This window comes from Vigna unguiculata, chromosome 1, assembly GCF_004118075.2.
Source record: "Vigna unguiculata cultivar IT97K-499-35 chromosome 1, ASM411807v1, whole genome shotgun sequence".
In the NCBI taxonomy this organism is placed as follows: Eukaryota; Viridiplantae; Streptophyta; class Magnoliopsida; order Fabales; family Fabaceae; genus Vigna; species Vigna unguiculata.
In genome coordinates, this window is record NC_040279.1 from 1,770,148 (window position 1) to 1,842,236 (window position 72,089).

The 72,089-nt window shown below is 29.7% G+C and overlaps 4 protein-coding genes and 1 long non-coding RNA gene across 18 annotated transcripts; 2 read left to right on the top strand and 3 right to left on the bottom strand.

Annotated features, from left to right (window-relative positions):
- Positions 1-3,419: 3,419 nt before the first annotated feature.
- LOC114162977 lies at positions 3,420-4,394 on the top strand. Its single transcript, XR_003599342.1, has 2 exons — positions 3,420-3,523; positions 4,192-4,394. It is a non-coding gene; the product is annotated as an uncharacterized LOC114162977 (long non-coding RNA).
- Positions 4,395-21,182: 16,788 nt separating this feature from the next.
- On the top strand, positions 21,183-22,561 carry LOC114177407 (probable carboxylesterase 15). Its single transcript, XM_028062769.1, has one exon. The coding sequence runs from the start codon at positions 21,341-21,343 to the stop codon at positions 22,349-22,351; it is 1,011 nt and encodes a 336-aa protein (XP_027918570.1). The 5' UTR covers positions 21,183-21,340; the 3' UTR covers positions 22,352-22,561.
- A 9,009-nt stretch (positions 22,562-31,570) lies between these two features.
- On the bottom strand, positions 31,571-36,303 carry LOC114192227 (TMV resistance protein N-like). Of its 5 annotated transcripts, none has more exons than XM_028081885.1 (5): positions 35,679-36,303; positions 34,341-35,429; positions 33,956-34,225; positions 33,064-33,867; positions 31,571-32,988 (listed from the first exon to the last, which is right to left on the bottom strand). In XM_028081885.1, exons 1-5 carry the CDS (start codon positions 36,036-36,038, stop codon positions 31,633-31,635), a joined length of 3,879 nt encoding a protein of 1,292 aa, XP_027937686.1. In that variant the 5' UTR covers positions 36,039-36,303; the 3' UTR covers positions 31,571-31,632. The 5 variants fall into 5 exon arrangements, with proteins under 5 accessions (XP_027937686.1, XP_027937676.1, XP_027937709.1 ...); XM_028081875.1 differs by having other exon boundaries at positions 34,341-35,442; positions 35,660-36,302; XM_028081908.1 differs by having other exon boundaries at positions 34,341-35,312; positions 35,660-35,890.
- An 11,722-nt stretch (positions 36,304-48,025) lies between these two features.
- Positions 48,026-55,488, bottom strand: LOC114180481. 4 transcript variants are annotated; one of them, XM_028066808.1, is made up of 6 exons: positions 55,357-55,480; positions 54,767-54,813; positions 54,086-54,183; positions 49,511-50,272; positions 49,304-49,420; positions 48,026-49,220 (listed from the first exon to the last, which is right to left on the bottom strand). In XM_028066808.1, the coding sequence occupies exons 4-6, from the start codon at positions 50,258-50,260 to the stop codon at positions 48,495-48,497; spliced, it is 1,593 nt and encodes a 530-aa protein (XP_027922609.1). In that variant the 5' UTR covers positions 50,261-50,272; positions 54,086-54,183; positions 54,767-54,813; positions 55,357-55,480; the 3' UTR covers positions 48,026-48,494. The 4 variants fall into 4 exon arrangements, with proteins under 4 accessions (XP_027922609.1, XP_027922615.1, XP_027922599.1 ...); XM_028066814.1 differs by lacking the exon at positions 54,767-54,813; XM_028066798.1 differs by lacking the exon at positions 54,086-54,183.
- Positions 55,489-57,009: 1,521 nt separating this feature from the next.
- On the bottom strand, positions 57,010-60,852 carry LOC114185054. Of its 7 annotated transcripts, XM_028072832.1 has the most exons (5): positions 60,702-60,806; positions 59,766-59,829; positions 59,601-59,655; positions 58,460-58,692; positions 57,010-57,679 (listed from the first exon to the last, which is right to left on the bottom strand). In XM_028072832.1, exons 4-5 carry the CDS (start codon positions 58,568-58,570, stop codon positions 57,227-57,229), a joined length of 564 nt encoding a protein of 187 aa, XP_027928633.1. In that variant the 5' UTR covers positions 58,571-58,692; positions 59,601-59,655; positions 59,766-59,829; positions 60,702-60,806; the 3' UTR covers positions 57,010-57,226. The 7 variants fall into 7 exon arrangements, with proteins under 7 accessions (XP_027928633.1, XP_027928797.1, XP_027928553.1 ...); XM_028072996.1 differs by lacking the exon at positions 59,766-59,829 and having other exon boundaries at positions 58,460-58,687; positions 59,601-59,713; XM_028072752.1 differs by lacking the exon at positions 59,766-59,829 and having other exon boundaries at positions 59,601-59,713; positions 60,702-60,805.
- Positions 60,853-72,089: the final 11,237 nt, after the last annotated feature.

Genomic DNA, 72,089 nt, shown 5'->3' on the forward strand with positions numbered 1-72,089 from the left:
AGGACCAGTGCACAACTGGAGATGAATATAAATAAATAAATAGGAATGAGAACTAAATATAAATTATAGTGAGGTTAGAGATACCTCACTTAAGTTAAATATAGAGATAAAAATAATTATAAAGAGATAAAAATAATCATAATAAAAAGATAAAATGATAGATGTCTCCTTCCATTACCTTATTTATTGTGAAAGATATAACAAGATTGTATTGAGACTTTGATGATATATTTTCTTTTTTTTTTTCTCTGTTGCACTTACACCACCTATTTCTTAATAATGAATGAACTTGATTCATATCACCAAACTCTCTCTGTTTTTTTTTTCCTTTGTCACGTTCTACCACTTTTAACACTTTCACTCCATTCATCTCTCACCCCTATTTATATGTATTAACTTAAGGCTTAAATATATATTTGGTCCCTATTTTTGTTGATTTTATTCAATTTGGTCCCTATTTTCGTTTTATGTTCAATTAGATCCTCATTTTCGTCAAATTGTGGTCAATTTGGTCCTTTTCACTAACGGTGTTTAAATAGTTAACGTTTTTGAACAGTACATGCCACGTGTCAGCTCCTGGTTTTTTTGATTTTTTTTTGATTTTTTTTGATTTTTTTTTAATTTTTTTTAATTTTTTTAATTTTTTTTTAATTTCAAAAAAATGGTCCACGTGTCAAGTCATAATTGTGCCACGTGTCAATTTGTGGTAGTATTATTTTTTTTGTTCAATTTAGTCCCTATATTCGTTATTTTTGTTCAATTTAGTCCCTATATTCGTTATTTTTGTTCAATTTAGTCTGACACTAAATTTAATATCTTTTATACAAATTATATTAATATCTTTTCTAAAATTGATCTTTAAATTTATTATTTTTTAAATTCAATTATAAATTATTAAATTTAATTATAAATTGAATAAATTCTTATATTTAATTTTTAAATAGAATATAATTATTTAAAATATTATGAAAATATAATTATTAATTTTTTTTCTAATATTTATATTCTAAAATATTTTTAAAATTGATATATAAAAATATTTTAGAAAAATAAAGTAATATTTGTAAAATTAACATTTACATATAAAATATTTTAGATTTTAATATCTAAAATGCAATAAAAATATTAAATACTTTAAATTTAAGGGTTAAATATGTTTTTGGTCCCTTAACTTTCAATGAATTTTGGAATTAGTCCATTTTGAAACTTTGGACCAATTTAGTCCTTCATCTTTCGGAATACGTGAATTTAGTCCTTTTAATCAAATTTTGGTAGGTTTATTTGATGTTTCGTACGCATTTTAGGATTGTATTTGAGTTGTTTATACTGTTTGACACATTTTTGCTTTAGTGTTAAGTCAAATACTATTGTGAAACGCGCTTGAAATGTCAAATAAACTTAACAAATTTTGATTAAAAGGACTAAATCCACGTATTTCAAAAGATGAAGGATTAAATTGGTTCAAAGTTTCAAAATGGACTAATTCCAAAATTCACTGAAAGTTAAGGGACCAAAAACATATTTAACCCTAAATTTAAATGTAAATTTTACAAATATTAATATATATTTTTAAAATTTTAATAATTATATTGTAATAATATTTAAATAATTATATTTTAATAATATTTAAATAATTATATTTTAATAATATTTAAATAATTATATTCTATTTAACAATTGAATCTAAAAATTATATTCAATTAATAATTAAATATTATAATTTATAATTAAATTTAAAAAATAAGTAATAATAATGTCAATTTTAAACATTAAATGGTTCTATTTTCACAAAATTTGGGACTAAATTAAACAAAAATAACGAATATAAGGACTGAATTGAACAAAAATAACGAATATAGGGACTAAATTGAACAAAAAAAATAATACTATCAGAAATTGACATGTGGCACTAGCATTGACACGTGGCACAATTGTGACTTGACACGTGGACACTTTTTTTGAAATTAAAAAAATTTTTAAAAAATAATAAAAAAAAATTTTAAAAATTTTAAAAAAATTAAATAAAAATTAAAAAAAAATCAAAAAAACCAGGAGCTGACACGTGGCATGTACTGTTCAAAAACGTTAACTATTTAAACACCGTTAGTGAAAAGGACCAAATTGACTACAATTTGACGAAAATGAGGACCTAATTGAACATAAAACGAAAATAGGGACCAAATTGAATAAAATCAACAAAAATAGGGACTAAATGTGTATTTAAGCCTTAACTTAATCATTACATGTAGTTTAAATTTAACTATATTTTATAAATACTATTCCCTTAAGTTTGCTTTTAACACTTGGTTCCAAATATTTTTTTTCTTTTACATTAATGACCATTTGAATAGATAAGAATTGCACTTACCATGTGCAACCTTATCAGTCTTTTTTTTTTCTTTTATTAATTTTATAAACTAATAATTATGTTAAAATTAAATTTACAATATATATACTATGTTATTAGTTTACGCTACTAAATTCTTTTATAAGAGTGATAATTTTAAAGATGTTAGCATTTAAATTACTTTTATAATTAAAATAATTGATGCCTATATAACCAAACCGTAATATATATATATATATATATATATATTTATTATTAGTTAATTACTCCTTTATATTTATAATTGTCTTATTTGACTTTAATCCTACGTCCGAGTGATATCAAATAGCAAAGTAAAAAGGACAAACTTTCGACCTTAGTTCCCAACCAAGACAGATTTTCTATCTCAGTTCCTAACCAAGGAAAAAAGATTAACATTCTGCTTCAATTGTGAAAAAAAAATCAAAACAAAATACCATTTAAAATTTAAGAAAATAAAAATACCTCTTGTATCAGTTATGAGTAGAACCGAGGGAAAATATCATTTAAAATTAAAAAAAAAAACTAAAAAACCTTATGTCTCGATTGTGAGTATAATCAAGACAGAATAGCAATAAAAAAAAAAGATTAACTCTGAATTAGACATTAGGCCTCGATTTTATAGACCATATTTTATAGCGTTAGGTTGCCATAAAACTCAATTTTTAAGAGACAATACATTGCTCCTTACATTTCTTTTGGAAGTTAATTGTTCAATTTTGAAATGTTGTTGGCACAAGTCAATATGTTCAAGCCACAAACCAAGGCACACTTATCCTTTTCAGAGGAAACTAACTTTTTTTGGAAGGTGATCTTCAAACACAGTCTAAATATGGAGAATATTATTGCCGTTTTGTTTACTCTTATCCACAGCTTTAGACACAATGCAATCCACATAATAGCCCTAACATCTTTAAGATGACACTTGTTCACCATAAAACAGAGAGAGAGAGAGAAAATGAAGAGAAATGAGAACCCATGATTGCAGAGAAAGATGTGTTTCTTTTTATGCATATAAATTTGTAACATGTTTTTGAAGCAACACTTTGAAATAGAAAGCCTGAAAGTATTAGAAAAACAATGCAAGCTGTGAAAGAAAAGATAGTAAGTTTGAATGCTACACGCAAGACAAGACAAGAAGCAAAGGCCGAAGAAAGGGTACTCCAATAATTAAGATTATTAAACCTATAATTTAACTTCAATCTTTTTTATTTTTCTTATCGACAATTGTCAGTCGTTAATATTTGTTTGCGGAAAAAGTTGAACCCAGAACCTTTCCATCCTCTATTCTATATCCCACCAAACCAACTTTATTTCTCAGAATTGTTAATAGAAGATATTGACCCACGACCTTTCCTTCTATTTCTTTGTGTCACTAAACCACCTTATCATTACTAACCTATGATGTTCCCACATGTTTCATAAATGGCGTGTCCCGTATCCGACATGTATCGGACACCGACACTCGTACAATACTTATAGGACACATTATGTCCAATCTAAAAAATATTTTTTTATCTTTGATATGATTTTGATGATTAAAAAAAGGAACAAATCTTATTCTATCACTACTTTTCGCATATTGGATATTAGATAGATATATTTGATTCATTTTTGTATTAGTTGAAGATGTGATAGTTGACAGTTTCAAACTTAACATGTATATACACGCTGTGTCTCGTGTCCTATATTTTTTCAATTTAACCGTATCTCTGTATCCGTATCCGTGTGGTATCCGTACCCATGTCCGTATCCGAACAACATAGCTCGTAACTTTAATCTGTTTGATTAAGATTGAAAGAGGAATATTTTGAATGGTTTTGCAGGCCGAGAAAGAGATAGCGAAAGCTAGAATGGATGTGGCTCGTGAGATTAGGTTGGCGAAAGAAGCAGAAGCAGAAATGGATCTTCATGTAGCAAATACAGGAAAAAAGGGTTAACCAAGAAATATATAAGTTCACTGCTAATAATCCCAATCTGGTTGAAGAAGTAAGTCTCATGGATGAGGCAACAAAACCAAAACACGCAAGAAAAACAACAACTGTTACTACTTACACAAACTAACTCCATCAAAATGTATATATAGATTAACTTATTTTAATTAACAAAATATAATTACATATATTTGTACATTATTAAGACAAATTTGGAAGGTACTCCACCTATGAAATGTTTTTGTAATCTTATCACTCATCATTTTGATGTATATAAATTTCTTTTGTATTTTCTCTATATGTATTGGTTTCTCTTTGTAACAATTTCTTTTTTTCTCATAGATGAATTTTTAGCAAAAATGTGTATTCACAATGAGGTTTAAGTTGATTTGGAAAATCAATTAATTTTTGAAAATATACACTACAAGAAAAAATAGTTTTAGTGATACACATATTCATCACTAAAGGTTATAAATATGTCACAATTAATACTTTGTGACAAAAATTAAATTGTCACTAGAAATCTTGTTACTATTGTATTTGTGACAACATTTTCAAATGTCACAAAAATTAAATTTTATTGTGACAAAAATAATTGTCACTTTTAATTGTATGTAATAGTAACAATAATAAATTGTCACAAATACATAAGATAATAGTGACATATTAGTTGTCACAATTGGTACTTTAATCATTATTGTATTTGTGACAATATTTTTAAATCTTATTAAAATATTTTTTTATTGTGACAAAAATAATTATCACTTTTAATTATTTGCAAGAGTGACAATGTCAACTTTTGATATCACTATTAATTATTTTTATAATAAAATATTTATCATTATTATTGAAAATTGAATTGATATGTCACATATTACTTTCGCGCCATAACAATAGATAAATTATTCTAAAATGTTAAAATAAATAAACATCACATATAAAAATTGAAATATATAAAATAAAATATTCATTACATTTACAATGAAAAGGTATACCATTAATATCTAACAATAAATACAAATAAGTAATTTAAATACAATAATAAAATACAGTATCTTCAAATATTTTGGTCCTCCAAATATTTGGTCCTGCAAATAAATAAAATAAACAATTAATATTTAAAATGTAAAGATATAATAGTAAAGATATTAATAACAAATTTTAAGTAGGAAAAATAACCAACAGAAGATAACATTGTTATACTATTAATATGAATGACTATACAAATTACACATATGAGCAAATTAAATATAAGCATTAATATTACTATAAGAATATTATTATTTACCTTATTTTTACTTTACTATTCTTTTTGTTCATTGAATATTAAAACTTTTTAAAGTCTTGTGACATATACACTTCTTCCTTTTTTCTTCTTCTTTTTTTATGATAAATAAGGGCTTTCAAAGGATAAATGTAACATGATAATCCATCCCAAAGTCTCTAATCTTATATACCTTACCATTTTTCTTTGTACTTAAAAACATATACATTTTAGCCAATCACTAGTGCAAATATGTTAATTGTTTTAGTAAAAAAGGAATATAAAAATATAAATTAATTTAGTCATAAAAAAACCAAACAAACATTAGATGTCATATTTGCACATCAGTTATTGTAATTCACGTATATAAGAAACAAATTGAATAGTAAGACCGATATAAATAGATATACATAGCTCATATAATCAAACTTTCATAAGATCAATTTGATACAAAGGGTGCTATATAAAAACACCTAAAAATTTAGTAAAAACTAATTATCATACTAATTTATAATTATATTTATTAATTTAATTAAATAATTACAAATTGAATGTTTTTATTACGTAATAGAATGGAACTTTACTAGAATTCATATATATGTCTTCTCATTTTTTATTATTTATTTATTCTAATATATTATTCTATTAACTAAATTTTGTTATTTTCTAAACATATTAACAAACTTTTTGACGTATTTTTTTCAACAAATTAACAATATAAAATATATTAAAGATAATTTTTTTTAGAAAGAGATAAAGTTTAGTAAATAATAGTCTATATAAATTTTAAAGTACAAATGACATGATAAATAAAAGAGTAACATGATCAAAAAGAAGGAGAGTGTTAAATTAAAGAGAAAAGATAAAAAAAAAAATTAGTAAGTTATAAAATATATATTTTTAGTTATTTATTTTATGATTTAAAGGGTTTTGATTATAAGACTTTATTTGTTCTTTACCGTGTTCAATAGGAATTTTTTTAACTTGATAATGTATTTTTTTTTTCTTTGATAGGTATGAAATTTAAGAGTGTCAAAGTGAGTTAACCTGACTCACACGGGTTGGTTCATCACAGGATGAGTTAAAAAAGGGTCAGCTCAACCTGATTCACTTTTTGGTAAGTCAAAATTTTGCAACCCGTCCCGACCTATCACGTGTTAGTGGATTTGCTCACTTAAGAATGTTTTTATTTTTTGCAACTTATTTTAGATATTTATTGCATTACATGAAATCAAAGTGTTTACCAAATTCTTGAAATATTATTATGAAGATAATAGTCAAAGATTAAAGTGTCAACCTATATAACTTAACAAACAAATAAGTCAACCATTCAAATTATTCAAATATTATTGAGCAACATTTTAGTGTTTAAAAACATGAAATTATGAACCTATATAACTAGAAGTAGTAAATAATTATAACAAAAAAAAATTTTAAAAAATTGTAAAAAGATGTTGATGGGTTAAGTGGGTCAACCTACTTTTAACCCCGACTGAACCTGTTTAACCCGTTGTTAAGTGAATCGGGTTTAGTTCAACCCACTTTTTAAAAAAATAAAATTTTCTCAACCCAACTCGGCTCACGGCTCGAACCCTGGTGAACCGGGATGACTCATAGGTTGAAACTCATTTTGACATCTCTAAATTGAATAAAAATTGGATATAGATTATTGATAAAACAAAACCTTTATATGAGAAATATTTAAGACTTAATTAAACTTGATTGGTTGTTATTATATAACTCAACCACATTTATCTCATTATTACTATTTTTTAAGGTTGCACTTTTGAAAATAGGAGGCAACATAAGAAACAAGTCATTACTTCACTTGGCTTGTGGACCAGATTCACATGTTTTTTTGATATACAAGTTATTTTGATATACATATGTACTTGAAATTACAAAATAATTGAGTTTTAAGTTTTAGTAAATGATTTTATATTAGTAAATAATATTTATATTGATATTAGTAAATAATATTTATATTGAACGATGAATAAAATAATATTATTGTTGAAGATGATAGTGATGATAATTGATTATTGTTTTATATCATTTTATAACAAACTTTTCTATTAGTTATGCTTATTTTATTTATCTATTTATTTTCATCCATCTGTCGATATAAATATTATTTACTTTTATATATATATATATATATATATATATATATATATATATATAAAAGATAGAGATAAAAAAAATGTAAGCAGTTTATATTTTGCATAACGAATCTAAATTTGTAATATATATTTTATATTATTTACTAATATTAATAGAAAGTATAAGGTTATAAATAAATAAAAAATATCAAAATAAATATAGTAATTGTGAAGTGGTATAGTAGTCTAATTTTGGCTCACTTTTACAAGGTCATGATTTGAAATCCATATCCAAAGTAAAATGAATTTAATTTTCTTTTTGTTTTGAGCAATTAATAATAATTTAAAAATATTCAATGAAATTTTTATTATTTGTATTTTTATCAATAAAAATAATTTTATTATATAGCATTTTAGTAGTGAATTTGTGATATGTATATTTGATGAATTTTAATAAAATCCGTGACAAATATAAAATTTATAACAATTAACTATATCATTAAAAAATTAAATAATATTGACTAAAATAACAGAAATTTAATATTTTTTTTGCCACTAATATTATATATATAAAATATATGTAAAAAAATAATAAAATATTATTAATATTTCAATGATAATAAATAATTATTAATTTATAAATATTTAATAATTTTATATTAATTATATTCTTATTAAAAGAAAAATAGTTTTCTTATGTAACATTTTATTAACATGTGTTTTTATTCTTTAGAAATATAATTATTATGACATTTTTATCAAAAAAAATAGTTGTGACAAATATAAAATTAGTTATAATTAATATGTAAATAGTGACAATATTTTTATTTATCACTGTTAGTTGAAATTTCACTAGTTAACTAAAAAGAGAAAGATTTCACGTTTAATTTTAAAATAATATATATATATATATATATATATATATATATATATATATGAATATTTTTTTTCAGATAAACATTTTAACATTTTCAAAAATAATAATTAATAATTAATAATTTTTAAATTCGTAAAATGTATTTAATTTTATAATAAATTTTATTGTGACATTTTTAAATTCGTAAAATGTATTTAATATGTAAATAGTGACAATATTTTTATTTATCATAGTTGAAATTTTACTAGTTAACTAAAAAGAAGAAAGATTTCACATTAAATTTTAAAATAATTCATATATATATATATATATATATATATTTATGATTTTTTTTTCAGATAAACATTTTAACATTTTTATAAATAATAATTATTAATTATTAATTTATAAATTCGTAAAATGTATTTTAATTTTATAATAAATTTTATTGTAACATTTTTTTGATTTTGTCACTGATATAAATAATATTTGTAACAAATAAAAACTTTGTCACAAATAATATATTAATTGTGATAAAAATTTTCTTCATTATTATTTATTTGTCACATTAAATCATATTTCTTGTAGTGATATAATGTTCTCCAAGTCTATTGAGATAGTATTATTTTGCATGGATGATTTTTTTAATAGATGTTTTTGAGATAAATATGAACTATAATGTCAATTTTAGTTTTGAATGAGCTGTTCATGATAATGATTTCTGCATCATCATGTAGAGAGGAGTTATATTATTGTCTTATATAACATAATATAAAACTTTTTTATGCCTTATTTAATATATTTGTTTTGTTGATAAAAAAACTAGAATTAATTATCACTTTTAAGATGTAGTTCACTTACGAGCTTGAAATATCTGTTATAATTTTTTCTTTAAAAAACATATAAAAATGAAAAAAGTGTATTTAAATTATTTTTAATCTAACTACTAATACGAAAGTGCACAGTATATCAAAACATATATATATATATATATATATATATATATATATATATATATATATATATATATATATATATATATATATAAAAGAAGGTTTAAACAAGTTCTATATCTATCTATGTACATTATTGATAAAGTATATGATAATATCTTTTAATTATACATGAAAAGATGTTTAGTTATATATATTTGTTATATATTATATTATCCTTTTCAACTTATTCTTTAAATATTTTAAAAAAGTTATTTTAGTCATTTAGGCTTTTTTTATCCCAACAACCACATGTTTATCATTACATGTAATAAAATAACTTCATGTATACAATAATGTAATACTTTGGATTTATGTGACGTGTTCTACTAACTGCCACATAAACAATAAAACTGACATAGATAACCTATAAAAATATATACATTTAATTGATTAGACAGCTAAAAAAATTAAAGTATTAAGTTAAAAAATTATCATATATCAAGGGCTTAAAATTTCTTCAAATCTAAATTATTATCCCATTTCATGCTGTCAAAGGGACTGTTTTCATAGTGTTTGTTTTAAACTTTCGAATTAAAAACAGCACCGACCAGACAACAACCTTTTTTTAAAAAGATTCGTACTAGATATTATTTGGTTAAAATATTTTTTCTTTTACTAATTTTTGTCAAGTCAAATAAATTTTAATTTTGGTTTTATACTTAAATATGTTTCAATTTTTAAATTTTTTTATTTGAATTCTTTTTTCTAATTTCAAGTCATGAATGATTGTCATGTGTCACTTCGTGGTTATTTTTATTTTTTTTATTTTTGATTTTTTTTAATTTTGTTAAATGTCCACGTGTCAACTGAGCAGCGTGTCATGTGTCAAAATCCAATTTGGTTCCTATATTTGTTATTTTTGTTCAATTTAGTCCCAATTTTTGTTAACATGAACTAATTTGGTCCCTCTCCAAATTGAAACCAAATTTAATTTTTATATTAAAATTCACATTTTTATTAAACATTTTTATATAATATATTAAAATTCACACCATTATAACTTTAATATAAAAATTAAATCTGGTCACATTTTCGATAGGGACAAAATTGGTCAATTTTAAACAAAATTGGGACTAAATTGAACAAAAATAACAAATATAGAAACCAAATTGAATATAGAACATTGAGTTTGACATGTAGTACGCTATTGGGTTGATATGTGGACATTTAAAAAAATTAAGAAAAAAATTAAAAAAATAGTAAAAAATAAAAAAAAAAATCGTGGCAGTTACTGTTTATGGCCGTCAATGATTTAAACGGTGTTAGCAAAAAAAGGACCCAATTGAACAAAAATGACGAAAATTAGAACTTATTTAAACACAAAACCAAAATTAGAACTTATTTGACAAAACTTGACGAAAATTAGGACAAAAAATATATTTTAACCATATTATTTATACTTTGATACAAGAAAAAGAATGCTTATATAAAGAGTAATTTACTTGAAAAAATTAAATTGTTTAATTTAATTATCAAATGATAAGATATCTTATAAGAAATACTATCTAGAACACTCATTAGGCTTAAACTAATCAGTAATAAATTCCCCACATTAACATACTAAGAGATTGATATATACAATACGGATTAGATGAATTAATATTACTTTATATTTCTTTTAAAGAAATAGCACAATATTTTTCCTAAAATCCTTATAACTATAAATTAACTCTAAATTATGGTTTAATTGTAAACAATTATTAAGTTGATATACACCAAAAACAAGTATTTTCTTTGTTTTTCCTTATAAGGAAGAGTTATTAATGATACTTTATTCGTATCCGATACATATTTGTATATTTGTGTCTGATACATATTCATGAATGATACTTTATGATTTTTAGTAATACTTATAAATGAAGTATCTGATCTATAAATTAATAGTATAATATTATGTTGACAGTTTTAATATATATGATTTTAATTCGGATTTACACAATAACAATCATATATTTAACATCTTTTTAATAATTATTGTACACTTTTCAATATACATATATTATGTATTTATTAATTTTAAGATAAATGTATCGACATATCGGATTCGTGTCATATTCGATACACGTATCATATTTATGCATTATAGACACATGTTCAATGTCATATACACTATTTTTTCCTTAAAATATTGTGATTTAAATCCCTGAAACATATTTATTAAAGTTTAATGGACTAATGTAGTTATGCTTATTTAGAGAATTGTTTAATATTCTGTCAAAAATTAAGAACGACTTATCAGTGTTCTACAATTTAAAGATCAAATAAAGACTTTATTCATATTTTAACATCATGATGAAGTCACTCATATGTTACTTTTAGTGTTGGTTTGATTTAAGGAAGAAAAAGATAGGGTAGATGAAAATAAAGAATTTGAATAACAATGAAAAATAAAGTAAAACTTTAAGATGTTTGAATAAATAAAAATAAGAAAAGATTAAAGCTTAATGAATATAGATAAATATTAGAATTTGAAAAGTATTAATATCTTCACCTTTTTTCCTATTCTACCAAATAATCGATACCTTTCACTTCCTTGTTTCATTTCCTCCTATTTTCATTGGGTCAAAACTTCATTAGGGTCTTCATCAAAGTTTTTAAGTGATACAAATATCATATTAATTTTTTTTAATGTAATATAAAAATTATAGTTTCTGATAAAAATATTTTTTTTACTATCATGATTTTCCGAAATGAGAAAAAAAAAACTCTAAATCATGTAGAATTGAGAACTGTAGAATAGATATTGAAAAAAAGTGGTTTAGGAAAACGACGAAGACCAAGACTGAAAAGTATTCAAAGTAGGTGGCGATCACTTAGTTTTTATTTTTTATTTTTTTTATAAAGTAGTATTTTAGAATTTGAAAAATAATTTATTTATTTATAATTAATTGTTTTTGTAATTAACGAAAAATAATTGTGTGCCGTTGAAAAGAAAATTGAAAAGGATGTAAAGAGAAAAAAAGGGACTTAGTGTGCGTTCAGTATCGTTTTTTTATTTTATTTAAAAAAACATTTTATTTTTATTTTTAAGCTAAATTATGATTTTGTTTTTTATTCATCCTATATTTTAGTTTTTTTCATTGCCAATATCGATTTCCAGATTTTAAAAAACATCGCGAGTATTCTTAATTTAAATGATTTTTTTTAATTTTGATATTTAAATCCAACACGTTCTTTCAAAGTATAAGAGAAATAATTAATTAATCAAAATATTAAAAAATAAAAACTAGGATAAATTGGAAATTGGATAAATTAATTTTATAGAGAAAAAAGAATAAGTATAATTGTGGTTAAACATTAAAGGGATTTTTTTAATCTAATAACCAATACTTTAAAAATCGAATCATTTTTTTTTTCTATTTCTCCGTCGAAGTTTTTCATTTTTTACAAATTTTATCAATCTAAAAACTTTTAATACAATGATGGACTGTTATATAAAAATAATTTAAAATAAAATAAGATAATAATGATGATGTTTTTTGCAAAATTGAGTAATAAAATAGAATAGAACCGCATAAAAATTTAGTTTTTTATTTTTATTTTTTTGTGATACATTATCTCATTGTCTGAAATTTAAAAAAATGGTAAATGTTGTGAAAATTGAAAGCTTTGACAATAGAATATGTAAAATAGTTATTAATCACATTTAAAATTGTTTTTTAAGTTTGATAATGAAAATCATACAAATTATTGATTGTTTAAGATTTTAAATGCACTAAAAAAATATTCGTTTCGTATTGCACTTATTTATATATTATCTTTCATTTCTTACAATTTTTTTTTTAACTTTTGGCACGTAAATATTACAAAAGGTGTTTATATGTTCAAATACATATGATCCAAACACATTCTTAACGTTATTATGTCTGTGCATATACATGTATTAAATATGTATGATGTTATATTAGTAGATTATGATATTATAATATTATTAGGTTAATTTATAAAATAAAATTATATTTATTAAAAGTCAAGTGAAATATGTAAAAAAATGAGAAAATAACCGTTGATACATAAAGAAGAAGAGAAGAAGCAGAGATAGACAAATTTATAAAAATCTTATAAAAGTAATTGGTATTTTAATAAATAATTATATTTTAAAGAGTAAAATTAGTATTTTGAAATGTGAACATAAAAGAAAAAATCTTCTTTACATGTTGTTATAGATAAACTGAAAATAAATATTAAATTTAATGGCATATGACTATGATCAATTTAAAAACATATTATTTTTTAAAAATTTCTGCCTATTATTAGTTGGTGAAAAGGCATATTTTATTATAATTCAATAAAATTTTAGAGCATAATTAATATGACGTTTTCTTAAAATTTTAGAGTTAAACTAAATATCAATTTTTATTATTGACTAATAAGAAACAAAATATAATTCTAGTAATTTGTAATCTTGGAACTTAAAAAAATAATGTATAGTACCAATAACTAATATATGTAACAGTTCAGTAGTTATAATTAATATGGTATATGTTTTATGACAAAAAAATATATTTTACAAAAACTAATCAATATATTTATTTATTTGTAAAATTGGTCCCCAACTTTTCCTTTCTTCCAAATCTATGGCAAATAAAAAAATAAGTAAGAAAGAAACATTTTTCATATTTTCTACGCATCCTTTCAAAGTCTTTTCCTACTTACTTCCACGAAAGTGAAGTGTGGAAATTCTCACTTATTCTCACATTTTTTATTCAACTAATTTATTCATAATAATGATTAAAGTACGACTACTACTTTATATTAATTTGAAACAATTATCTTTTGTTCTGATCTGAAACAAATTTATAATAACTTTTTTAATTTATTTCTATATTAATTAATTTAATAAATAAAAAATTTAACACTTTACGTCAAATATAAACGCGTAAAAATATTTTTGGGTTCTTAACCCGGAACACAAAAGTTATTTTATAAAATTTCCCAAAATAGAAAGATAAATAGTTCTTTTTGAAATGCTAGATTAATGGGTGTTACTTCTTTTAAGATGTATGATAAAATAAATTATGTTAATATAATATTTATAATTTGATGAAATAATAAATATATAACATTGCTAAATATTTTTATTACGTATTTTTATGATTTTATAAATTTGGTTTGTTCTTTATGATTGTCTTATTTATTAATTGTGTAACATTCTATTTAATAGTTTTTATGTTACTAAATAAAATATTATATCATGATCAAGGAAAGGAAATAGTAGGAATAGGCCGTATAGTGTATTAATATAGTCATCCAAAATAACCATATAAGTACTAGGAAAGGGTTAATAGAACATCCAATATTTAATACAAAGCATGAAACGAAATTTGTAGTTGGATATCCCATGTCATGGTTCAACTCCTGTCCAAGAGGGGAGTGTCTTCGCCTGAGTCTTTCTCTGCTCACACCAATTAGTAGGTGATCATTACAAAGGAGAAAACACACAAAGAGAAACAAACACAAGCAAGAAGGGTAAGCTATTAATTAAGAGAAAACATGCCGCCCAATTATGAATACCAAGCAATTTTTCTCATTTTCACCAGAATTACTTAAGCCACCACAACACAACACAAATACATGACTCTAGACTCAATATCCGAATTATGTAAGTGATATTGGACCTCTTGGTGGCGTGCACCTGTGACGATTCCCAAACTCTGCAGAGTTTGGCCTCAGGGAGTTATCACTCAACCACTCACATGGTAAGTTCCCTTTGCGTCTAAGACTTGATCAAGTCCAAAGACTAGGACCTCCTGCTACTCCTCACGACATAATCCATTATGCTCTATCTGCACGTAAATGACAATTGGAGTTTCAGGATACCTCCAATAGTGAGTCCTTATGTCCTTACACACACTAAAATACCCCTTGGAATTTCCTTGCAATTCTAGTTCAACCACATCTTCTCGTAATCCAATTTATACAATTTCACCACACATGTTACCAATCACAACAATTCAAGCATATCATAAGCTAATTTCACATTTTATCATTTAAATACAACTTCATCTATTTAAAACAAAGAAATAAACACCCAGCTGCAGTGGTTCTCGCCCAAGCAAAAGGGCTCTCTCGCTTAAGCGGATCATTCTCGCCTGAGCGAGGCTCAAAACAGATAACAACCCAGACTCTGGGTGAATTTTCGCTTAGGTTAAGTTGTCTCGCTTAGAAGAGAGTGTCTCTCGCTCAAGCGAAACTGGCTCGCCTAGGCGAGATCTCGTGTAGTGACAAAGATGAGTTTCTGGTGTTTTTGCTCAGGCGAGAGCTGCTCGCTTAGGTGAAAACACCAGATTCTCAATCTGTTCTCACATGCAGAAGCCTAGAATTTTTGCACAATTCAATCACACACCCAATTATATAGTTCAAGCACCAATTCAACATTCAATCATGCAATTCAGAGTCATCAAAACATATTTCTATACGGAATTTAAGAAAATGGTTAGCTTCCCTTACCTCTAACAATCACCATCTAGCAAAAATAACTCTCAACATGGAGGTACCTCAATTGCACAACCTAAGGAACTGAAATGCATAAACATAGGGTGAGAATGAGACTTTGATTCAACTCAGCAAGAATGGAGCTTTGATTCCAGATTTGCTTGCTGCAACAGAAAGAGGGGAATGGATCAGAATAGGAGCTCAAACCTTCTGGTTAGAGAAAAAAATGGAAAACAAGAATGAATGCAGAATGTGAATAGTTTTTAGGAAGAATGTGGGTTTTGTGGTTAGGTAGAGGAGAGAAATGAAGAGTAATAAAAGGAGTCTCACAAATTGTTTGATGATATTTTTTATGTGATGATAAGAGATAAATATAATTTGATATATGAACGTAATTAAACGATCAAATTATATAATAATATGTAAGTATTTTTTTAAAATTTAAATATATTTTTCATTCTTTAATTTTTGTGTGAAATTTAGAATGAATATGTATTTAAAATTTTAACGTAATTTAGTTCATATAGAAATATGTATATTTTTAATTAAATTTTATTAAATTTATTCGATGTTTTAAATATATTTTTCAATTGTTTAAATTTTGTTAAATTTAGTTAAAATAATTAAATTTATATATTTTTAAAAGATTAAATTAAAAGAAAAATAAAAAGATGACAAATTATAATTTTCATTAAAAATTAATATACAAAAATATATTTAGTTAAAAAATATTACGATCATAGTAATAATAATAGTGTGAGAAAACGGTAACATACGAATACTTCAATGATGGTGGAACGTCAGAACTTATAGTGCTGAATTATTGAATAAGCCAAATGAACAAAAGTAATGAAACGTGTAATTCACATCCACATGTTTATATGTCATTTCTTGTATCGGTTCCGATTTGTAATGTTAAGATATAATTTGTGTATCGGATAGGATAGATATAGAATACGTTGAAACATTTATTTTTAAATTAATAAAGTACGATGTGTAGGGGCGGAACAACTTAATGACGGAGGGAGCCTGGCTTTCCCAATCATTTTTATTTTATTTTATTTTTTATATATTTAAAAAATAAAAATTATAAATTATTATTTTATTTTTATTTATTTATTTATTTATATTTTATTTTATTTTTTATATATTTTAAAAAAATATTTATATATTACTTTATTTATATATTATTATTTTATTTATATATTATTACCTTATTTATATTAATTTAGTTTAGAATTTTTTTTTTTAAATTTAAAAATCATGTTTTTTTTATTATAATTTTTTATCCTTTTTTTATTTGGTTTCTCTTTTCTGTGCTTCCATCTCTTTTTCTCGTTTTATTTTTATCTCAATTTTCACCATCAATTTCTTATTATTTTTAAAATCAAATTGTACTACGACAAAATTAAAGAGTTAAGGAACATTTTGGACCGAACAATTTCTTCTTTTGAGTAAGTTCATCTTTTCCTTTTTTTTAAGCAATATATTTTCTTCTTGTATGTGACTTTTCTACGCTCTAGACATATCTCTATCCGTTAGAGATCATAAAATCACGCTTTAATTGTTGATCAAACTCTTCTTTGTGTAGATAGAGCTATTTTAGGCTTTGAAGTTGTGTAAGGGAAGAACAAGATTAAGAATCTACTTTAAGGTGAAGGAAGCTAATCATTTAGAAGTTATTAGTTTTCTTAAAATATTAAGGAAGGCGTGTGATGAAGATGAAAAAAATGCATCTACGTCATCTAAAATTGAGAAACTTCATGAGAATCCAAATATTGAAGAAAACGAAAAATAACTCTCTAATGTTTCTAAAGTTACATATAATGAATTTGAAAATACTTTAGAACGTGATTCGGAGAATCGTCTTCAAATTTGGCAATACCTACCAAATCAAATTGACGAGATACAAAGGCCTTATCTAAAATGGGATTCATATCAAATGCATCTGACTAAAGATAACTTTTGTTTTTTTTTTTTATATATAAACTCTTTCATATATATTATTGTTATATTGTTTGGATTCTATTGTCATGAGTACTTATTTTGAATAAAAAAATGATGTAAAGAAATTAATTTTTTTAATTAAAAATAATAATTTATATATAACAAATATAATTTGGCCCCCCTAAAATTTTTGGTCAAGTTCCGCCACTGACGATGTGTGATATATGAATATTAAAAAGTGTACAATAATTTTTATGAATAAATAAATACATGATTATTAATATGTGAATCCAAATTTCATAATAGAGATCAATTATTTTGGAAGCCAAAATCTAGTAGCTAATGTTAGCGACTAATTTAAAAACCAATTCATAATTGAAACTATTTTAATTATCAATTTAGAGACCGAATTATAATTTTTTGAACTATTTTAATTCTCAATTTGGTCAGACTAATTATTTTTTTACTAAAATTGGTCATTATTCAAAAATTTTATTGTATTATACTAGGACTTTATAAATTGATACTTCATTAATAAGTATCGATAAATGATCGGACACGATATGTATCAAATACAGATACATAATCCAAGTTGAAGTATAAAGTGTATCATAAATTTTCATGAAACATGCAATACAGTGTTGGAGTTTTTATTTTTTATCTTTTTCAGATTTTAGAACGTGGTCAAATTATTATTTATTCTATTTTTTCTCAGATTTCAGAGATTTTTTTATCTATATAAATCACCTTACTCAATTTTTTTTGTCAGTTTTTTAATCTGTTTCATAAATATCATCTTATCATATAAGTTTCTTATATATAAATCACATTACTCGATTTTTTTTGTCATTTTTTAATCTGTTTCATAAATATCATGTTATCATATAAGTTTCTTATATAAAACCATCTTGTATCTTATTATTTCCTCTATTTCTTATACAATCTTAAATTCATCATAATCAGGACTATGGATCATCTTAGTTTAATTATATTTCTTATAATTATATAAGAATCTTATATATAAACACGTTGTGTATAAAATTATTATTTCTTATTATATTTTTGTAAATCAATTGTATTGTCCGTGCTCTTCAAATTTGTACTGACTAAAAACAATAATAGTTATGAATCAAATTTGGCTCATTTATTGAACCTACCTGAATTAGAAGCTTGAATTTGGTTTACCAAAAAAGTTATTAAGGTTGAGCATGAATACTGTAAAACTCATTTATAATACTTAAGTTTTTTTTTAATCGGCAAAGAAATTTATAATACTTAAGTAATTTTGTTTTAAGGATTTTTCTAAAGTTATTTTCCAACTTTATCCATAATAATTAGTACTAATTTAGTAATAGAAAATATGCATAAACTTTATATATGTTTAGATACATTCAATAAGTTTCATATTATTTAAGAGTCGAGATAAAGCGTATTTTAAATATTATTTTTTCCTTTCGCTTTTCAAGACATATTTTAAGAACAAAATCGTGACAAAACTTACACCGAGTCATAACAATATAGAAAAACAATTCATACATTAAAAAAACCCTAATAATAACTGAGAATTTTGAATTTTGAAACACATATACGACCATCTCAGTAATATAAATTAAGTCATGTTTCATTACAAATGTAACTCAGTATTATGGTTAATAGAGCTGCTTGAACTTGAAATAATTGTATTGACTTCTCAATAAAATATAAACATAGGCATATTCCAATGTAAACTTTATATATATATATATATATATATATATATATATATATATATATAAAGATATTATATTTTGTATTTATATTTTATTATTTCAGTTTTATTTTTAATTTTTATTTTAAAATTAATTATTTTATAAGTAATTTATTTTTAATCGTTATTTTAAAAACTTTTTTTATATGTAACAATTATTTTAAAAACATCTTTTGCATTCATTTTTTATTTTTCTTATTTTACATTTAACAACTATTTAAAAAAATAATTATATACTTTTTAATGATTTTAACTCAAATTTTTATAAAAATTAAAAAATGAACGTACATATACCACAACACATGTATTTTTGCTAATATATATTAAAGTTATTCATAAATTCTTATCAAACTTTTAAAATTTGAACTCAACTCGTTTAAGTTATAAAAAAAAATGATTTTGTTTATTTAACTCAACTAACAAACCTAAACAAGTAATTAATAAGTCGAAAATATTAAAGAATTCATTGGATGGATTTTCTAACAAGTATTTACAAAAAATAAATTGAAATATTACATTAGTTTCTTCATAAAACTTTTTTTTTCCTAACTTATTAATTATTAATTTATGTTTGTGATCGTATACGCCATTGACTGAAAGTGGGTTGTTGATGTAACAACTACACCAACGTACACTATGGTTAAAATTTGAAAAGGATGCATTATTCCATTACTAAAGTTCAAACCGAGATCGAAAAAATTTGGTAAAAAACACCCTTGCAAGATGACAAAATTTGGAAAAGAAAATCAGAAAATGACACCACTATATAATAAAAAAACAACTGTGGAAAAAAGTTGATTAGTCAATCATGAAGATAACAACTAAATTTGTTCACACAATCTTAAAATAGGATTATCCACTTTAATCATATTTTTCCCCTTCCAATTTTTTATTCATCTCGTTTCTCCATTTTGATCACGCATCACACTTTACATTATTTAATTCCATTCACTTCTCCAAAAGGTGCATTAGAAAAAACTTTTTCTTTTATCAGCAAAAAGAAAAACTAATTATTAATTAGAATCCAAATTGCTTTCGGTTTCTCGTGTGATTATGTAATTGGCAAATGATTCTTTAAATTTTCAATCCACATTATGTCAAGAAGTGGATTTTAAGTGTAATTCAATTTCACAATAAGTGAACTTTAAGTTTAATTCAATTTCACAAAACTGGTTTGTTGGATGAGGTTTGTACTCCAATTATATATTGTGAAATTGTCTTATCTCTAATAGATGTGACACACCCTTTTACGTTGAGGTATAAAATGAATGGATGATCTCTGAACGGCTCGATAACTGATGGAACAGAATATTCAAAAAAATCTTTCTATAATAGACTTTTTTAAACAATGACTCTGATATTATATTATAAAATGAGTTTTATGTCTAAATCAACATCATAAAATGGACTTATAAAATAAATTTTAGATTCAATTATATACCATGAAATTATGTTATTTCTTATCCATATCATGTAAAACGCTACATAATATTATTTTGTTAAGACTTCAATTTTCTTTACAATGTCTGAGTCTCGCACACCTTTACGCGGAGAATTCCCCGAAGCTTCACTAGTTTATCCCACTTTTCACACTAAGCCTCAAAAGTCACGATTCTTCCCATTATATAAGACCAACCCAAGTATCTTTCAACAACACTTTCTAATTCCAACCCTAAATTTTCCATTGCAAAAAACATGGTGCAGCAAAAGAAGCTAGTTGATGAAGTGTCCGGTTGGCTCAGAATCTACGATGACGGTTCGGTGGACCGGACATGGACCGGACCGGAACAGTTCAAGTTTATGGCTGACCCGGTTCTTCCTCATGAGAAATTTATTGATGGTATTGCTGTTCGTGATACCATCATTTCTCGTGAAGGCCATGACCTTCGTGTTCGATTATACTTGCCGGAAAATGCATTGGAAAATAAAAAAAAATTACCCATTATTCTTCATTTTCAGGGTGGTGGGTTTTGCATCAGTGAACCGGACTGGTTCATGTACTACCAAATTTACGTTCGAGTTGCCTTATCAGCTCAGGCCATTGTAGTTTCTCCTTTCCTCCGCCGTGCACCGGAGCACCGTCTCCCAGCCGCCACTGATGACGCCTTTGACACCCTCCTCTGGCTCCAATCTGTGGCCCGGTCCGGTTCGAATGAACCGTGGCTCGAGCAACATGGGGACTTCAACCGGGTTTTCCTCATAGGGGACAGCTCTGGCGGGAACGTGGTGCATGAGGTGGCTTCAAGGGCCGGTTCGGCGGATCTAAGCCCGGTTCGGGTTGCAGGAGCGATCCCGGTTCACCCCGGGTTTGTCCGGTCGGAGCGGAGCCGGTCGGAGCTGGAAATGCCGCAATCACCGTTTTTAACGTTGGACATGCTGGACAAGTTCCTAGAGTTAGCACTGCCGGTGGGGGCGACGAAGGACCACCCGATGACGTGCCCGATGGGCGCGGCGGCACCGGCGCTTGAAGGGCTGAAACTGCCGCCGGTGCTGCTGTGCGTGGCGGAGATGGACTTGGTGAGGGATACGGAGATGGAGTATTATGAGGCGCTGAAGAAAGCGAAGAAGGAGGTGGAACTTTATGTGAGTGATGGAATGAGTCATAGTTTTTATTTGAATAAGGTTGCTGTGGATTTGGACCCCAATGTTAGTGCAAAAACCGATGCTTTCATCACCAGGATCAAGGACTTCATTCAGCAGCACTGAATTATTGCTTCAGAGTATTTTAATGGCTTCCATCAAGTTCATTATTGAGTTCCAGTCTTCAAAAACAAAACTTTGTTACCACATTCATCGAGAATTACTGTTTCTAATGCAATATTACATGTTCCTTAATGGAATCATTTGAGTGTGGAAATTTCATAATAATGGTACGGAAGCCCTTAAAATTTTCGGAGTATTAAGGATTTCTTGATATTTGTTTTGTTGTTGTGTTTAAAAGTATTTTTATCATTAAAAAATTTAACTTTTACACATACTTGTAGACTTGACTCACCACACGATTGACGATAGAATAAGATCGAGTTGAGAAAAATTCTATAAATTTAGTAAATTCATAATTTCATTTTTTTAAATGTTAGAATAATTTAAATGGTTAATTAATTTGTTTATTAAATTATATAAAATATTTTAAGAATTAGGTAAACATTTTGATTCCATCACTATAAAAAATAAATTAAGTCAATTTATTCTCATTGTAATATAATAAATATATAAAATAAATTGTAAAAAGAACAAATTGGTAAGTGAGTCAATTTATTAGGTCGTGATGGATTAGACCGGATTACAAAATTTCTAATTTACTGAAAAATAACTAAGTTGACTCATTTTTTTTTAGTTTAATTTGTAGTGAATCAACCCGTGTAAATCGAATTGACTCGACTCTTAAATAGATACAATAATAATAATGCCATATTTGAATATGATGCCGAGAAAATAATTGATTGACAATCGTCAATTAGCACACATTTTTCATTTCTAATTTATAAGATTTTCAACTCATTTAAATTTGTAATAAATTTTTGAATTAAATCTATGATTTGTCTCGTCTTATTTAAGTACAATATTAAAACAATGAGTTTGATTTATTACATATATTAGCGGGTTAAAGAGGTATAGATTCATCTGGATTTTAAAATAAGAGTTATTATTTTTTTATATACTTAAAATTAAAGAATTAAAAATTCACATCAACACACTATTACTAAATTTCAAAATTTTCTGTATTTGAATATTACTTTTATCCATCATGTCATTACATAAATTATAACTCATTCCATTATTAGTTTGTAAGGACAAAAGAAGTAGCATCTAGATGACTGTGTATGAAATTTGGTAGATGGTGGTTGAGTCTCAATCCATATGTTTATGAAGAAGTTCCACAACCTAACAAATTAACTTCACTTTAGTTATCAGCCATTAACTTAGCATCAAGTGGGTTAATCATTCTTTTTTTCTTGTGAACCGAATTCTCTGGAAACAAATCATATACAACACTCACCAATAATCATATACAGCCATTACCTTCCTTGATGTTTTCTCTTTCTGATATTATCAACAACATGCAAAGGATGATGGAGGAGTGCAAAACTAATGTCTTTTCATTCATTTAGTTTCGTAAAAATACATAAAAAATAGTTATATTTTGATATATTCTTGATATTATATGAATTTGGACTTTTTATGGATTTTTTTTATGTCACGTTTTTATGTTTCGTCTCTAAAATATACTGATGGACACTAATTTTAATATTCTAAATTATATTAAAAAGATTTGTAAAGTACAACATCAGTGTATTATTAATGTTCAACAAGTGACAACACAAAAAAACTCAATAAATCTGAACTCGTTATGTGTGATGAGTCTTTGATAATTGAGAAAACTATACCAATGACATGAACTGAATCTACTCATAAGAAATTGACATCACTTTACCCCAAAAGCTTGAGACAATGAGTTTATGTATTACTTGTTGGAAGGGGGAGCCTTTCATCCATAAATGAAGAACAATTTTGATGATGTTTACTGATCTAGGATAAAACATAGCTTGGTCCAGTTAGGATATGCATTAGGCAATTAGCTTCTCTTTATCAAATGTATTCCAGGCCTGCTGTGTAATTCTGCATATGATTAGTTTTTTAACTAATGTATTAGCTGTGAGTATGGTACAAAGTAAGTGAAAATATACTCACGATAATCGATTAGGTAAATAGCTAATTGAATTAGTGACAGCAAAAACCTTTGTATAAAAGCTGTTTTGTAATCTGTTTTGGGTCTGGAATTTTTGAGAAAGATCACGCAGTCTGTATCTGGGAAAGAGCAATCTGAGAGACACAAGAGCTTCAGAAGATTCTGCAATAACCCAAGCACAGATCCAAGAATGATTGATGGTTGACTCTACCATGATGGATCTTGCTTGATTCAAGGAGCATCAAGTCAAATCTGCACAATTTAGGTGTTTTCGTTTCTTGTTTTGTTTTCTGTATCTTTGATTACAGTAGCTTCAGTGGTTGAAGTGTGGACCTAGGTGCAATTGTGTGGATGCATTGCTCCTAGGGGAAGTTCTTGATTGTTGAATCAAGTTCTTGGGTTTTGGGGTTAGAATTACATAGGTGTGCTTGTAATTCTTGGAACCTTTGTGTTTAGTGGAATCCTCCTAAGTGTATTACTTAGGAGAAGACTGGATGTAGATTCGCCTTGAATCGAACCAGTATAAATTGTGTGTTTTGATTCCTCTTATCTCTTTTAATTCTTCTTGATTGTCTTAAAACAGTCCATTAATCCAGAACTGTGTGATTGATTAACTAAGCTTTAAACCTTAAAGACTCCTTCAAGATTCACATTAAACAAGTGAGAAACTCATTTATCAACACAGATCCCTTTGTGGTTAAGAGTATTGGACAGATCTGTTTTAACAATTGGCACCAGAGCTGGTTAATCGCACGCTAATCGATTAGAAAGATCCTGTTATGTCTAATACATCTCAAACCTTTGCTGAAGGGGCATCCATTAACAGGCCACCTCTGTTTGCTGGTGAAAACTACCCTTTTTGGAAAATTAGAATGAAAATTTTTCTTGAATCAGTGGACAAAGGGGTCTGGGATGCTGTAGTTAATGGACCTTTTCAACCCATTAAAGTTGTGGAAGGCAAAACTGTTCTTAAAGAATTCTCACAATGGACTCTTGATGAAAATAAAAGGGCACACTATGATGTTAGAGCCAAAAATATTATATCCTCTGCACTAACTTTGGATGAATTTTACAGGGTATCTGTGTGTGAATCCGCCAAAGAGATGTGGGATGTTTTGGAGGTCACCCATGAGGGCACGAATGAAGTCAAAAGGGCAAGGAAGAATACTCTCATTCAAGAGTATGAGATGTTCAGAATGAAGGCTGGAGAAAGCATTTGTGATGTGCAAAAAAGATTTACACATATAGTAAATCACCTCCTAGCTCTTGGCAAGACCTTTGACAAAGAGGAACTCAATATCAAAATTTTGAAGAGCTTAAATAGGACATGGCAGCCCAAAGTGACAGCAATTTCTGAATCTAGAGATCTCACTAGCATGAGCATAGCCACTCTCTTTGGAAAATTGAGGGAACATGAATTAGAGCTTGGAAGACTCAAGGAAGAAGAGGATGGAGAAAAGAGGCACACTATAGCCTTGAAGAGTGCAGTGAAATCTGCAGTAAAATTGAAGAAAGCAGAAATTGTAGATGACTCTAATGATGATCACAACTCTGACAGTGAAGCCTTGAGACTAATGGTGAAAAAGTTCTCAAAATTTCTGAAGTATAAGAATAAAACTAATAACAGTCATGCAGGAAACAAGAAGCAGTCCAGATCTGGAACTCAAACCTGCTATGAGTGTGGCAAGACAGGACACATCAAGGCAGATTGCCCTATGCCGAAGATGAAGCAGAAACTAGAAGAGAAAAATGAGACAGAGAAGCACCTGAAGAAAAAGAAAGCCTACATTGCTTGGGAAGAAAATGATTCCAGCACATCCAGTGAATCTGATGACAGCACTGAAGAGGAAAATAATCCGTGTCTGATGGCTAAAGCAGAATCATCCAAAAGCAGTGTGAGTAGTTTCACATCTGAACATGAGGAAAATAATTACTATGAATTACTTGATGCTTTTAATGAATTGCATAAGGAAGCTACAAAATTGCAAAAGTCAAATAATAAGCGTAGAGGAGAAATTAAATGGCTTGAAGGTAGAGTAAAGCAACTAGAAGAGGAAAATGAAAATCTGATAACAAGTCTTGAAAAACTAGAGAAATCTAAGAAACACTCTAGGTCCAAAGATGACACAAGCTCTCCCCAATGTGAAAAATGCCCAGGACAGCTAGAAAAGATAGATTATCTAATGAAAACTCTCTCAAAATTCACTTTGGGAAGATCAAATCTTGATGCAGTGTTAGGATCTCAAAGGAGTGTGCTTAATAAAGAGGGAATAGGTTACAGTGGCAAATCTAATCCATTAGGCACCAGAAGTTTTCTAGATATGAGTAAACCAACATCTGTCATTTGCTCCTACTGTTCTGAACCTGGCCATTTTTCTAATTCCTGCTACTTTAAAAATTGTGGGGTTCCTAAAGGAGAGTACAGATGGGTACCTAAAGGAACACCTCAAACCACTAACATGAAAGGACCCAAGTTCAATTAGGTACCTGCATCTTCTCTTTAATCTTTGTTTCAGGTGTGTCTTGATGCAAGGAAAACAATGTAGCTTTTATATAATGGATGCTCAAGACACATGAAAGGAGATGTGAAGAAGTTCTGCAAGATATCTTACAAAGCCAATTATTGGTCATGTTACAAGAGGTGTTAATAACAAAGGTCAAATTTTAGGCATTGCCAAGGTGAAAAGTTCCTCTTCTATTGTGATATTGCAACTGATTATGGCTGTCTGCACTCTGATGTTAACCTGCGCTACTGATTTCACCTGCTGCGTTGGTAGTATTGTCATACATTGTATGCCTATTGTGTTCAAACTGTGTAGCTGCTTGCCTAACCTTGGCCTTAATCCATTATCGTGCTCTATCTGAAGCCTAGTCTGTGTTAAGTTCTGCATCACATAGTTGCTACTTAATTTCTCAAAAGGAGCCCGCTAATCCATTATGCGAAATTGCTATGCATTCTGGTTGTTATCCTGGTTGTTATGCATTATCTACTGCTGCATCTTTTACTTTGCTGCGCTATTTAGTTGTTTTTTTTCCTGTCCCATCTTGAATATGTCTTTTTGCTACTGTCCAAAAAGGGGGAGAATTATTTTGCCACTGCATTGATAGGCTATACTGATAGGGGGAGCATAAAATTAAAGTGATATCTGTTATATGCCTATGCTGTTGTTTGCCTTGTGTGCTTGTACTGCTGTTGTGTTTGCTTAATGTGCTGCAGGTAGGCTTATCACAGTCCATGTTTTGGACATCATCAAAAAGGGGGAGATTGTTGGAAGGGGGAGCCTTTCATCCATAAATGAAGAACAATTTTGATGATGTTTACTGATCTAGGATAAAACATAGCTTGGTCCAGTTAGGATATGCATTAGGCAATTAGCTTCTCTTTATCAAATGTATTCCAGGCCTGCTGTGTAATTCTGCATATGATTAGTTTTTTAACTAATGTATTAGCTGTGAGTATGGTACAAAGTAAGTGAAAATATACTCACGATAATCGATTAGGTAAATAGCTAATTAAATTAGTGACAGCAAAAACCTTTGTATAAAAGCTGTTTTGTAATCTGTTTTGGGTCTGGAATTTTTGAGAAAGATCACGCAGTCTGTATCTGGGAAAGAGCAATCTGAGAGACACAAGAGCTTCAGAAGATTCTGCAATAACCCAAGCACAGATCCAAGAATGATTGATGGTTGACTCTACCATGATGGATCTTGCTTGATTCAAGGAGCATCAAGTCAAATCTGCACAATTTAGGTGTTTTCGTTTCTTGTTTTGTTTTCTGTATCTTTGATTACAGTAGCTTCAGTGGTTGAAGTGTGGACCTAGGTGCAATTGTGTGGATGCATTGCTCCTAGGGGAAGTTCTTGATTGTTGAATCAAGTTCTTGGGTTTTGGGGTTAGAATTACATAGGTGTGCTTGTAATTCTTGGAACCTTTGTGTTTAGTGGAATCCTCCTAAGTGTATTACTTAGGAGAAGACTGGATGTAGATTCGCCTTGAATCGAACCAGTATAAATTGTGTGTTTTGATTCCTCTTATCTCTTTTAATTCTTCTTGATTGTCTTAAAACAGTCCATTAATCCAGAACTGTGGGATTGATTAACTAAGCTTTAAACCTTAAAGACTCCTTCAAGATTCACATTAAACAAGTGAGAAACTCATTTATCAACACAGATCCCTTTGTGGTTAAGAGTATTGGACAGATCTGTTTTAACATTACTTTTTATATACTCAACTTTGTTATTTTTATTTAATGTGAGACTTAAACTTATACTTGAATACCCTAACAATTGTTCCCTCAAGTCTCATCCAATCATCTCTTCGTCAAGTGAGTCCTTTCACATTAACACTTCTCCCTTGAGCTAACCATGAATACTCCCTTACTTGTACCATCGTTTACCATAATAGGACACATTTATCCGACCTTCCGTTAGAAAGCATTTCGATCACTACAAAAGAAAAAACTTTATTACTCATAATTTTTTCCCATGATTTTTTTTTCATGGGTAAAAAGTATGTTTTCATGTATATTTTTTCCATTAAAAACTAATGATCTTTTTCATTCATTTGGTTTCGTAAAAATAGATAAAAAAAGAAGTTGTATTTTGATACTTAATTTATATGTGATGAATCTTTTGAGAAATGATCATCGAGAAAACACAACACCAATAAGGCACAAGTCACTTATATAGGATTGACACAACTTTAATAGAAAAGCTTGAAGAAATAAGTTTATGTGTCTTACTCCTTATAAGATGCTCAACTTTCTTATTTTTACTCGATGTGAAATCATACTTAGATACGCTAATTTTTCTTTCAAGTATGAGTTCTTTCACATTGACACTTTCCCCTTAAGCTAATCACAAGTATAATTTTACTTATACTGTTGTTCACCATAATGGAACACACTAGTAGAAAGACTTTCAATATAGAAACTTGTCTTAGTGAACCACCAAGACTAATTGGCCTCTAATATCACCTAGATATATAAAATGACTTATATTTATCTATCTTAAAATGAATATTAGAGATTACAATTTTAGAATAATAAAAATAAAAGAAAAAGACTTTATAAAAACTAAAATCAAAATTCACATATTTTATAAGAAATAAAAAATGATTTTAATTTCTTTAAAAGTGTTCAACTATGCTGAATTATACAAAAACTGGTATAACCAGTTTTATGAATCTTCAGCCAGTCCACACCACTCCAAAACCAGTGCAAAGATCATTCAATTATCAAACATAAATTCTATTACATTATTCATACTAAATGAATGCAAAACACATTTAAACCACTAGTTATTCTCAATTAACAAGAAAAACACACATCTTCAAAGTTTTCAACATCACAAGCAATCCCGGATATCATATACATCAATCAATCACAAATTAAACATATTATGTATATTTCTTAGAGATCCGAGTACTATGACAAAGAAATTAGCTTCCTTTACCTGGTATCCCGCTTAAACAACTCTATAAACGTCAAACGTGTCTAACTCCATAATGCTCTATTTACACATAAAAAAACAAGACGCATGCAAACGGAAGAAGGCTTACATGCAACAAAAAACATAAAAGACCAAAAAGAGAGTAGAAATTTAACTTACGTGAACTAAAACTGATCAGTCCAAATTGAAGAACTCACCAAAAGGATCAATCCTATGGTCTCAGTTCTTTACTCAGACGACAAAAAAAACAGAACTCTTAGAAAGAAGTCAGAGAGCCCTATACAAGTTGTTTATAGAGAGATGATTTGTTTTAAAATAATAAAACTCGTTTATAACAATTCTATTTATACTAAAACCTTCTAATATTAAAATAATCAAGTCTCACTATTTTTAAACCACTATCACTTCTAAATTATCATTTTCTAGGATTTTACAAATTATCTTCGTATGTATTTTCTTTACAAATTAAGGAAAAGAAACGAAAATTTCTTTATAAATAAAAATTAATTTATATATATAAGTTAAAAAAAATATACTTTGAAAACATAATAATTTTTGTTATAAAAAATTTAATTTTAATTTTTAAACTTATTTGTTTCTTCTAAAAATAATTACAGATAGATAATTTATTGACTGAAAATAAGATTTTTTTTCTTCTAAAATAGTTATGCAAATGACACTTTTAGAAATGAATTTTAAAACATAATAGTAATATAGTTAAAAGATCTAATAAATTTGATAAGGTGATAATATGAATGGAAGGTCCACACAATACAGAGGCAACATATTATAAATTTGGATATATTTTAAATCTTTAAATTTGGATGATTTTTTTATTTCTTAAAATTTAATTTAATGTTTGTAATCTCCAAATTTTGGAAAATGTTTGTTTGTGTCTTCGTTTAAAATACTGCCAAATATTCCACTTATTCTATTTTTATCTTAAGATGACCTTTTTGTCCTTCATTTTGTTTATTTTATAATATTTAGGATAAATTGTATTTTTAGTTTTTTAAATTTAGAATATATTATTACTTTTACTATTTTGTCTCTCAAACATAGTAAAATATCCTTAAATACTAAATCTGAGGAATAAAAACAGCTTAAAAATTTTGTTTAGTTTCTCAAATCCAAAGCTTAAAGATTAAAGTCAAGGTTTTTTCTATTTTAAGGAATTAAAGTAATTTTATTTATATTTGGAACACCAAAAGAAGAGGTATTTCAAATTTTAAGACAAAAATATAATTAAGTTTATTATTTATTATAATATTATTTAGATTAAAGATGAAAGTGAAATAAGTTTCTATTTTTTGAATTAAAAAAATGAAAAAATAATTCTTTTCTTTAAATATACTATATTAAAATTATATTGAAGATAATTGTTGGATTGAAAGTTTATTATTAGATAAAAATTTAAAAATTATACTTTATAGATTTATAGATAAGATGCACATTTTTCTACTTAGGAGTGTAGTAGTAAATATATCATTATATTTATCTTTAGGTAGTTCTTATATGTTATTATTAAAATACAAATAAATACCTTATATATATATATTATCATTTACAATTTAATCTATATATTTAACGCTAAATTATATTTTAATGATAATTTGCAAAATAAATTGTTCTATGACTGGTTTCTTTGTTCTACTTCTATTAGATTATCATGATTTACGTGTACATGAAGTAAAATTAATGAATTTAAAAATATATTATATCACTAAACAGAATAAAATATATTATATCAGTAATCAGTCCACAAATGCAGTAAATTCAAGGTATGAGAGTATGAAACCAAGGTATTAATATATTATTAGTTCACTCCTCTTTGACTTAATTAATACTAATCAATTTTTCCAAGCCTTAATCCATAGTTAAATTTTTCACCAAGCTTTGACCATTCATCTCTGATATTTGACTGAATTTTTTTGGCCAATTCCTGTTCATCTCTCAAGTGTGGCACTTGTTCCCTCAACTCATCTCTTTCAGCTTTCAAAATCTTTGCTTCCCCAAAGATTTCTCTCTTTCTTTGAGTAGCCATGTTCTTTGCTGCTTCTGAAGCAGAGATGTTAGCTTTAACAGCATTAATTTGCTCTTCTAGCTCTCTCTTTCTCTGTTCCAAATAGGCCAAATCATTGCACAACTCATTTTCCATGCACACCACTTGCTTGAAGTTAGTCTTATTAGCTTCAAGACACTTTTCTAGTTCTTCAGCTTTCAACAACTTGGCTGTGGTAGACTCTATTTTCTTGTTCTCACATGTGTAATCCATACTCCAATGAGTGAACTGTCTTGAAACTTGTATTATCAGAGATCTTATTTCCACTGATATTCCATCTTCTGCTGGTAAATTTGTGAGGTACTCTAAGGTATCTTTCATTGTTGTGTATTCATTAGGGCCCAGCAGAGCATAAAATTCTTTGGTGACATGGTCTTGAAGTGTCCTCAATGCTTTCTTTGTCTCTTCACTTGGTCTTTTGTTGACCAATTTCGAAACCAGTGTTGAATCATTGTCAAGTGACACCACAGAGACCTCATCATCCAGAACAGCATAAAATGCTTCCATGTCTGCATCATTTACAGTCAAGCTGGTTTGAACTGTTGTTGGCAGCACAATTGTGGAGCTGTTATTTTTTTGAGGTGTCTGTATGAAGCTTGTGACTTGTGATTGTGGTTGAGCTTTCGCTGGATGATCAGAAACTAGTGTGTTTGATACAGAAGCTACAACTGAATCTAAATCTGGATCAGGATCTGTGAGTAGTATATCCTTCATGTTAGCTTCTTGCTTACACACATGAACTCCACACCAACTCACAGTCACATTTGATGCTCCACTTATCTTCTCACATGAAATCTCAACCTGATTCCAGCCATCCATTAGATATAAATCAAGACTGCGCCAATTGATTGATGAATGAGTTCTCAAGTCATAGAGCCACAAATGATCTGTCACCATATCTGAAAAACCTCTTCGAATTTCCAATTCATAAACTTCTTCTCCATTTATATAAAAACGGATCTCACAGTTGAAAATTTTCTTCATTTCACTCTCAACGGCAAGAACAAAGCATATGATAATAGCCGGAAACTTTTCACGTACCCAAAATGTCATGTATTCTCCTTTGGTGATGTGGTCAAACCATTCTGGAACCATTGTTCCAGGCACCATAGCCTGTAATTCCCATCGTTCAAAAGTTTCCTGCACAAGAAAGTTAAGTGAAAATAGGTGGTGACTAAAGGAAACGTTGGAAGATTTAGGAAAAAAGATGCAAACCTTGTCCAACAATAAATTGGATGACTCTGCAGACAATGATGTACAATTTTGTGCGTTAATGTACTGCATGTTAGGAGGAAATGCTGGAATTTCTTGGAGTCTTTTACAGTTGTCCAAGTGAAGTAGTTCCAAGCAAGGACATTGTTGTATGCAGCTTGGAAGAGCTTCAAAATTATTTCCCGAGAGTACTACTGATGCTAAATTTGGGAAACTATTGAAAATTATGGGAAGATCTTCATCTACAAGGCCACAGTTTTGTAGATTCAGTGACAGAATGTTGCCAAAGGTATGTGTAGATTCTCCCATGTTTGCCAACTTTGTCAAAAAGTTTCGGAGTTGTGGACAGCCATCCATATCAAGGTTTGTAAGACTTTGAAGCATATCAAAGTTGTGAGGCAGTTCCTTGAGGCTTAAGCAAGATGTCATGCTTAATTCTTGAAGACCAACAAGGTTTCCAATGGAAGGAGGCAATTCTGTTATACCAGTGCCTTCTATAGAAATGGAGATGAGGTTATCCATTTTCCCCAAAATAGCAGGGAAATTTTGAAGGCTTGAGCACCAATTAAGGATAAGACTTCTCAATGATGTCAACCTGATGCCACTTGGAAAAACCTTAAGCTTGGTGCATCCATAAGCCCTAAACTCAACAAGTTTCTCAAGGAATCCAACAGATTCATGAACTTCTTCTAAATTTGTGCAATCGTCAAGAGTTAGCTCTCTTAGATTAGGAACTCCGGAAATATCAGGTAGTTTTGTCAACAATTCACAGGAACTCAAGTCCATAGAAGTCAAGGAATCCAAATACTGCAGAGAGAAAAACTAGTTCAGCTTAATTGCAAGTTATGTGAAGAAAGAAACAAAAAAATACTACCATGACAGAATGAAATCTTACCTTGAATGGCTCTTGCATTGTGAAACGACTACCTGACACGTTGAGTACAACAAGTTTCTTTGGTTGAAAACTAGATGGCAAAGATGAAGGATATTTCATCCAATCAAGCAACCTTAAGTTGTTGGGAAGATGCTGGGGACTTCCAAAAAAGTTTCCATTTCTAACTATGAGAATTTTAAGATTTTTCATCTTCTTGAAGGAATCATCTTTCAAGTGTACCATATAGTCATCAGGAAGGTCCACCATCATGCCCTGAATTCTGTAAGTTCCCTTTGAACAAAAGCACCCATAAAACTACATTAAGCTAGAGATTTTGACTCAAGTTATGTTGTAAAGTTTAACCAATCACTTTATCAAACAAACTACTAAGAATGTGAAGTTTTACCTTATTTTCAGTGAGTACTTCAAAAACATCTTCATGATACCACAATCTACTCCTTTTCCCAGGCTCTAATGGTGAAACTTCTCTAACGATCTCCCTACCCATGTCTTGAATCAGATCATGCATTCTCAATCTGTTATATTCATCAATACTAACAAGAGATCTATCAATAAGTACACTGATACCAATTGTTGGATAAAAACCACAGGCTTGCAGTGTCTTTTCTACATATTCCACTGTCTCTCCCTTGAAGAAGCATGCCACATCAAGGAAAATTTCCTTCTCATTCTCTTCTAGATTATCATAGGTTACTCTTAACACATTCTGAACCTCTTTGCTGGGAATCTTCTCATATTTTCCCAGTGCAGATTTCCACTCTTTCACTGTTTTACCAAACAAATTAGACCCCATTACTTTCAAAGCCAATGGAAGCCCCTCAGCATAGAGAACCACACGGTTAGAAACCTCCAAATAGCCTGCATCAGGTGCCTTCCTTTTGAAGGCACTCCAAGTGAACAGTTCAAAAGCTTCACCATGGTTTAGTTTCTTTACTTCATAGGTTTTGTCAACCTGATGAGCACTCAACAAGTGCTTATCTCTTGTTGTTATAATGACCACACTTCCAGAACCAAACCAATCGCGTCCTCCTGCTAGTGCTTGAAGCTGTTCCAAACTGTCAACATCATCAATGATCAAAAGTACTTTTTTGCAACAAAGCCTTTTCTTGATGATAGGGATCCCTTTGTAAATGCTTCCCAGCTTGATGTACTTGTCCCCAACTGTGTCAAAAAGAAGTGATTCTTGAAGCTGCACCAACCCTTGTCTTTGATTTGAACTTTCTCTTATGTCAGCAAGGAAACTTGTAGCTTCAAACTGGTCTGCAATCATGTTGTACAATGCCCTTGCAATTGTTGTCTTACCTATGCCTCCAAGTCCATAGATCCCAATGACACAGATATCTTCACCTGGTTCAATCTGCAAAAGAGGCATCACTTCTGATATGCGAGTTTCTATTCCAACTGGGTATTCAGCAATGTGCAAAATGGTGTGGCTTAACTTTCTAGAGGCCTCCTCAATTATATCTTGGATAATCTGAAATTCATACCTGACATGTAACAAGTTCCAATATGCTAAGATTTGAAAGCTTTGAAGGTAAAAAATGCTAGTGAGTGAGTACTCTTTGCTTATTTCACAGTTGAAAGGAACAAACATAGAATATGCTTAAGTTGGTAATATTTGTTAGTGATAACAACTAGACTTTAAACCTAATTCAAACTAACAAAATTGATTTCTAAGGTGAGATTTGCTAATATATTACATACCCATTTTCGAAGGCCCAACCTGAGAAATTGGATGCTTCAAACAAGGCTTTCTTCCACCTCTGCAACTTTTCAACATTACCCTTGAATCTGATTTCATGTTCGGCCATTGCTGTTTGAAAAGTTCCTCTCTGATGGCGCACCGCAGAAGGGTCGACATGGAAGAAAACTGGCCACACAAGTAGCCCTCTTGTTTTGTAACAGTCAATGATCTTTGCAAGCTCATCAAGACACCATGTGGAGAATGCATAGTTTTTAGAGAAGACAATGATGGCAATTCTAGACTTTTCAATGGCTCCAAGAAGAGCAGGGGATAAATCTTCCCCTCTCCTAAGCTTCTCATCATCAATGAAAACATCGATACCCCTTTGGCACAAACCATGATACAGAAACCCTGTAAAGCTTCTCCTTGTATCTTCACCTCTGAAACTCAAGAACACATCGTGAGTCCAACCACGTTCAAATCCAGAAGATGAAGAGGCTTCTTCACCCAACGTAATTGCCATTAGAACCAGAGTTTCTGGTCACAGAAAATGACCATTTTCTTGTGTTTAATAATTGAATCTAGTTCAAAAATACTATTGCTTTTAACAATTAGCTTATAGAAAACGCAAGCATGTTCATCATACAATAGTTTCTCAATTGGTGGAAGTCAAAGTCAAACTTATAATTCTCAGTTTAAGAACGAACAAGTTGGGTTGAGTGGGTTGACTAAGATGTCATGTCACTCCTTCAATGTCTCTACCAAACAATCACATTTTGTTCTTCACTTCACTTGGGTTAATACAATTTTCATTTGATGTGAAGTGAGGCTTCAAGTACTTTCATTTGATTTTTATTAATATGTTATTACTCATATTAGTCCATGAAAATAGTCAAGTATATGGTATGTTAAATGACTCAAATTTTCTCATATGCAACTTCGATTATTATCATGGTTAATGAAAAACCTGCGAATTTCATAATTTTGAAATATGTGAGAAATTGAGAATGGTATCTTGATTATTTTATGTTGATAAGTTGTAAACACATACCAAAGGTTCTTTATCATATACCAAGATTAAGATTATATGAAGGGACATTTTTTTTTGTATTATTTATTATTTAAATAATTATTGATATATATAACTAGTAATGTTAGTTTTTTTATTATTATTAGAAATCAAATCTTTATTATTATTTTTTATTTAGTATTCCATTAGATTTTTGTTTATTAAGTAATTGGTAGAAGGTTAAATTTAGAATTCCCAAAAGATTACTTGCATTTAAGTCCCTCGTTATGAAGGCAGAAAGTAAATATGTAACTAGAGTTAGGCACTGCTTACCTAGGAGTGAGTGACGCTTTTGCTCAGACGATGCATTTGACTTTTTTTTTTCTTAAATAAATATTTACTCTTTATTTTTGTTGTGTTTGTTTAATTTATTTTTTATTTCTATTTTGTGTTTATTAATTTTTTTTTCGTTAAATTTTGGTTAAGTTGATCCTTTTTAGTTACGGTATTTAAATTGTTAATGTTTTTAAACAGTGCATATTTTTTTTATTTTAAAAAAAATTATCCACGTGCCAAATCATAATTGTACCATATGTCAATATTAGTGTCATGTGTTAATTTGTGGTTATGTTATTTTTTTTTTCAATTTAGTTTATACATTCGTTATTTTTCTTCTTCAGTTTCTATATTCGTTATTTTTGTTTTCCAATTTTTGTTAAAATGAATAATTTTGTCCATTTCAAATTGACACCAAGTTTAATATCTTTTGTAAATATTATACTAATATTTTTTCTAAAATTGACATTCGTATTAATTATTTTTGAAATTCAATTATAAATTATTAGAATATAATTATTAAATGTTTTTTTCTAATATTTTATATTCTAAAATACTAATACTTTTAAAATTGATATTTAAAAGTTTTACAAATATTAAAAATATTTTAGAAAAGTATACTAATATTTATAAAAATAACATTTAAATATAAAACATTTTAGATTTTAATATCTAAAGCTTAATAAAAATATTAAATATTTTATATTTAAATGTCAATTTTACAAATGTTAATATATTTTTTTAAAACATTTAATAATATTGTCAATTTTAAAAATAAATATATAATATTTATAAAAAATTAAATTTGGTATCAATTTGAAAGTGACAAAATTGTTTCATTTTAACAAAAATTGTGAGTAAATTAAACATAAATAACAAATATAGGGACTTAATTGGATAACAATAATGAATATAAGGACTAAATTGAACAAAAAGAAATAGGTTAAATGACCATTTTGGTCCCTCTATTTGTCATGAAATTTCATTTTGGTCCTTACATTTTTCGTTGTCTCAATTTGGTCCTCATTTTCTTAAAAATGACTCAATTTGGTTCTCACCGTTAACTTTGACCAGACGGTGTTAAAGTCAATGCCACGTGTCAATTTTTGGTTTTTTGAATTTTTTTAATATTTTTTGAATTTTTTTTGAATTTTTTGATTTTTTTTTTGAATTTTTTTATTTATTTTTGACATGTGTCATTTCACCGTTGTGTCACGTGTCAAAGTGACTCAATTTGGTCCCTATATTTGTTTTTAGTTTCAATTTAGTCCCAATTTTTGTAAAAATGAAGCAATATTGTCCCTCCTTAGATTGAGACTCAATTTAATCTTTGTATACAACTTATGATGATATTCTTAATAAAATTGACATTTTTATTAAATATTTATAGAAATATTTTTAAATAATTTTTTTTAGTTTTATTATTAAACAAAGTTAAACCTCAAACTTAATTTCAAAAATTAACAATTTTGTCATCATATATAAAGGCATCAAGTGTATCATATTATACAAACTTGGTAAAGATTAAAAATCAAATAACTTGTCACACATAAATTTAGGAACTAAATTTCAAGTTCAAAACAAAATCAAAGTCTAATGTTTTGGGTAGAATTTAAAGTTAATTTAAAATATTTATAGAAATATTTAATAAAAACGTTAATTTTTAGTAAGAATATCACCATAAAATTTATAAAAAAGTAAATTTAGTGTCAATTTGAGGAAGGACAATATTGCTTCATTTTTACAAAAATTGGGACTAAATTGAAACTAAAAACAAATATAGGGACCAAATTGAGTCACTTTGACACGTGACAGAACTGTGAAGTGACACGTGTCAAAAAGAAAAAATTTCAAAAAAATTTCAAAAAAATAAATTCAAAAAAACCAGAAATTGACACATGGCGTTGACTTTAACACCGTATGGTCAAAGTTAACGGTGAGGACCAAATTGAGTCATTTTTAAGAAAATGAGGACCAAATTGAGACAATGAAAAACGTGAGGGCCAAAATGAAATTTCACGACAAATAGAGGGACCAAAAGGGTAATTTAACCAAAGAAATAATACAACCACAAACTGACATGTGACACGTGACACTAACATTGACATGTGGCACAATTGTGACTTGACACATGAACAATTTGTTTGAACTTAAAAAAATAAAATTAAAAATTAAAAAAAAACAAAAAAAAAACGAGGAACTGACACGTGAAATGTACTGTTAAAAAATGTTAACTATTTTAACACTATTAGTACAAAGAACCAAATTAACTAAAATTTGACAAAAATGGAGACCTAATTGAACGTAAAACGAAGATGAGAACTTAATTGAAGAAACACAACGAAAGTAGAAACAAAATATGTATTTAAGTCTATTTTTTTCCATGAGAAAAGAATAGTTAATGTTTTGTCTAAAGTGAGAAAAGTGTTTTGAATATCATTTGGTTTTCTAGAAAAAAAATCTAAATTCTTTCATTATTTATATTTTCTTTTTGTGTTCTACATGACAATGAAGAACTACACTCCTTTTATTGGAATTATATATAACAACTAAGTTGTCATATAATTAATAATATTTTTTATATATATTCATGTATTTTCATATGTTAGTATTTTGTTTATATGCTTAATGTTTACTGTGATTTGATCATTCATGGCTTGACATTTGATTGAGTATTAGAAAATATCTTTTTATAATATAGAATGAAAGCATAATACGAAAGAAATTTATATAGAATAGAATTTGACTTATTAGTGTCAAAGTATATTTCTTTATATAATGTTTAAGGAATTCAATCTTAATAATAAAAAAATCTTAACTCATCCTACTAGGAAATTAATGTTTGAGTAAACTAGTGGATTAATTTTAACATTATATTGGAGATACATCGAATTATATGCATAAGAATGAAGTTCAATTAAGTTTAACTCTAATAGTAACTTACTATATATTTAATTTTGATCTATTTTGCCTTCTTTAAGTGTTTGATAAAATTTCAAAAAAAAAAAATAAATTAACATTTTCATGGTGTTAATTCCATAAACATTAAGATAACTTTAAAAATATACTTTTATCTAGTTATTAATTGTAATTACTGTTATGTATTGCATAAATTATTTTAAAAAAGGATAATTAAATACTAATTAAATTTATTATTAAAATGAATCATATACTAACAAAACCCATATCTAATTTAATTTTTTATTTTATTGAGTTATAAAATGCATCATTAGGATGAATTATCCACACTATGTATTCACCACATAACTTATTAATTGACACATATTCCCATATATTATAGTTATATAGGTAAAATCAAATCTTTGATGAAATTTTCTCCTTTCTTCATATTGGTTGATTTGATTAGTGCATGAATTTGAGATTTGAATATTCTGTTGGTACCATTTCAGAAATCAACTATTTCTCATATTTCATGTCCCTTCTCAACATCTTATGGATCAAGAATGAATAACAAATTTATTTTGCTTTTTTGTTTTCTAAAACTTGAATATCAATCAATAAGAGATAAAAATTATTCAAATGGAGAAATCTTATTACAGACGAATAATCAGATTCTTTACCATAATTGAAATAGATAATAAAATATAAGAATGAAGAAAAAAAGTTTACTTTTTGGTTTCTTACATTTGTCAAAACTTGATTTTGGTATACTATTATTTCAATTTGATAAATTAGTCATTTTATTTAAAAAAAAAAGAGTAAATGAATTAAATCGTTTGTCGTGTTTAAAATTAATACTTGTAATTCTGGCAAAGTTGGAAAAATAAAATAAAATTCATATTTTTATATTTCAATGAATAGCCCACCAACCAATACGCATAAAAACATATTTATTTCATTTTGAAGAATTTAATAGGATAAAGTTAAAACATTATTAAATCAAAATATTGTTTTCTCTTATTAAAGTAGAGAAGGATATTTTGGATGTTTCTTTTTAAAAATTATATAGTAATATTTTTAGTTAGATACCATAGATTCAAATCATAAAATATTTATTTTCAGTGTGTGAATATTCTCGTGACACACTTTGAAAATATTTTATTTAGTGTCAATAAAATTCCTTTTTCTTTACAACATAAATAGTAAGACATGTCTCTAAAAATTATTATTATTATTATTATTATTATTATTATTATTATTATTAAATGAATAAATTCCAAGTTTATCATATTTTCTTTGTGATGCCTAAAACTGATTACAAACATTTTTTATTTTAAGTTTTTAAAAAATGTATTTAATTTTATTTTGATTTAAATATGTTTTCTATCAACATCCTAAAAACTTAATAATATAGACATTTAAAAATAGTTTATAAATTTTTTTATAAATATGTTTGTAACATAAAAGTGGCCCCTAAGAAGGATTCTGTCCCTATGTAGGACAGGAACTATCATACTAGTAACAAATAAAATAGAGTTACTAGGAATATATAAATACTTTTAAAAAGTATAGTTGTGAAGAAGAAGTTAACATGTTGATGTGGAAAAAATGTATATTAATCATATAAAATTGGGAATAAAAGTTATAGTGGTAGCTAATAACAGAAGTCCTCTAAAAGATATTATATAATTCATTTTCAAATCATAAATAAATTTGGACATTTTTAATTAAGTTTTTATTAAAAAGTATTTTATTAAATATTAAAAAATATTTTTAATTAAATTTTTATTGTTTAATTTTACTGTCAAATGAAATAAAATAATTTGGTATTTTCATATGATTTGTTATATTTTTTTTAATATTTAATCTAAAAGAAACAAAATTATATTTTTTCATAAAGATATTTAAGGTTTTTTTTAACAATAATATTAATAACAAATACAATTAAAGAGAGGCAATAGGATTGTTTATCCTTATAACGAAAACAAAAGAAAAAAGAGAAATAAAATAAAAGAGAAAAAGAAAGTTCAAAGACCAACTTCCTCATAGACACCTCTTTCCTACAATGTCAATCAAAATAAAACTCCTAAGGAGATATTGCGAACATAAACCTTCGTAAGTAAATATGGAACTTAAAATATGACAACCTCTCCTCTTATCAAACATTCCTCCACTTCCACCAAGAACCTGCATTAGGTGAAACATTGCATAAAACAAAAAAAGTTTTTTATTTTCTTTTTTTTTTGGTGAAAACTCTCGAGTATTAGTAAAAACTCAAAAAGTAAATTGATAGAGTACCATAGGTTATGTTTTGGCTGTTTTAAATGGACAATATGCATGAAATAAGACATAAACACTTGTTAGGTACTTATCTGTGATTCGGGTTTATACTCTAGTTTGGACTAACATAAAAACCTCCTATGCATCAACTATGACATTTCTAAACATAACATCATTTATATGAGTCCAAATACTTGAAACGATAGCCATCCAAATCCATCGTCAAGCTTGATTACATTTGTTACTAATCCCTATTAGGTTAAACTTGCTAAAATGTATTTATGCACTAATGTGATAAACAAAAGATTGTCCTATCCATAAGTCACAAATTTGTCAAATGTGTGTTGCCACCTTGTAGTTAAAAAAGAGATGACTTATAGTTTCAATAGTATTATCACAGAAAACACATGTGCTACTTCCCAACAGTATCCCTCTACTAAATAAATTATCTCTAGTGGCCACTTTATCAATGAGTAATTTCCGTGCTAAAAATTGAGCAGATGACCATGCTTTAGTTTTCCACAACACATCATATTTAAACCCACCTAGAACACGATTTTGAAAGTTTAGTTTTTTGTAGGCCGATTTAACCGTGTATTATTGTGTTTCATCATCCCTCTAAACCAACTCATCTTCCTTTCCTCTGCATAAATTTATCATTTCTAACTCTTTTTCCAACTCAATGACCATAGATTTCTCCCACTCAAACCACTCTCTTCTCCAAGGTATAGACCATTACCACTAGTCATCTTTCCAAATACCAAAATCACCTAATGTGTCTTCCTTTAAGATTGTATTTGAATGTAACTTTGGATAATTCTCCTTTAAATCCATTTCACTCATCCACACATCTTTTCAAAACCTTATTTTATTACCTTCGCCTATGTTCCCTTTCAAATTACTACCAAACTAATTATCATTTTCTCCTCCTCCACATATTCTCCTAATATCTCTCTACCACCAAGACTCATGATTTGATTCCTATATTTCATCTAAGGCTCTCCAGGATCCATACTTTTAATCTAGAATATCTTTCCATAACCACTTATCCTCCTTTCTAAGTCTCCACTTCCACTTTTCCATGTTAAGCAATTTCAAATCCTTTACTCCAAGACCACCATCTTCCTTGATCTTACTGATAGAATCCCACTTCACTCATGCAATCTTCTTTCCTTCCTTCTTGACCCCATCCCCATAAGAAGTCCTTTTGCATTTTCTTAATTGTTTATTCCACACTAACATGCAACTTGAACAAAGATAAATTAATATAGCGGAATGATAGATAAAACTAATTTTATGAGAATGACTCTACAAACAAAAAATATATATTCTTACCTTTCCATAAAACTATCCTATTTCTAATTTTTGTGACCATGCCAAAATTCTAACCTTGTATGATTTGTCCTATAGGTAAACCCAAATATAATGAAGGGAACTTTAATTATACTATAATTCAAAATGGCAGAGAATTTTTGAGCTATACTAACCTATACTCCTAAGTTTCATATCTTCCATTTCTTGAAACTAACCTTCAAACTAAATGCAATTTCAAAACGTTTAAGCATACTTTTTATGACCATTATATTTTGTGTTTTCACTTTGCATACAAAAATAGTATTATTTGCAAATTGAAACATGCTCACTAGAATCTTTTTTTGGCCCACCCTAATCTCCACCAATCCTTTACTCTCAACTAGTCTAACGACGCTAGCCAACTTTTCTTCAACTATAAGAAACAAAAAAATGTGCTAATGGGTTCCCTTGCCTTAGTCCCTTAGTGAATGTAAATTGCCCTGTTGTGGACTCTCTCATTAACTAAAACAAAAATAGTTGATGATTCTACATGCCCTAATCCATCTAACCCATTTGGGACAAAAATCCAATATCTCTAACATATAGAAGAGAAATTCTCAATTATCTGAGTCATGTACTTTCTCGAAATTTGCCTTTATAATAATACAACTTTTTTTCCTTCTCACCTCATCAATCACTTCGTTTACCACCACCACACTATTAAGTATTCCTTTACCCTCAATGAATGCAAATTGTTTATAATCTATGATTTTATGGAGAACTTTATACTTTCTTTTTTACATGATTTTGGATAATATTTTGTGCATGCTCCCTACTAAAGATATCAAATTATACTCTTTTTTGGGCCTTGCGAATTATCAACCTTAGGGATTCAAGTAATAAAATAAGCATTGCATCCTCAATACATCCATTTTGATAACATCACAAAATTGTTTACAAAAGTTAAAATTAACTTATCCAATCTCGAACTCTTATTGCTTTCACAGTCCATGTAGTTGCCGTAATTTCCTCCAATCTACTTGTTATTAGGTCTTTGTCCTCCTTATTAATTTGTGAGTGGACAACATTATCCGATCTAACTTTAAAATCACCACATTTCCGAACTTTGTTCTTAAATAAGTTGTTAATTATGTTTTCATTATTGTCGTAATTTGTGATATTATGTTTAACATGGCAACATCAAATAATTATGTCTCTTCAATACAAGGTAAACACTCAAATAATTATATCTCTTCAATACAAGGTAAACACTCAATTTGAAAAGGTTTTAGACATTTCATAAAAGAAAAATTATTAATAAAGATTCAATTAAAATATTTAAATTTATGAAAAAATTAAACTTTAATCATATTATTTTTATTTTTCATGTAAAGACACATAAACATTTAATACCATATCATCTTAATTGATAACAAAATCAAATAATAAAAAATATATAACTTTTAAATATTCAATAAACAAAATTTTCAATTATCTTTTTCTTAAATTTATGAAGAACTTATAACTAATTAAGGCTTTTGTAACCTTAGATGATTAGCATGAACTCTCATGATCGTGAATAGCATGTCAGTTTGGAAAAAAGACACTTAAAAAAATTAATTAAGAATTTAATTTTATATTTTGATCTTTGATTCATTTTGCTCCTTACATTTTTTACTGTCTCAATTAAGTTTCTAATTTTGTAAAAATACTCAATGTGATTTCTTTTGTTAAATTAACATAAACAATGTTTAAAAATACCACATGTTCAAAATATAATTGTTACGTGTCAAAATTTGAATCATCTTCTATTTGAGATTCTATTTTAATCTTGACATGTGACACAAGTAAAAATTAATTTAAATTTTGTCACGTAACAAATTCAGATTTTGACATGTAACATTATCGATCGACATTAATCTCAATTTAATGAAAATAATCATATATACAAAAGTAAAAGCTTAATTAATTCTAATTCAATGAAAATAGTCATATATACAAAAATAAAAACTTAATTAATTCTAATTCATTGAAAATAATCATATATATACAAAAATAAAAACTTAATTAATTGAGTCAAATATAAGAACCTAACTAATAATTAAATCGTAAAATATTAATCATTTAGGTTTCCCTCTTGTAACTCGAAGACACAACCGAAATCTTAATGAGCTAAATTTTTTGAATGAAATATTCATCTAGGAAAGAAGAAAATTTATCCAATGAAAATTGTTTATAATTTTTTTTTCATAATTTTCTTAAAAAAAATGCACTTTCTTTCTAAAACAGTCTCAGTACATCGACGTAATCATATGATATTGATACCACTGTTTACCATCAGTGAAATTAACCTTTTCAATAACGTGCTTTTTTGTTTACAACTTTTAAATTCTTAACCTTAAATTTAATTCAATTTCACACGATATATTTCTTGTCAGGTATTAAGTTTTCATTTTCTTTAAGTAAATAATATTACAAACAAAATTATCACATTCAATAGAATCAGAATTCAGCCAACACTAATTTATTCTTTAAATGTTTTCAAAATTCTTAAACTAACTTTAGATAAAACTGTTGTTCTTCTGGAGCATAGATTTCATAACAAGAAATGTCATACTTTCACAATGTCTATTCTACGTTATTTAAAATATTTACAAAACATGTGATGTGTGCAGAAAGGAAAACCCTTGCCTCTATTGACTTCAGTTTTGGATCCAACCAATTCAATGGAAAGGATGACATTACTTTTTGGATATGAAAACTCTATCTTAATTAGTACATACACATCCAATTGTTGATACGTGAAGAATCAACGTTGGAAGTAGAAAATGGCTAGAAAGATCGAGTCGGGTCGATCGGAGCCAAAAATCAAAACATTCCAATTTGACCTTCAATTTAAACTAGTTAGGAAATGACTAAAGGTCTTGTCAGATTTGTTCAACTCGTAGATCTTGTCAAGTCGGCCAAACCAAAGTTCAAGACAACTCGGCTCAAGACGGTTGAGATAAGTCAATTCAAGGTGAAAGTTAAGACACGTCGGTTCAAGCCGAAGCTAAAGGTTGAGTCGACTCAGTCTAAACCAAAGGTCAAGCTGGATAGGTCCAAGTTGAAGCACAAGTAGACTCAACCTAGGTCGAAAGACAAGCCAACTCGGCCTAGGCTGAAAGTCGAGTTGACTAGGCTTGAATCGAAGGTCAAGCCGACTCATCTTAGCAGAATGTCAGCTTACTTGATTTGGGCCAAAGGTCGACCTGAGTCGACTTAGGCTAAATGTTCAACAAATTCAACTTAGGCTGAAGGTTGAGCAGATTCAGCCCAGACCAATTGTCGAGTAGATTCGCTCGGAGTCGAAGGTCGAGTAAATTCAACTCGAGCCAAAAGTCTAGTAGATTTGACCCAGGCTGAAAGTTGAGTAGATTTGACCCGGGCCGATAGTTGAGAAGATTCAGCCATACTAAAGGTTGAGTCGATTCGGCTAGAAAAGAAGATCAAGTTTATTCGACTCGAGTCAAAAGTTGAGCCTATTCGACTTGGTTGAAAGTCAAGCCAATACGACCTACGACGAATGTTGAGATGAGTCAGCCTAGACTGAAGATTGATATGTGCTCATTAAATTGAAGGTCATGACGAGTTTGTTTACACCAGAGGTCATAACCACTAGGCCTGCGTCGAAGGTCGAGACAAGTCGACTCGACTAAAAGGTCAAGCATTGTCATCCTAAGTCAAAGGTCAAGATGAGTCGTCTCAAATCCAAGATAAAGAACAGTCAATCCAAGTTAAAAGTTAAGACGCATTATCTGGATCTCACAATCAAGACAACTCGAGATGAGTTGACCTGAGCCAAAAGTCAAACTAAGTAAACTTAGAATAAAAAATAGAGTAGAGTCGAGTTATCAAAATATTTTTAAAATAAATTTGTCTTAAAAGAGAAGTTAAATTGATTTATCCAAACAAGAAAATTAAATTTAAAATATTCAATTACTTTATTCAAATAAACTATTTAAGAAATAAAAAGAATTCAATTATAAATATTTCAAATATCATGTATTTCAATTTCTTGAAATTGTTAAAATTCTTTATCCAAACCAAACACAATGTTAAGATATTTACAAAAGGGTGAGGCCCCTCTCATATTTGAGTGGATGGGGTGTATACAGTATACTCCAAAGTGTCAAAATTTGTACAATAAAGCTTTGCCCTACTTGATAAAAGAGCAAATGATAGAAAAGTGAAAATAAGTAAACAATAGACTGAAAGTTAAAGGTGTTTAATAAAAAAGGAAATAGAGAAAAGATCAAGATGGAAAAAATACTTGTGAAACTCACTTCGTAATTCACTCCACATTTCCCTCCTACCCAACAAGCCAAAATTAAAACTATCTTTCTCTATTTCTACTTTTCACCCTCCAACTAAAACCATTATCGTAATACCAAAGCGGGTTCAGTATTATTAACACCACACCCCAAGCTCAATACAGTTCACAGGTGATCAAATTTAAATCAGCTATATCATTTAAAAACATTAAAAACCAATGTGATTCGGAAGATGCAATCATCAGAAGGTCTGACTAAACATAAAAACCTAATCTTTGTTCACTTGTTAACCATTCTGGCCATGAAAACATTGGCAAAATAATACATTTTTTTAGGACAGACACTGAAAATTATACAGAGTATCCACATTCATACAGGGTGTCCAAACAGATCCTAAAGAATCAATTGAAATGCTGCTTCCTTATCTCCCTATCTGCCAAAGCAGCAAAATGACATGCCAATTAGCCACAAGTCACAAATTGTGAAAGTTGCAAAGCAACTGGGGTCTGCGAGGAAAATTATCATTGATTATCAATGGCACTTTGCACATCAAATCTCAAACACAGTGAATAAATGACGCTTTCCCAAATCAGAGTGTTGCCTAACCGAAAAAGTATGTAGGATTGGTACAGTTCTTTTTAATGAAATTGAGTCAGTCACCATAATAGATGGTAATCTTAATGAACATATTATAAAGGGAGATTTCAGAAGAGCTTGTTTGATCTAGCGAAGTGAATATGAAGGACCAGCAAAAGAGTAACGGGATGAAACTGGCACCGCAGTAGCTTCCAAACTATCCTGATAGTGCTGCATCCGATTGTATTCAGACAAAGCATCAGCTGCAGAATATGTTGAGTAAAGCCTATCCTGAACAGCCTCTCTCCTTTGCAAGCTATCACTTTGAATCAAGGTTCTTCCCCCAGCCAAATAGGAGCCTGAAGGGATTTCCTCTCTAGATGGAAAATATGGATCCCTTGGTGAAGCACCATGGTGATACGGGTTATAGGGATCATCTGCGTGTTCAGAAATCCCACCACGCAAATAGGTCTGATGTTCACTCTCATTCAAATGACGACGATTTAGATGAAGACTTTCTCTGTGGGAAGGAACAACTGTACGGTATAGAGGGTCCACATGATGAAGGTGATCTCTTTCATAATCCCTCTCATAAGGATCCAGTGAGGGATTAACATCAGAGGCTGGTATCACATTCCTTCTATCTCCTTGGAGACCATAAGCTCGGTAACTCTTCTCAGTAAGAAATAAATCACGAGAAACCCCCTCTTGCCGTTCTATTAAGGGATCACCTTCCCTATGCAAATGGGACCATGATCCCCTAACATCGTCAAGAGCCTTCCTATCGTGAATTATTGCTTTTGGAGGGGAGCGAGCAGGCTGCAAGCCTGAACGAACATCCACTGGTCGGAAAAGTTCAGTGAGCTTCCTAACCTGAAATGTGACATTTGAATATATCAATGATGAAGAACAAAAGGAACTGAAAATAGCCCACCAGAGGCATATTTGGTTCTCACTTGTCGAGCAGTAAGCTCTGTTTTAAACTTGTGTTTCTCATTGTAATTTTCCTTGATCGCCTTCTTGAAAATGCTCTCCGGTAGTGGAAAACAATCAGAAACAACATTAAACCGCACCTGAAGGTTGTACCATCAGCACATGATCCATAATAAAAAAAGACAACATTGGGACAAATTAGATAGGAAAAGTAGATGAGAGCAAGTAACCTGAGCAGGAAAGGCACCACCAAAAGCTCGGGGTTCAAGTTTCATACCACCGGAAGATGAAGCTTTGTAAATCCCATACAACAGCCTCAGATCAAAATCATAAAGAAAAAGCTTAGTTCCAGGCTTGATACTTAAAACAATATCTTTCTTAGCAGCTGAAACACCCATGACGCTATAGCGGAAACAGTCGGGCTTTGTCTTCCCACTGCACATAAAGATGAAACCAGCAAATTTTTCTCTCTGTTTTTCCCGGGAATTGGTATTGTCTGCACCACTATGATTATTTTTGTTTATTCTACTACCAGCACCCCGTTCCGACCCTCTATTCTTCTGCTTCTGTTCACTCCTGTCAACCTTAATGATCTTATTTTTTTCAGCCCGATGTCTCTTCTCAGTATGACTTCTTTCATTAATGATGCTCCTATGTTGACTTTCCTTCTCATTATTCCTTCCATTCTCTTCAGTCTTATCTTTTGGCAGTTCATCACTATTGCCCACTACTTTTTTGTTCTTTCCAAGCCTTCTCTTTCCCCCAATCTGTTGAGGACCTTTATTTATCGGGGTCTTTAACTTAGCACCCTTGATTTTCTTACCAATTTTAGATTTAGCCTTCAGTGATTGTGGAGTATTCTTGTTACTCGGCTCTGGTTTACTAGATCCTTCAGCAGGATTAGTATCCTCAACTTTTTCTGATGATTGAGGATTAGAAGTCCCCTCTTCAGGATTTTTATTCTTCCTGTTTTGTCCCATATTATACAGGTACTGGAGTAGAAAAATCTCAAAATGGTAAATGTTACCGAAACCAGTAAACAAAAAGCAACAGTAATTCAATTAAGGAGGCTAATTTAAGAAGAAAATAGGGAGGGGGTAAAGAGGTGTCAAAAGAATCTCGAGCTAAATTGATTGTTCAATAATGGCTTAAGCAAGCATATATAACTTCCACATATGTCAGAACCCACGAACTAACTGCTAAAACAGGACACTCCAAATAAAAAACTTCAATCGCAGAAGACTGACAGTAACTGTTAAAGATATGTTTCGATTACATTAAATAGGAAATATGATATGCTTTTACTGCATAAAATAAGAATATATCTTAGCAAATATTTTCCTTTATTGGTTATTGATTTTGTTCCTTATTATTGAATCCCCTCTTCATTATAAATAAGAGCGGGCATTCATGTGTTCACAAGAAGCACAATTAAAAGCAAATCCTTTCAATACAGTATCAAAGTCATGATTCTCCAAAGCTTAGATGTTGCAACCTTAGATGTCTGACAAAACCTTTCAATCAGAGCTGCCCTTCTCCAAAAGGCACTAATATCTTAGTCTAAGCCAACTGGTTCCTCGAAGATCTTCACACACCTTCACCATATTGATGTGTGAAGCCTTCTCACTGTTGACTTGGTCAGCTCCAACAACCAATTGGTTGACATGTTCCCTAAGTCTCTCAAGGGGTCTTGTGTTGATGACACTTGTAACAAACTTGACTCATGATACATATGTATGCTCCAGGTTGAGATACTCATGATACATATGTATGATTTGATTATAGAAAATAAGAGATATGATATGATTTCATTATACCAAATAGGAAAATATCTTAACAGGTATTTTCCATTATTAGTAATTGATTTGTTCCTTATTGGTATCTCTTATTCACTAGAAATAAGATTACTCACTTTGTGTGAAAGATACACAATAACAAGAAAATCCCTACAATAGTAGTAACTAAGATAAGTTTAGCTCCATAGGTCAAGTAAGTAACTCAAACAATAATTCAAGAATTCACTTCACTCAAGGGCTAAACCTAATGCTTGAAACAAATTCAAGACAAAAACTTCAAAACCAATGAATATATTCTTCAACCTCAGATGCACCAACTCCATAATGAATTAAAAAATATGGTTCACATAATTCTAAAACACAAAAACGAAAAGAAAATGTAACATAAAATCATAGTCTTTAATAATTTATACTTTACAATTATACATTATAAATGAAAAAAACATGGGTGTTCTTTAGTTCAAGACAATCTATAAGAGCAGAAGTTAAATCATAAAGGAAATACATGACTGCCAAGAGCATGAGAGCGTAGGAATGAAAAAAAAAAAACTGATATAAAAAGATTGAAAACATGGGTTTGCAAATAAAGGAAAAGGAGGTCGAATTTGTTTGAATGGAAAAAGGACACCGATTAGAGGCTGACAATCTTGAAGTCATCACGGCAGTGGAAATAATCAGAGACTTGTAGTAATGAATAGAACATAGAACAGAGACTGAAATGAAGCTGAGATGTGAATGGGCTCACTAGAAGCAATATGGAACAAACAACCTAGTCAAAATTGAGATCCTACCTAGGATTAGAAATTAAAAAGGAAGATAAATGCATAAACTGTGTACCGAATGTAAAAAGATAAATATAACATAAAATAAAATTACATTTGGACACATGTGCATACACACACATATAAGATAAATAACCATCACAATTTCAAAAATAAAAATTATTCATAAATAAAACATACCAAATTAAAATTACACTACAAAAGTAGTAATTGTGGGACTAGTAAAATTACACTACAAAACTAGTAAAATTATTCATAAATATGTATATATATTGTTAGGAAGTGGACATTAAACTTATTTTAACCTCACAAAACTGGCTTGTAAGGTGAGGTTTGCACTCCACTTATATAATATAAAATTGCCTTATCTCTAGTCAATGTGGGACTTCCAACACACCCCCTCGCGCCAAGGTATATACATCTCGTGCGTGGAACTAGAAATGGGTGGTCCGGTAATAGCCCGATAGCGGGTGGAATAATATGTCTAAGAAATCTCACTAGGATAGGCTTTAACTATGGCTCTAATATCAGGTTAAGAAGTGAAGTTTAAGCCTAACTCAACCCCACAAGACCAGCTTGTAATGTGAGGTTTGCGCCCCACTTATATACTATGAAATTGTCTTATTTCTAGTCGACGTGGGACTTCCAACATATATATATATATATATATATATATATATATATAATTACTTTAAAAAAATATAATATGAATTAAATTTTATGTTCAAAATTAAGAAAAAATAACTCTTTTAAGAGACACCTAGACTTGGCTAGTACCCTCCTTTCAATTCCATCCTTCTAGTCCTTTTTGGCCCTAAATTCCAAGCATGTTCAGAGGAACACCTGACAAACACTTGTAGAACCCTCCCTTTAAGGACTAGCTATTAAGACAATAGAACCAAATCACTTGAGTACTCCACCAAAAATCCCATGCTACTCAATGTGCAACTTAGGCTCCCCACAATAATAAAATCTATATCATAGCATTGTCCCTAGAGTTGATATCCCAGTGGCTGACACTCCATGACCCATCACTCAACCTTTCTCTACCAAAATCAATGGCCACTACCTGCGGGTATCAACTATCAGTCACAGATTTTATCCACGGATACCTACGGATACGGGTATTTTTGCCATCCCTCCCATCCCTTTGTAGGTAGCCCTTTCCATGTCACTAGCAACCAGCTTTGATACCAATTGACAGGCACTTGGGAAACTTACCCTTGAAAGCTACATGTCAAGGGGAATAGAACCAAACCACTTAACTACACCAATATTTCATCCTATTTGATGTAGAATTTAAGCATCCCATATAACCAAGTCCATATCACACTTTCTCCTCCCTATTCAAAACCAACTCCAACCTCAACCAAGGTTGTTGCTATCTTCTCAACCTTTGCAGCCTTTCTAATTTGATTTCCACCATGATATTGAAAAGATTTACAGGTAAAGTAACAGAGTAGAGTCCCAATGAAGACGGAAATAAATTCAAGGGTTGTTTGCAGATGGATCACATCTAAAGATATCCTTGTGAGTTGCACAAAGGTATCGTCTAATAATACTAATTCAACACTTAAGATTGTGCAACCCTACCAGAACTAGTTTTTTAGCGAAATCAGGTTTCCAGCTAAGATAGAAACTTGTGAAATTGAGTAATCATATGATGAATATCACAAATTTGACTGCAATGATGTAAGGAGCACTGACTTTCCAAAAATTCTGCAAGAGTGCAATGGTTAACCAGAAATGAAGCCAGAGTGATATGGGATCACCAGAAATGAGATTTAGGCACTTGGCTGTTTTGTTGGAATGCATAAAAATTGTGTATATTTCTCCAATCAGAAATCTGTGTTTTCTATCCAAAAATAGAAATTGCTACAAAACCCAGAAAAAGGGTTCAGCCTTACACAGCATCATGTGTACAAACAAGATTTTCCCCTATGAAGCATAGCATCCAATATGGCCACAGTTCTCAAGGATACCAAATTGCCAATAGCTTCATGACCGCAGCTCTGGATACAATAAAAACAACACTATACAAAACAGAACTGGTAGAGGCCACATTATAACCACCACTATAGTGGTGCGATCATGTTCAATTGATAAGTATGAATATTAAGATCATATTTTAAGGATCTTCTCAAACTAAGATGAGAAGATCTACAAACAGTAATAATTAATACCAAAGAAGGATGACTGTTGCATCTTAAAACAAAAGAGAACATACTCTGTTACCCAGTCAGACAAATAGTTCAATCCAAGTCATGGGAAAAACTGTAGAGGAAGAAATGCTTTTAAATCCAGAAGGGCACTACCCATGAAACTCTGAGAAGCAAAAATAGATGCTTAAGAGTTAAGACCATGTCCACAACTGTTGTTGTATATAAGCATAAGCATGACCTTTATAACTAGCATTAATATGTAAAGCTGCCGGAATTGAAGGAATAAAAAACAATATAACCAGTTTACTAATGCTTGGAATAAAACTTTGTTACATGGAAACTTTATGTCGAATCAGGTCCAACGATATTTAAGAAATCACTTCATTCAAAAGCTCAAGCTAATACATGAAAAAATTCAAAGTTTTTTCAAGACCAATCAAAATTATGTTTAACTTATGAAGTACTTTTTCAAACTAAAGCGAGCAGATCTACAAATAGTAATAACCAATGAAGATCCTCTAGTTCATTCCTTTAAAAACAGTATTTTCCATTAATCAGTTCCTCCTATTGGACAGGAAAATAATTTGGCCAATCATAAGACCATAGAACAATCCCACATTACACCAAAAGAATAAAAAGGGCAATTTATAGACCATCAGAATGCAGTCTTTGCAGCAGTTGAATAAAATATACACAAAAAGTTGTTGCTTTACAGAGTAAATGAGGAAAAAAAGAAAGCCACACACCAAGACTCCAGGAACAAACCAGAGGAGAATTATATGCCTTGAAATCCCTGAAATGCATAACCAGCGACATAATACAACAGATGAAAATAATTTATTTTCTCACATCCAGCAGCAAATTTTACAGTACAACATGGGCAGAGGAATAACCATGACAATATGGAAACTTAAGAAGTGGGCACACAAAGAGAAGCCATCAAAAACCATTCCACTCAAACATAACCCTAATTCCACTCAAACAATTCAAAAACACGAAACCCCAATTCCACTAAACAAAATTGTCAAAATAAACTCAAAATTAGCACAAGAAAAAAGCTCGGCAGGTAGTTAACTTAGCTTTTCCTCATCAATACTAAAAGACAGACTAAAAGCAATTCATTCCAAAACATTCTCCCTCGTCTCAACAACCTAAACAAAAACCCATTTTCTAGAGATGCAAATCATCAACGTATTGGAAACAAAAACCCGCATATTCTACTGAAATTCATCAAATTAAGGTTCATGTGTTCCTCAACCAACAAATTTGAAGAGCGATTAATAATCTAAACCACACCACAAGTAGTTGCAGAAGTATAGAGAGAGAGAGAGAGTACCTTAGAGAGAGAGATCGAAAGAGAGGGATGAAAATGAAAACGCAAACAGGGATGTGCCTGAAACAACGACCCAACCCAAAGTCTCTTGGTGCGTTTCTCTGTATCTCTTTTCTTCTATGCCTCCTAAAATATTTAACTGTTTTCTTTATTCCGATATTAATATGTTTATTTTAGTGCAGTCATAGAAGTATTTTTTAGATACACTAAGTTGTTTTTTCACGATTAATGATCAAAATTAAGAATAATAACTGAACAATTTTGCATATAAGTAAATAAAAGTGTCAGTTCACCAATTATTTTAAGTTAAACTGTTTTAATTTTAAGTCCACAGAATTTGAAGATATGTTAATTTGTTTCTATATTAAAAGAATAAAATTTAAAACTCTTAGAATTATTAATATATATTAACTTTTTAAATATTTTAAGTTTGTTATATATATATATATATATATGTGTGTGTGTGTGTGTGTAAAAAAGTCATTAGCAAAAATATTTAATAATTTTTTTTATTTAAATATTTAATAATTTTTTTTAATTATAATGTAAAATTTAATTAAAATTGTTTTCAACCAAATACATATTAATTTCATTAATAATTTATTACCATAATTAATTTATTTAAATTTAAAAAACGATCATTTATGTTTCATTTTTTTATTAATTTTAACTAAATGCATTTTATTTTATATTTATTTAACAATAAAAACAAAATTGAAATCTCAAATTCTAATTCATTAAAACATTTTTTTTACCTCTTATATCAATGAAATTATTCACAATCTTTATATTCAATTTTTTTCATTTTCACTTTCAAATCCTTTGAAATAAAAAATATCTCTTTATTCTCTTTTCTCTCTCAAATTTATCTACTAACTCTCTCAAATCATCTTTCCAAATTTAAATGAGCGATCAAATATTTTAAAAATTGTAAATAAGTGTAACTTTACTCGAATGAGTTTATTAGAAGTTCTTTTATATAAATATTGATTTAGTAATTAAAATAATTTAATAAAAATCTTTAAAATATTACTAAATACATCATTTACAATTTTTTTAAATTTGTTTGTTATAATTATTTACTACTTCTAATTATATAAGTCCACGATTTCATATTTTTAAATATTAGAATGTTGTTCAATAATATTTGAATAGTTTAGATGTTTAATAGATTTGTTTGTCAAATTATATACATTGATACTTAAATCTTTAACTACTATTTTTATAATAATATCTCGAGAATTAAGTGAACACTTTGATTTCACTGTTATAAAAAATAAATTAAGTCAATTTACTCTTATTACAATGCAATACATATATAAAATAAATTGCAATATATATATATATATATATATATATATATATATATATATATATATATATATATATATACACACACACGTAAGTGAACTAACCCATCAACTCATCAATCCGTAATGGGTCAAGCCGAATTGCAAAATTGCAAAATTTTTGACTCACCAAAAAGTGAGACGGTTTGAGTCGATGTTTTTGTAGTTCAACCCGTAATGGGCCAACTCGTGTGAGTCAGGTTGACTCACTTTGACACCTCTCACTGCTAAATAAGTGAAAGGGAGGAAACGACAAATAGAAGATGACAAATGTTGAGCAGCACACAAACCCCTTTAGCCTCTAAGGTTACAGTGAAATCAGGAGTTATCATATTGCATGCACGAGTTTGAAAGATCTTTCTTTGTTCATGCATAATTTCCCCAAATTACTAGCCCTAAACAATGCTTCTCCATCTTCCTATCCATCAAAGCAGCATATGGTAACTAACTAGCCACAAAACCAAACCAGTAATCACCAATTGATATCAAATTGATAGCCACAAAATCTTGAGTTACTACTCAACTCAATCAAGGTAAACCTTGATATCAATCCCATTATCAATGAGTGATTGAACTACAGCTCTGATTTTCCCTTCAAACTTGTCCCTTTCCCTTGGAGTGTAGGAAGCAGTGTAAACATCAGCTTCTCTTGCTCTTTCAGATAAAATCTTGCCGATGGATATGCATGCTGGTATGTCTGACCGAGACCTAAGAACAGCTTTTATGTCCTTGGAGTTGGTACCAGCAACTGCAACCTGTTTGCTTGTCACCCTATGAGTGAGTGAAGCTGATACAAAGCGTTTTGAGATAAACACATCAAGTGTAAACGGCTCCATGTACGCAATCGTTCTTTGTTTGAAAGATATGTGCTTGTTTGGATTCTTTGATTTCTTCCCTTTTTGGTATGTGTAAGGTCGACTATTGTCATCATCGAGGAAATCCTCTACCCCAAAAAAGCTTCTAGGTGCCATATGTGCCTGTATAAAATAAATGAATTAAAAATGAGTATTAATAATACTACACAAATGATTCACCTCAAATTGGCATTTTAGGCTTGTTCAACTTTATTTTTCAATTGGATAAAATCCACACAAGCTACTTGGAATGGTAAAACTATACTAGGTAGTTGATTACACTACACATATATGTGGGATCAATGAATTCACACTAGTGCTGAATAATCTCTAACTAACTGTTGTACAACATAGATCCTTTTCCCTTCCAACTATCAACCAATGCCCCTCACAATAATTTAAAATCAGGGCCCTTTAATATCACACAATAATATCATCTGTTATGGTTTGTCACAAACCTAAACTACTGAATTTTATTCCTCCTGTAGTAGACCTTCCAAACTTGATTTCTTCTATTAAACTTAGGCTCATTCCAAGCTATATGCAAAAGCTAAAGAAATTATTTATTATCACAGGCCAATTTAACCCTGTACAACTTTATAAGCTTCAGGATTTCATACTTTGTTTGAAGCTTAGCATCTGATTATCTAATTTATCTATGAAAGGAATTATTTCAATTAAAGGCAGTAATGCCCATCACACCATATTACTTGAAACAAAATGAAAATCGAGTGTACATTATCATTTGTTTTTGACACATAAACCAATGAAGTTTCCCCCAAAGTGGGAAACTTAAATCAAGATTCAACCAAATTCTATAATTTATTAAACAGACAAAAAGGAAATTCTACAGAAAAATATTGAAAAAATAATTTAAATTGTGCTTTGAATAAGAGACTTTACCTGTCCATTGTGGAAAAAGCACGAAGGCACATATATCCAAGGCAAAACTCTGTTTCCTTCAAAAGCATGAGCACTGGTTCTGCAAGTTCTGCCAATTGCTTGTTTCAACATGTTTCCTGGAACCCTAAATCCCCTCTTAACTAGCTGAAGCTTGCTACAGCCTATGGAATACAGGATTGTGTTGGTGTCTTTCTAAGGTCGTTTTAAGTTTCGACTGTCTTCACCAGACTGGGCTACAAAATTAGTGAGTTGGGTCCTATTAGAGTTTATGCGTGTTTTTAATCTTCTCTTGCTGACATTTTGGATTGTTGGGGCTCACTTTAAGTCCAAAAACATTCTTTTATGCAGAACATAATACATATAATATATCAACTAAAGAGTAATGATAGAAGTATAATAATATTAGAAAAATATAAAAAAACTATTAAATAATACAATCAACTGATAATAGAAAAATAGTAAAAAAATACAAAAATTATTTATAGCATAATATATTACATATAATATTAAATTATTATATTATTGACAGATATTTTAATACATTTTTATACAAAGCAAACTCTTACAAGTTTACGATTCTAACGTACGAGTCAAGTTTATGAAGCTCTAACCACGGTATGTGTAAACTCTAATATCAGATGCACTTTTTCATGGGTATTTAATTACTTTGAGAAGCAAAGATAAATGCTTAAGAGTTAAGACCATGTCCACAGTATATTCATATATCTACCTAAACACCTAAAGGTTGACCTTGAGTGACATAACAGGGAGAAAAGATAATTAAGGGCTGTGATGAATTTATCTATTAATTCAGACGTGCACAGGCATTCAAAAAAGTAAATAAAATAGAGAAAATATAAATGGATATCAAAATATAAGGAAATAAAGTTCAAGGGTTGTTTGCAGATGAATCACTTCTAAAGATATCCTTGTGAGTTGCACAAAGGGATCATCAATAACACTAATTCAACACTTAAGATCGTGCAACCCTACTAGATTAGTTTTTTAGGGAGATCAGGATAGCAGCTAAGATAAAAACTAGTGAAATTGAGTAATCATATGAGGAATATCACAATTTTGACTGCAAAGATGTAAGGAGCACTGACTTTCCAAAAATTCTGCAAGAGTGCAGTGGACTAACCAGAATTGAAGCCAGAGTGATCTGAGATCACCAGAAATGAGATTTAGGCACTTGGCTGTTTTGTTGAAATGCATAAAAATTGTGTTCATTCTCCAATCAGAAACCTGTGTTTTCTATCCAAAAGAAGAAATCACTACAAGACCCAGAAAAAGGGTTCAGCCTTACACAGCATCATGTGTAAAAACAAGATTTTCCCCAGTGAAGCATTGCATCCAATATGGCCAAAGTTCTGAAGGATGCCAGTAGCAATTCAAATGTCACTCAAAATATTCAAAAAACGAAACCCTAACTCCACTAAAAAAATTTGTAAAAATAAACTAAAATTAGCACAAGAAAAAACTCTGCAGGTAGCTAACACAGCTTTTCCACATCAATACTAAAGGACAGACTAAAAGCAATCCATGCCAAAGCCTTAGAGAGAGAGATAGAAAGAGAGGGACGAGGATGAAAAGGCACAGAGCCTCTGTGACTGAAATTGAAACACCTACAATACAACAACCCAAAGCCTCTGTGTTTTTCCTGAGAAACTGAAAGCTTTCTTCTTACCACATACCTCTCACGGAAAGGACAACAACTTTAAACGGAATCAACAATTTCAGAATTACAGCATACAACCACCCAATCCCCATACCCGTGCAACATAGTTCTCACATGAACAAAACCAATACTATAATTCAAACCACAAAATGGAAAAGGTGACAGCTCGCAAACTTATGCAATAAACCAAATACCACATAAGCACTGATCATAGCTAAACATTTTACCGGACAAAAAAAAACCACTATCAACAAAAACAAACCAACCAAACTGGAATTTGCATTGGCAACAAACTTTCTTCGCATCAAAGCAATAACATATTGCAATTGTCAGTCAAACATTTTATCAAACACCTGGTGACCAAAACACAAAGTCACGATCTTGTCACACAACAGGCAAAAAGAAAAATGCCCATTTGCCCCTTAAACCAACCTAGTTACTAAGTAGTCCTATGACCACTCCGAGCCTTTAACCAATCTATCAAAACCAACGAGACACCATCTTTGAAGCCAATAATCACAAGAGAAACGTGAAAACAAAAAGTAATAACAATCACCCATTTACCTGCCCCTGTGTGGAATGTTGAATGAGCTTCAATGGCGTGTTCCTATACCCACAAATTCGAAGAGCAATTAGTCATCTAAACCACAATGGATAAATAACATGTTTATTATCCACCAAAAATATCTTTACTTTTTTACTGTCTTAAAAGCATTTAAATTTTCTAACAAACAATTATCAAAATTAACAATATGAACAGATAATAGTTTTATATGTAAGTAAACAAATGTAAGATATTAGATAATTAGACCCACCTTGAGTTTAACTCAAAGTATAGTAACGAATTTAAAAATTCTTCTATTATAGTTTAAAATTAACTTAGTTCACTTAATAAAAAAATGTTATTATTATATTTTGAAAAATTATATATCTAATTCACCATTTTGAGTTAACTTTTTTTATCATAAGGTACACTTAGTTAAACCAATTCATTTTTAACTCAATTTGCTATCATAATTCATATGAATTGATTTAATGACAATTGATTTACAAAACTTGTAAGAAATGTAAATTTTAAAAGCAAAAAGGGAAATTTAGGTGCACAGCAAGATCAATATTCAAGTAAAACTATAATATTTTGTATTAGAGGGGTTTACGCAACCGCTTCAAAAAATATATTTTTTCATACTTATTTAAATTATAAAGATAAATTTGGGTATTTTTAATTGATATTAATTTATTTTCATATTTTTTTTTTGTTAAGTACGTGTTATTTGGTATTTCCCATTAATTTGGTGTACGTGTTTTTGTTAAGTACGTGTTATTTTGGAAAAAAAAATTGAAACAATAAAAAATGAAAAGCGAATAATCATAAATTGGATAATTGAACGTTCAATAGAGATTTAATAGAGATAATCATAAATGAAAAGGAACAATGGAAAATACCTTTTTTGTTTTGTCCAATAAAGATAAATAGCATTAACAAAGTGAGTGTGAAAGCAAAGCCAATAAGCAAGGTAAGACAACTTCATGAAACTAACAGTAATGAAATGATGTTGTTGCAGAGAAAAACAAACGGTAAAATAATAGTTACATGTTAAATTATTTTAAAAAGACGAAAGAATAACCATTAATAAATAATAACAAAGAGAAGAAACAGAGACATCCGATTTTATAAAAATCTTGTAAAAGTAACGGTCAATTTTTAAAAATTTAATAAATTATTATATTTAAAGGGTAAAATGGATATTTTGAAATGTGGACACAAAAAGGGGAATCCCCTTTATATATTGTTATAGATAAATTTGGGTATTTTTAATTGATATTAATTTATTTTCATATTTTTTTTGTTAAGTACGTGTTATTTGGTATTTCCCATTAATTTGGTGATTGGTATATAACTCTTACCTCTTTCTCACTTGTTTTGGTTCCCTTAAAATTCAAAATACAAAATAGTTTTTGTAGTTAAATAATGATATAGTAATGAATGTAAAATGACCAGACGAATTAAGAGGAATAGTATTGAAAATATATGTATCTATGAAAGTTAAAAAATATCTAAGACAAGACAAAACGAATCATCATCTCTATTTGATGTAGTTATTTTTCCAACTCATTCAATATATTTATGTTCATTATTTCTATTTAATTGTTCATTAATACAAAAAAACTTTCAATGCCACCAATTTCATGTCAGATTTAGTAAAATCTCAGATTTAGTAAAATCCCACGTTAAAAATGCATGGTGACATTTTTGTAGATATTTTGCTCAAATTAATGTCGGATATGTTTAGCCGATGTCAATTTCAATTTTAGCATCGGCTAACTCTAGGGCCAACGTGAGTGAGGAAACTAAGAGAAAGATTGGCCTATTATGAGGAGAATCTATGGTAGGTTCATACTCCAAAGGGTTTGTGCTCCAAGTTCCACATTTTTGTCCTCTAATCTAGGATTCCTTCAATGTGTGAAGAGAAAAAAAAGCATTCAAAATAAAGGAGGATTGTAATGAGGAATCAAAAATCATCGCATCACTTATTATGACGATTCTAAATTTATTTGACATAACATATTTTGTAATTTATTACAAAAATGTCACATACCACTTTCTATGCCAATTGGATTTATAATTGTCATATTATACTTTGTAATTTATTACAAAAATGTCACTACACCATCTTCTATAATTGGATTTTAAACAATCATAGTATGTTTTGTATTTTATTACAAAAATATCTCCACATTACTTATTATGACTGGTGGAACCGTTATAAAAAGTCATTATAAAATCATATTTTCCACATCGATTGAAAGAAAATATTTTATTTATAGAATTGTCTCATTATAACCTTGTTCGGAAAAACCCTTTGTAAGGACAACAATCGATCTAAGAAAAAAGAATTATTTGAAGTCTTTGTTAATGAATCGTCGACAACGGAGTGCACTAAACCATCTCTGCATACAATATTCTCCAAAAAAAAAACTTTTGCACTTGTTGTGCAACGACTGAATACTTAATTAATAGTAAACTATGAGACTCAGTTCATACTCTTTATACTTTCGCAGCTAAATCTTCGAGTGTTTTCTCAATCAAAACTTGAAGCTTTCTCATCAAGAGATAGAACTTTAGCTCATAAGAGTCTAATACTCTACCTCAAATACTTATAACAAAATTTAGTAATAACAATTAAAATAATTATTATATTCACATATTAAATTACTCAATTATAATTAATAATTAAAATTTAATTTATAAATATAAATAATTTAAATACAATATTATTACATACTTATACTTTTTAAATTATATAATACAAAAAATTATTTTAAACTATTTTATTTTAATTTTTAATTAAAAAAAAGCTAAAACGAGTCACAGTAAACTAACATGCTTAAAACACAACCTGATCCACTAAATTTTGTTAGGATATAAGTCAAAGTCTTTTTTGTTGCTTTACAGTTTTTTCTGTTTTAGTTTGTTAGTCTATTGCTCGACTGTTATTTGTATAAGTACAAAACCCCTTTGCTATACAAAGTAATCTCTTCTATGGGTTGTAAAAAGCTCTGTCTCTTACGCTTGTTTCTATATGGTATCGAGAGCTCGGTTAGTCTGTGAGTAGAGAGAGGTTTTAAGCGTTGTTTTCAGTTCGTGCAAACATCGAAGGGCGAAGTACGTGACCTACGAAGGAACACCCATCGCCATGTATGTGTCCTACATTTTTTCAATTTAGACGTTTCCCCGTGTTCGTCTGTGTCCGTGTTCGGGCTTCATAGAGCAAAACTGGTTATATCTTCTTTGGAGGAGCACCCATCTCATGGAGTTCTACAAAGGAACCTATTGTTTCCCTTTCCTCGTGCGAAGCAGAATATATGCGGCATGCCAAGCAGTGCGGTCGGAGAAATTGATTGATGAGTTGAAATTCGAAATGAAGAACACAACGAGGCTCCTGATAGACAATAAATCTGCTATAGACTTAGCTAGACATCCTATATGTCATGGGAAAAGCAAGCATATAGAGACCTGTTTCCATTTCTTGCATGAACAGGTGAACAAATGAAGGATGGAATTGGAGTACTACAGGTCAAAAACTCAACTTGCAGATATCTTTACTAAAGCACTAAAGTGTGAAAGATTTAAATTTTTTGGAGACTTTGTTGGTGTTGTTTGCGTTGATGCGACTTTGGCTTAGGAAGGAGTGTTAGGATATAAGTCAAAGTCTTTTCTGTTGCTTTACATTTTTTTCTGTTTTAGTTGATGTGACTTTGGCTTAGGAAGGAATGTTAGGATATAAGTCAAAGTCTTTTCTGTTGCTTTAATAAAATTGTAATGTAATCTATAAAGAATATTATGGCATACCAAGTTGACATATCTTTATTTTTATATATATTAATTGATTAATTCATCAAATCATGAATCCATATATATTAAATATTTATTTTTTAAACTGCACATGATTGCACGTGATATCTTTTACTTGTTTATTTTTCATTTTCAGTTGTTAAATAAGATTTTTAGTCAAAGTAAATGTTCCTAGATTTTATAAGAGAATATTTCAACTAGTTTTTTCTTTTGTTAGTGTAGTGTTTGTATTTCAAATGACGAGGGAAGTAGACGTGTACGCATTCAGAATAGTTTTGTTGGAACTAATTAGCGGTATAGAAAGCATTGGACAATAGTTTGGGTGAATAAATGTGTCACTTGGTTTCATGGTTTCGTAGGATTTTAGACAACATGGAAAGCATCCCACATGAAATTGATGAAAGTCTTAACCTTGACGATGAAACAATGGAGAACATATGTAGGGTGGATGAGTTGACATATCATTGCACTGGTCCTGAACCTAATAAAAGGCTTGATATGGGGCATATAGTGAATGTCTTGGTTCCTCTAGTAGAGCAATGGAACCCCAACTCCACCCATCAACAAGAAGACAATTGTGATGTGATCTATAAATAAATAATGACATGCCAATCATAGAAATTATCTCAGGTCGTTGAAATACCTTCAATTTTATATATATTAATTGATTAATTCACTCAAATCATGAATCCATATATATTACATATTTATTTTTTAAACTACACATGATTACACCTGATATTTTTTATTTATTTATTTTTCATTTTCAGTTGTTGAATAAGTTTCCTAGTCTAAGTAAATGTTCTTAGATTTTATAAGAGGATATCTCAACTAGTTTTTTCTTCCATTAATGTAGTGTTATAAATGTATTTCAAATGACGAGGATAGTGGACGTGTACGCATTTAAAATAATTTTGATGTAACTAACTAGCGGTAGAAAAGCATTGGGCAATAATTTGGGTAAAGAAATATGTCACTTGGTTTCATGGTTTCGTAGGATTCTAGACAACATGAAAAACATCCCACGGGTAACTAATGAAAGTCTGAACCTTGAACCTTGAAATGGAGGGCATATGTAAAGTGATTGAGCTAGCATGTAATTGCACTTCTGAACCTAATAAAAGGTTTGATATAGGGCATGTAGTGAATGTCTTGGTTCCTCTGATGGTTCCTCTGGTGAAGCAATGGAACCCCACCTCCACCCATCAACAAGAAGACAATTGTGATATAATCTATGAAGAAAATTATGACATGCCAATCATGAAAATTCTGACAAGCCGTTGAGATATCTTGGATTTTATATATATTAATGGATTAATTCACTCAAATCATGAATCCATATATATTAAATATTTATTTTTTAAACTGCACATGATATCTTTTATTTGTTTTTATTTTCATTTTTAGTTGTTGAATAAGTTTCCTAGTCAAAGTAAATGTTTCTAGATTTTAGGAGAGAATATCTCAACTAGTTTTTTCTTCTGTTAGTGCAATGTTATAAATGTATTTAAAATGACGAGAAGAGTGAACGTGTATGCATTCAGAATAGTTTTAATGGAACTAATTAGCTGTAGAAAGACATTAGACAATAGTTTGGGTGAAGAAATGTGTCAGTTGGTTTCATTGTTTTGTAGGATTCTAGACAACATGGAAAACATCCCACACGTAACTGATGAAAGTATGAACCTTGACCATTGACAATGAAACAATGGAGAGCATATGTAAAGTGGCTGAGCTGGCATGTCACTACACTACTCATAAACCTAATAAAAGGCCTGATATGAGGCATGCAATGAATGTCTTGGTTCCTATGATGGAGCAATGGAACCCCACCTCCACCCATCAACAAGAAGGCGGTTGTGATGTGATCTATGAAGAAAATTATAACATGCCAATCATGAAAATTCTCTCAGGTCGTTGAGATATCACACGTGTGAAGGACAAGGCAGCTTTGTACATCATGTACCAAGCTGTGGACGAGTCTGGCTTTAAGAAGATTGCAAGTGCCAAATCTTCAAAAGAAGCGTAGGATATTTTGGAGAAGGCGTATAAGGGAGATGACCGAGTGAAGCAGGTGCAACTTCAAACACTTAGAGGCGAATTAGAGAGCATGAGAATGAAAGAGATTGAAGGAGTAGCCGAGTACATTACTCGAGTTGAAACCGTGGCGAACCAACTTGCTAAAAACGGAGAGACATTACCCGCTAGCCGAGTTGTGGAGAAGATCTTGAGGTCATTGACAAACGACTTTGAGAATGTGGTGTGCGCGATTGAGGAGTCCAAGGACCTATCAAAGCTCACGGTTGAAGAACTTGCAAGATCTTTTGAAGCACACGAACAACGAAAGAAGAAGAAGTGGAGCCACTTGATCAATTACTCCAAACGAAGATGTCAATTAAAGATGAGAAAGCTCAGAAATCTCAAGGTAGAGGACGATATCAAGGAGGTATAAGAAGCGGTTATGGTGGTAGAAGCCGAGGACAAGAAGAGAAAGAACAATCCAGTCAACAAAATTGGCATGGAAGAGGACGAGGTCCATGGAAAGGAGGTCAATCAAGCAACTCAAATGTTGAGTGCTTCAAGTGTGGCAAGTATGGCCATTATGCAAAGGACTGTTACTCAGGGAAGTGTTTCAGTTGTGGTAAGTCCGGTCATTTTGCCAAATATTGTAGATCTGAAAGTAGAAAGGAAGAGACGATCAACCTCACAAAAGATGTTGAAGAAGAAGCGACATTGTTGATGATGGCGCGTAGCTCGGGAGCCGAGCATAAGCAAATGGTGAACTCGGCAAGAAGACCAAGTAGCATGGAGAATTCAACAAGAAGGCTGAGTATAATCGATAATTCGACAAGACAATCAAGTAATGTGGATAGCTCAGTAAGACAACCGACTCGGTTGCATAGCATGGTGAGACATGCAAATAGCCCACACAGGATGGTAGAGCATGTAGATACCCTGGACACCATGGTGGAGCATGAGGCCAACTCGATTAACTTGGTGGAACGCCTACACAGCTCGGATAAGTTGGTGGAGCAAGTGGATTATTCAGATAGCTCGGTGGAGCACGTGAAAAGCTTGAGTAACTCAGAATTTGAAGAAACCAAAGGCTAAAGATTGCAAAAAGAGACTTGCAACAAAGTATTGAAAAGGAGGTTAGAGATACTTTAATTATACAAGCAAGTTTAGAGAGAAGGAAACAGGCTTTGCAAAAGCAGCGCTTGGAATTTGAAGAAGATGTTTCAAGTTTACAAGAACAATTACAAGTTGAGAAGGATTTGAGAGCTGCACTGGAGGTGCAAGATGAGAAGTGGCGACTTGAAATGGATGAGGAAATTGAGCACAACAATATGTGAGTGTGGTCTGATCTTTCAAAAGGAAGTCGGCCTATTGATTAGAACTCAGTTAACGACAAGTCGGCCACAAAGACAAAGAACCCAATGAGTAACAAGTCGGCCAAAGAGAAGAACAAGTTTCCCAATAAGAATGCAAAAACTGAGAGAGCAGAGAACAAGTTAGCCACAGGGAAAGCGAAGTATGGGTCGACCATAGATAAAGTGAAAGGAAAGTCAGTTATGAAGAAAGCGAAGAACTTAACTATTCATGAAAGTGACAAGCACAATGTGAGAAGAGTTATTGCACGTTGGAAGCCGTGATGAAGAATAAAGGAACAAAGATGGAGAATAAAAGAATCATTTAAGTTTACGGGGGAGTTTTGTTGGGTTTTTAATAAACTTAAATGTATTAATCATTATGGGTAACTAGCCGTTGTAAGAAACTAGCCATTGTGAGTGGTTAATGCACTAGTCGTTTATAGTCGTTGAGAGTACAACAGTCAGGAAATGTGGGTCTATAAATATATTATGTATTGTATGAATAAACAACTACAACAAGAGGTGAATAGAATTTTTTCACAAGAAGAGAGTTGTTGTCTACAAAGTGCTAACTTATATATATATATATATATATATATATATATATATATATATATATATATATATATATATATATATATATATTAATTGATTAATTCACCCAAATCATGAATCCATATATAATAGATATTTATTTTTAAACTGTATATGATTGCACATGATATTTTTTATTTTCTGTTGTTGAATAAGTTTTTTTGTCAAAGTAAATGTTTCTAGATTTTAGGAGAAAATATCTCAATTAGTTTATTCTTTTATTAGTGTAATGTTATAAATGTATTTCAATATTAGCATTATAAGCCACTTTGAATAACAACGTTTCTATTTTGGATTCATCCTCCTAGCTTTCCTAATTGTTCTGTAATCTTACAATTGATATCAAAGTCTTATTCTTACAAGGTTTTGAAAATGGATGTTGAACCAAATTTCTCACACATTGCACCTTCAATTTTTTATGGAGAAAATTATAATCTATAGACATTCAAGATGGAGGTTTTGGATCTTTGGAAAGTTGTAGAAGAGGATTATGAGATCCTTCTGCTTCCAAACAATCCTTCCATGACCCAGATCAAGCATCATAAGGACAAAAAAACCCAGAAAAGAAAGGTAAGGTCATGCCTTTTTGATGGGGTTTCCACCACTATGTTTACTAGTTTACTAAGATCATTTTAGCCTGCCAAAACCGAGTCATATCAGAATGTCGTGCAAAAAGAAAGGTTAAAAATTAGGCTTAAATAGTAGTTTGGTCCTAGTTTTCGTTTGGTTTTTTCAATGTGGTCCTACTTTTGTTTTTTTTTTTTCAATTTGGTCCTAATATTGGAATTTTTTTTTCAATTTGGTCATTTTCGCTAACACCGTTAAAATAGTTAACGGATGTGAACAGTAACTGCCACGTGTCATTTTGTGATTTTTTTAATTTTTTTATTTATTTTTATTTAAAAAAATGTACACGTGTTAAGCTCATATCATGCCACATGTCATTTTTGTGATTTTTTTAATTTTTTAATTTTTTAATTTTTTAAAATTTAATTTTTTAAATTTAAAAAAAAATCTACGTGTTAAGCTAATATCATGCCACGTATCAGAGTCAATTTTTTATATTCAATTTGGTCCCAATATTCATTAATTGTTTTCAATTTGGTCCTAATTTTTTGTTTAAAAATTTAAAATTTTTGTTTCTCTCCAAATTGAAACAAAATTTAATTTGTATATATTAAAATGCATATTTTTGTTAAATATTTTTAATTTAGAATTAGAGTTAGTTTAAAATTAAAACGAAAAAAAAGTAATTACACCACTAATTTAAAATTCTAAGATGTTAAAAATATTTAGTTTTAACCCAAATCTAATTTTAAATTAAAAATATTTAATAAAAATATGTATTTTAATAATAATATCCATATAACATTTATATACAAATTATATTTTGTCTTTAGAGAGGAACAAAAATACTAAATTAAAAAAAAACTAGGACCAAATTGAATATAAAAATCTGATTCTGATGCGTGGCATGATATTAGCTTGATACGTGATTTTTTTTAATTAAAAAAATTAAATTAAAAAAAATTAAAAAAATTAAAAAAAATCACAAAAATGACACGTGGCATGATATAAGTTTGACACGTGTACATTTTTTTAAATAAAAAATTTAAAAAAATTAAAAAAATTTAAAAAAAATTAAAAAAATCAAAAAAATCACAAAATGACATGTGGCTGTTACATTTCACATCCGTTAACTATTTTAACTGTGTTAGCGAAAAAGACCAAATTGAAAAAAATTTACCAATATTAAGACCAAATTGAAAAAAAAAAACAAAAGTAGGACCACATTAAAAAAACTAAACAAAAACTAGGACCAAACTACTATTTAAGCCTAAAAACTATAACCTGCCTGCATCACAGGATAAATAGATCCATCACCTTGTTTTTAATTCTTAATTTTTTTTTATATTTATATATATATATACACATATAAATAAATATTAAAAATATATTTAATTATATAAATATGTTTTATGTAAGACCCAATATTTTCTGCCCTAAATTAAAAGGGCTGCCCCATGTGAGTTGGGCCTAAGGATTGGCCCAAAGGGAAACAAACCCTAAGTCTGCCCTAAACCACAATCCTCTCACTTTGTTGAAACAGATTTCCTAACCCCCTTTGAGTAGCCGTCACCCTCTCCGATAGGGTTCAGCCTTGGAGCTCCGTCGCACTCGTTCGAGCCAGTTTCGTTCCACGTAAGTTGCATCCCATCCCATACCTCTCTTGTTTAGCACAGTTGTTTCGAGTTCCAACTAAGGTCATACTAAGTGGCTTCATGTCCTTCTGTTCTTTTGTTTCCAGCTCGATAAACCGCTCTAGGAGCTGTTGCCTTTCTTTGTTTACGCCCAAGAACCCAGTTGTTGGCCCTTTTCCAGGTAAGGGAAGCTAGAACCCTCTGGTTGTGTGATGTGTTTTCTGTGGTTGTGTGTTTGTATCAGGATTGGTTGAGATTGCATGTTATTGTGAATGTATGAGATGGCTAGAAATATTATTGGGTGCGAATGTATAGCTAATGTAGGTTGAACAGTGGCGTAGTCTGTTGATCTCGCCCAAGCGACTTGGTCTCGCCTAGACGAGACTTGCAGAGAACCAACCTCAGCTCGCACTCGAGCTCTCACTCAGGTGGAAGGTCTTAGTTTTGAGCGAGGTGTTATCTCGCTCAGGCGAGAGACGCTCGCCTAAGCGAGCTTGCGTGGGAGTTCGAGGATGGGTCGCTGCAGTTGCAGCCCAGGCGAGGGGCCTCACTTTTGGGCGAGGAGCGGGCTCGGTCAGGCGAGGGAGGACTCGCCTAAGCGAGTACGCGAGAAACACCTGTTCACCTCTGTCGCGATCTCGCCTAACCGAGGGCCTATCGCTTAAGCGAGAGGACCCCTATCACCTGAGCGAGGGCCTCTGGCCTAAGCGAGGGTTGGGCGAGAGAATGTGTGGGTACTGTTTGGAATCCTTATTTGAGGTATTAAATACATGCTTGGTTGTATTGCTATGTTAAAATATGAAATGAATGAGTATACATGAAATGGGAGGGCGTATGAGTTGTGATTTATGAGCTCTAACTTGATGTGAGTATGATATATGTATGAGATGATTCATGGAATTGAAATGATGAGTTTGGTATGAGTTCGACATGAGACATGAAAGGGGTTGGTATCAATGTGGCATGATAATGATATGAGACGGAGTTCCATATTCACGGTTCGAGAATAATGAGTTGGTATGGTTTGGCTGGGAATACGCAAGAGGTGAATTCTGAGAAACTGTGTGTGATGTATATGTATATATGTGTGTGTGTGTATGCTGAATCTGTTTGATTGATTAAGAATGTTGGTCTGTGTCAGTGCGTAATTCCTTGGGATCTCTAGGTGAGATTTTCTGGGTCGTGCTTTAGTGGTCGAGACGTAATCCCATGGCCCCTGTTAGTGGGTGCCCATGGTGGTGCCCCATCTATATAACTAGGTAAGGATTCAAGGTAAGGTTGTATCCTGACACTGTAAGGAGTCAGTTAGTCTCACCTAGAGCGGACTGACTCTTGTGGTAAGAGTAGCAGGAGGCCTGAAATTCATTAAGGGCTAACCTTGTGGTAAGGGAAAATTGATTCATTGTAACACTTGTAACACATAGCTCGG

What these genes read in the sequence shown, in the direction of transcription:
- LOC114177407 (XM_028062769.1), top strand. Translation starts at nt 21,341, where the DNA reads ATGGTGCAGCAAAAGAAGCTAGTTGATGAAGTGTCCGGTTGGCTCAGA.
- LOC114192227 (XM_028081875.1), bottom strand. Translation starts at nt 36,162, where the DNA reads ATGGCAATTACGTTGGGTGAAGAAGCCTCTTCATCTTCTGGATTTGAA. An exon ending in GGTTGGGCCTTCGAAAATGG is followed by an intron (nt 35,443 to 35,659) that starts GTATGTAATATA and finishes GTTACATGTCAG; the next exon opens with GTATGAATTTCAGATTATCC. An exon ending in AAGTACTCACTGAAAATAAG is followed by an intron (nt 34,226 to 34,340) that starts GTAAAACTTCAC and finishes TTTTGTTCAAAG; the next exon opens with GGAACTTACAGAATTCAGGG.
- LOC114180481 (XM_028066804.1), bottom strand. Translation starts at nt 50,260, where the DNA reads ATGGGACAAAACAGGAAGAATAAAAATCCTGAAGAGGGGACTTCTAAT. An exon ending in GTGGTGCCTTTCCTGCTCAG is followed by an intron (nt 49,421 to 49,510) that starts GTTACTTGCTCT and finishes TACAACCTTCAG; the next exon opens with GTGCGGTTTAATGTTGTTTC. An exon ending in CAGAGCTTACTGCTCGACAA is followed by an intron (nt 49,221 to 49,303) that starts GTGAGAACCAAA and finishes GTCACATTTCAG; the next exon opens with GTTAGGAAGCTCACTGAACT.
- LOC114185054 (XM_028073076.1), bottom strand. Translation starts at nt 58,570, where the DNA reads ATGTTGAAACAAGCAATTGGCAGAACTTGCAGAACCAGTGCTCATGCT. An exon ending in GCTTTTTCCACAATGGACAG is followed by an intron (nt 57,680 to 58,459) that starts GTAAAGTCTCTT and finishes TATTTTATACAG; the next exon opens with GCACATATGGCACCTAGAAG.